The following is a 72089-nucleotide window of genomic DNA, read 5'->3' as shown; positions in this document are numbered from 1 at the left end:
ATGGAAGCAAAAAACTCTATTTACCCAGCTGTAATGCCTAGGAAGTGAAGCCCCACATTGCTGAGCATTATCCCGAACTCTCTGGCCAGTCCGATTCCGAGTCCCCGTTTACAGCTCTATCAAGGGATTCACGCCTCTCCTGTGACATTCATTTTCCACTGTATGAAGCTAATTCTAGCGCAGTCGCTGATTCTGCTTGTGCCTGACAAGGGCTGTGGTGTGCCTGCTGGCTGCCCAAATCATCCTCAAATGGTTCCTCCAATCCTGCTCTGACAGCGTGTGCTTATTCCCAGCCCTCCCGTAAACTCCAAGGGAAAGACAAAAGCAGCACTAATGCTTATCTTGATGACCCATCAGAAACCATGGAGGATTCTCTGCAGCTTGAGGTCTCCAAACCACAATTTGAGGACTTCAGTAACTCAGATGTAGGTTAGGGGTTTGTTATAGAAGTGGATGGGTGAGATTCTGTGGCCTGCTTTGTGCAGGAGGTCAGACTAGATGATCATAATGGTCCCTTCTGACCTTAAAGTCTATGAATCTATAACCAAAACCCTTAGCTCAATTTGAATATCTAAATACCTGTTAACTCTCCTTCAGCTGCAATGATGGAGGAGTAAAGACGCTCTGGAAAATGCAATGCCGTGATTCACTGGGCCAGGCTCGAAGACTACACCCAACAGTTGGTTTGTGATTGTGTGTCTGACTCTGCCAGAGAGATGGCGTCTTATACATGACTTGTCTGACCAGCAGCCACCTCACAAGGACAGCCTTGGCTGCAGTTGTGAGTCTGCACACAAGTGTGTGTGTGAGTGTTGCCATGACAATGCATTACTGCAAGATACAGACTATCCTTGAGAGGAGGTTGCTGAAGAAAAGGAGAAATGGAAAGATCCAGGTACAATAGTGGCAATAGTCCACATTCCAGATGTCCAGCGACAACCCATTGATCACGTTACTCTTCTGTCCATACAATGGGAGCGCTGCTCATGCAGCACAGGTGGTACGCGATTTCCTTTTGTTTGTGGTCCTGGATTGACATCCCTTCTGCACAGTACCCATGCCACCACGTCACTCCTCTGTCCTCCCTTTGGGATGTCTCCGCAGTTGGCGTCAGCCTCTCTTTCATCTGCATGTTCCCTCAGGTTGACACCTGAGAGAGCGAGTTGCTTTCCCCCTCCTCAGATCAGTTCTCAGCTTTCAAACGCTCTTTCTGCCCGCAGTTCATGCTCCACTGACTCTCAGGAAAGTGTTTAGTAAGAACAAGGAAACAGAGGGTGTGGTACAAGGACTCTGATCCTAAGGCTGGGGAGCTGAGGTGACTTGCCCAGGGTCACACAGGGAGTCAGTGACAGAGCAGGGACTTGAACCCTGGTCTCCTGAGTCCCCTGGACCTGAACCTCAAGAAGATCCTTTGCCCATTGTGTGGGCTGGTCAAGATGAAATTCAGACTCCTGAGGTCGGCCGCCGCAGGGAAGCGTAGAGATACAAACAATGCACCAGCTGCCAGTGGTGGGACCAGCCTAGTGCCGCTGTGTGATGTGGCCGGTGCTGTGCACTGACTGGGAACGCAGGAGAAAAAACAGTGCTTCTTGCAGGCGATGCCCAGCACGCTCCGACCATGGGGTACGTCTACACGGGGAGAAAAGCTGCACGGCATGGCTGAGGCTGACTTGGGCTCCAGGGGCTTGGGCTGCAGGGGTACAAATGGCTGGGCAGACGCTCAGGCTTGGGCTGGTGTCTGAGCTCTGGGATCCTCCACCCTCTCAGGTTCCCAGAGCTCAGCTCTAGACTGAGCCTGAATGCCTAACACTGCCATTTTTCAGACCTGCAGCCTGAGCCCCTGGAGCTCAAGTCAGCTGACCCGGGCCAGCTGCTGCTGTTTTATCCCCATGTAGACATACCTAAAAAAGCTTTGGCTTGAGCTGTGTTTGGAGCACTTGTTTCCTTTGCTGTGCGAGCCAGCAGACCTTTACTTCACTACTGTGAGAGGGAGAATCACAGGCAGTTGTGTGAGGAAGGGAGGGTCCCTATTACTCCTTTCCAGGCTGCTTCTTAATGCTCTTTGCTCTTTCCTTAGCACCAGGGTAATTTCTATTGTTACCTTTTAAAATTCAGGTGGGAGACTCCCCCCAGCAAGCAGGAAAGGTGACCTGCCAAATAGGGATGTCTCTCTCTTGGCCCATGGAGGTCGGGTGGGGGTGTGTGTGTGACCACATTAGCCCTGTAAAGCTTTCTCTCAAATCACCAAGCACCAAAGCCGATTGTTGCAAAAACATATTTAAAAAATAGTCATTTAATGTAACTAAAAAAAGCACTGTGCTATTTTCCAACAAAGTCAATACATTAACTTGGATTAAAACTGGGAGAGGCTGGGGGATGCTCGCGTGCGGCACATGGGCTGGATATTGCAAATTGTTTAATCTACCTGAAAAAGGGAATTTCCTTAGACTAGACAGGAGGGCTGGAAATACACAGGGATTAGGTGATGTATTAAAAGTGCATCTCCAGCCCTGTGAATAGCTGCCCATGGACTCTTTCATACCACTCTGCCAGGAAGGCTCATTTTGTTCAGGGAATTAGAAACTTAACGAGTTTTCCTGCCGGTATCTATGCCCCTAAAACAATAGCCTCAAAATAGCCTCCAATTCACGAACACCAAATCCACCACTAAGCAACACGAAAGGAACAGTCCCACACAGAGATGGGCCTGACCCAAGCCCCAGATTCATATCCTATTAGCCAGCACCTAAGCTGGTGTAAATCAGTGTAGCTCCAGCAGGATCCAGAATTTTTCTTGGGCCTCTTTTCTAGTCCTAGTTCTAAAGCCCAGGTTAGGAGTACAGATGGTATTGGATAGGAGTGAAAACCCTGGCCTGGATTTGCAATGCACTGCTCCAATGAGGCCACTGACTAAAGAGACTGCAAAACGATTGTAAATATTAACCGCATGTGGACTGTGGCTTCTGGTGAGGCCAACACAAATCACAGGTACTGTCGGGTCAGAGACTGAACTGCATGCCAGGGAAACGGGCATCAGCAGTATGGATGGAGGAGTGGGCACATGACAGCAGGATTTCTGGATCCCCAGTTGACTTACCTTATTAGTGATCATTGAAGGGGTTTGTCGAACTGACATCTGCTCCCCTCTACAAGTGACTCCTCTGGGGGAAAGGGAGATGTGGCCAGGGCTTGCTGCAAAATGAGTTATTCTGATCCATGATTTCCATTTCTAAAACATTGTTAGTGATGGTATCGGAGGTGAACTTGAGCTTTCAAGACCTGAACTGATTACATTTTTCCTGGGCATTATGACGGCCTCCTGGGGGAAAGTGTGTAATTGCTTTTTCCAGGGTCTTGCAGGTACTTTTGTTGCCCTCGCTGATATCTCTGCTTATTGGGCCTTTCCATCATCAGGCCAATGCTCCTGCTATACTGAAGAGACTTCTTCAAAGAAAACCTGTCAGCACTTTGTAGCAATTCTTTGCCCTTCTCTAATTCCTGTCACCAAACGATCTCAGAGAGCATCACAAACATTAATGACCTTGCACAGCCCAGTCATAAACCGGTAATATCCCCATTTTATAGTCAGATACACTATCGAACAGCAAAGTTCAATAGCTTGTCCCAGGTAACATAACAAGCTAATGACAGAACCAAGACTAGAACCAGTGCATCCTGGTACCCGATTTGGTTGTTCTAATAATTGGAAAACAGCTTTTCCGGGCTCTTTCCCAAGTCAACGTTGAGACGTCTGGTTTTCATTATGAATCATCTGTCTTCTGTTAAAATAGGAATCCCACTTTTTAAATTAATGATGGCAAGTCTCTGTCTTCTCCAAATCAAAGCTTTGAAACAATTAATCATTGTCCAACTCCTGCTGGTACGTTTAAGTGCTCAGCTTGAAACAAGAGATCAGTAACTGAGATTAATCTCCCAGAAACAGGGGCTTCAAAATAATTATCATGATCTTGCAGCCACTTTGGAAGGAGTTATTGGGTCTACCTGCAAACAGAGTAGTTATCATTCCAGATGATGGGAGTGGTGAAAAAGCACAGTGACTCCAATGGCACGTCCCAGACTCAGACCGCCAACACTGCTGTGAATTGGCAAAGCATTTTTGGCCACAGCATGAAAATGAGGCACTCTGAGCATCCCAACTTTTCACCTGAGTCTTAGGGTGCAACATACCTTTTAGGGAATTTCTAATCTCAAACTGGAGGGGCCAAGCTTTTCTATCACTATGTTGGCTCCTGAAGGTGGCATACAATGTATAGCAAAAGTAAGTCATGTCCATGCCTCAGGCCTGCCCTAGATTACTGTGTGCGCCTTGGTCCTGACAAAGCTAAAAGCCAAGGACTGGAAAACTGAAATCAAAATATATTGGGTACAGAGTTACAATAATGAAGCATGAGATCAGTGTTCAAATCTATATTTTAACCCTCCACCCTCTTACTACGCAGTGGACCAAACTAAACACATGATACAAAAATAGATATTTTGATTATATTAGTGTGGTGTATATTGAAAACTGTTAAAATTACAAGCTATCACTTGATGTTTGAAGGGGTTAGCTGCTGCCGCTTGCAGGGTAGGTGGCTCTTCAGGGAAGTGAGCGATCTGGGTATCCAGCAGTTTTTCTGCAAAGAGCCAATCTAGAGCAAGGTGGAGTGAACTGTGCCTCTCTGCCTTAGGGAGCAGCCTGTTTTCTCTCTTTCAGTTTTCAGGTTCTTGTGTGTTAGGTTTCTGGATCCTAAGCAAGGAAATAGCATTACATCACAAGCTTCCAGAAAGAGTATTTGTTTGGTATGATTTGTTTTTTATCTAACTCCTCTCTGTGTATGCTATGAATGTAACCATTAGATATTAAAATTATTGTTTTGCTTTGTAAGGAGCCTTTGGTCAGTTGTGTTTTGCTCACTGGATACACCGTTCTGCAGTGATGTGCAAGTTTGGAAGGACTTTCCTTCAGACTAAGGAGCAATGTCCTTACCGGCTGGGTAGTGTTGCTGTGTACTCTACTGTCTGTGGTGTTCCATATCAAAGAAAGCTGCACTTCAGTAAAATCTTTTACCTACCTCACAGGGATATTGCGAGTGTAATTAAAGCACTTTGAGATCCTCAGATGAAAGGTGCTATATAAATGCAATGTATTATTTCCAGATTTTCAAAGTAGTGCCATAAAAAGCACATATAAAATGCTGCTGCTCAAACTGATGTCACTTCAGCCTGGAACTAGGCTATTTCAGGCCCATTCTATAGCTGGAACACCGAGGGACCACAGGAGGGTCGGTATATATCTCTATAATTGAGGGTGCATTTTGTGAACCATTCTTTTGGAAAGTGCTTTTAAAACACAGTACAATGATTTTAATCATGCTGCCCATAAACCCACTTGGTAACTGCCAATGGAGAAACAAGTTCTACAGCTGTTGATTATACACCTGGATTGTGACCTCCAATTATTCTCATCATGCATTGGATTTAACATCTGGCAACATCTAATGAAACTCCAGGTTATTAATGACTTCCATTCAACATTTACAGTTAAAGGGCATTCCCTCTAGCGGTTTAGATTTCAGTTGCGACTTGTGCAACCTTTCTTTAAGATCCCAAGAGCCTAACTATAGTAACTGCGTTCAATAAGGCAAATTCAGATCGACTCTTTTTTTCCCTTTAGCTCACAAACCATGAAGAAAACAGATGGGAGTTGAAAAGAGATTGAAAATGAGAAAGTCCAAAGACATTAATTTCCACTCAGAACAAATAAATGAGAGTGTCTGGGGACACCTGATTAAAGTTCCTTACCAGAGACGGGGAAACTAAAATGTAGTTTCCTTCCCTTCACTGTGCACCAAGTGCTTTAGAGCACACACATGCTCACCTGAAATTGTCATTAGCTAGAGAAGGAAACAGAGAGGAGGTGGCTACATGAGGCTGCACTAGGATCTTAGCCCCAGCAATGGAAGTCTGAACAATCCACATGAAGGAGGAGCGTGCATGCACTGTGTGGCTACTCGTGACGGCTGTGCCAGTCCTCCATCTACTTTCAGGAACATCCATTCTTGAAGGCCATGCTCCTGGTAAGTGTTATTTGTTACAGAGAGGGTTGAAAAATGCTAGTCATTATTCATGAAACATTTTCAAAAATTCTAAAGTGTTTTTCACTCTGTAGCATTCCAAAAGGGACTATTCTGGGGTTTCTTGAAGTGTCTTGCATGATTTTTTTCTTTCTTTTTGTTTTTTCCCTTTTCTTTCCCACCCCACCTTTCCTCCCCCCCCCTTTCTTCTCCCTTTTCAATTTTGCAATTGAAGCTAGCCAAAGTGTATGTGTGGGGAGAACAACTGAAAACAAACCCCCCACTTTTTTTTAGTGAAACCACTGAAAAATTAAAATAATCCCTGGGGTGATGCTGTGACTCCCCCTGGCCAGGAGTGATACACTCAGCAACCTGCACCTTTTGTCTGACACCATTTTGTTCTGTTGCTGCATGTTCTGCATGCTGAGGGAAGGAGACAGGTTGCAGTAGAGAGGGCACTGAACTGGGACTCAGGAGTGCTGCGTGCCATTCCAGACCTGCCACTGACTTGCCGTGTGTCCTTGGGCAAGTCATTTCACCCCTCTGTGCCTGTTCCTTCTCCTGCTCTTTGGGGTAGGGACTGTTGCTGTGTATGTGCAGCTCCCAGCACAATGGTGTCCCTAGTCAGATGTGGCCTCTAGACACCACCATCATACAAACAATAATTGAATCCCAAAGGTAGCTACATTTCAGCAATGGGTGAAATAAGCTCTGACCGTCCTCATCTCGTCAGCAGGAGGCGCCCATCACCAATCAAGGCCAGACCCAGCCCAGTGCTATACAGTTCACTCCACCTTATGGGGACTTGCTTAACCGGGACGGCTGCTTTATTAGGACATCGTCCAGGGAACAGATGTAGCCTCATGACAATTACGGATGACTGCTTAATTGGGACAGTATTATCATAAATGTCAGTTAATGGGGTCACAATGGGTGGGTGCAAGGTGACTGCATAGTGCTTAATCATGTGTTAAACGAGGATGAGATACCAAGTTCTGGCCTGCTAATAACAGAAATTGCCAAGCCCATATACTAGGAGGAGAAGATAAAGATCAAAGGCAGATGAAATGCCTCAAGTAACATTGTTTGTTCCATGAGTCATTCAACACATTATTTTATGTCCTTTTTTAGTCTTTTCAGGCAATTTCTCTTTAATGGCCTCTTCTCTTAATTGGGACAAACTCTTAATCAGGGTGGATAATTAGGACACCCAGTGGATTCTACTGCAATAGATTTCAGCATGCCGGAGAACCTGTGGCCCTGGGCAGCCAGAGTACATTCTGCACTCTTTCTTTCCCCTTGCCCTGCTAGATTTGGGAGTGACATATGTGGCGTCTGGTTATGACTAGCTGATTGTGAGAAAGTTGGGGCGGCAGAGAGGTGACTCTATAAAATCCCAAGTACTCCTCTCCATTAAGGAAAGTAGGTAGCAGTTAATATGCATAATTCGATATCTTGCAAGTTATTGGCGTGTCATTATCTTCCGCTCCGAGCTTTCCAGGTACTGGCTCACGAAGAGGATGGCAACTAAATGGAGCAGAATGCTGTTAACAAGCCCCAGATGTTTTGGAACGAGCAGCCCATCCAAGAGGGTTCCCCTGGGTGTATTGGAAAGCTCATAACATTCCTAATTAACCCATTGGTTGTTTCGCTAAACTGTCCTTGAGCTGTTATCCCCAAGATTTACGTTTGCAGCTGGCCTTTCCAACAGTTGTATCACTAAATAATGCAAAACATGGGATTTCCAATTCTCTCTGTGCTTTTTGATGGAAGGCTGCTATTTAATCACAGGTGAAGGAATGTCTCACAGAGCAGCTGCATCTGGAGATGAGTTACAGAAACAGGACGGGAAGCCTGGGCTATCACTAATTGTGGAGTTTATTAAGCTCCAGACAGTTGTACATCTAGAGAAAGGAAATAGCTTTATTAAGGAACACTTTCCAGGTACCAGCGGGTAAACAGCAACTGATACGAGCAAATCAGCGTTGCCCTTCTCAGCCAGCCCAGAAGGAACCTGGCTTCAAAGAACACTGCTATCTACTGGGCCTGTTCTGTCACCATCGCCGTTCAATGGGTTGGAAATACAGGCTGGTGAGAAGTGCGGGGCTGATGGCTCTGCAGGCAGACACCTCTATTTATCCCCAGTGAGGGGCTCTCCTCTCTGCCAACATGGCTCAGCCCTGACCTGCAGGGGTGAGAGGGGAATCCAGGCGCCATGGCCCATTTAGTCCTCAGTGTCTCCACTGAGGCCGACAATTAGGGGGTGCAGATTAGAGCTAGGCAAATAACCAATTTTGTCTTTTAGTGGCAGTTCTGAACAATTGAAAAAAAAATTCAGTTCGGGTGGAACAAAGCTGAAATCTTTTGGAATTTTTGGTGCATTGAAAACGTTTGTTGGGGTTTGCTTCAGAGTGGGGATTTGAATCTGGGACTCCCACAGCCCAGCTGAGTGCCCGAAACTGGGCTAAAGGTGGGCAATGGAGGCACTGGCACCACCTTCTCCACCTGCCCAAGTGATCCGTGAATGGCCAAAGCCCTCGGTGCCAAATTTACAAATAGCTTTGGGTCAACTAAAACGGCCTGTTGGTGAATAAATTATACATCTGGGAAAGACCACCCAGCTCTAGAGCTGACGTGTGGCAGGTGTGGTGGATGGGGCTTTCTTTGATGGGGACAAAGATCAGGGCTGAGGTCAGTTAGGCCATTTCACATGTGCTGCTGAATAGTCAGATCTGCCTCTTCCATAATCTCCTCTAATCTGCCTTTTCTTGAAAGCATCATCTCAGTTTAGCCTCATCAGTTCCAGGGGTAATATGCTTTTCATATTTGCAGCATTTATCTCCTAACTCCCCAGCATGGTGCGGGGTTGGGGTTGATAGATCAATTTGGGATTTTAAAGCTGGCTCCTTCTCCTTAGCTGAACAAACTTGAGCGTGCCCCCAAATGGATGGGACCATTCATTTCTTCATAGTTCATTCCACATCTCCAGAGTCACAGATATTTAAGTTTAGCTTACACTCAGCAAGCTCCGCCCCAGTGCCATCAAAAAACAACAGCAAATAAAAATCTGCTGAGGAATAAGCCATGTGGAACACCAGTGTGTGCAAGGTGTGTGTCTGTGTCTGAGATCACTCAGGTCCCTGGTACAGCAGATATAGAATTGATCACACATCTCTCCACCCAAACTTATTGTGATTGTGCTGATGGACATAGTCTTTGGGGCTGTGTGCAGGTTGAAGCAAGCTCTTGCCACTGTATGACCCAAGGCAGCTCAGTCATTTTCCATTTAAATATAGCCCATGCAATGGCTCAGCTAACTAAAGACTGAAATGTCTCTCTCATCATAGTATTCTCCATGCGGGGACCTCAGGTCAGGTTTACAAAGCACTGCTCTTCAGCTTACAGATAAGGGTTTGTGATGCTGCCATGGTGAAAAGAAAGAGAGCTCTTTTTCCATCGTGGAGGGAAGTAGGTCGTGTCATGAACTGTGATTACAGAGGACATATCACAAGAACACAGGCTTCCTGAGGCAGAGGGCACTGTCACAGCTCAGGGAACCCGGCAGCAAAGGTTCCTAGAAAATAATCTCAGCATCCCGGAGAGCAATGATACCTGGATGCAGGAGCAGAGCACTTTCCTCAGAGATTACAGACATCTGTCAGCACAGATGACCTTGATTTTCAGCTGATGGGGAAAATTATTACTTATTAATTTTTATTTACAGTAACTCCGCCCCAGACGGTGCCACAGAGAGTTGTGCATGCTCTCGCCATACATAGTACTAGAGGAGTTTAGAGATAAATCATGCAGCCCTTCATCATTTCTCTTCCCCTCCTCACCCCCTCCAGCTACTAGCCTGCACACCAACAAAGGTGTCTTGGAAGGACTGTGGGACAAATGTGCCACCTCAGAGCTCATTACTGGAGCACATCTGCAGCCATTTCCTCTCCCTTCCCCCTAACACACCTTGCCGCAAGCTGACTTCAACCCCTACATGCTGCAGGTAACTTCTCTCTGGTCTCCATACTCCCTCTTTTGTAAGCTTCTCCCAGGATACTGTGTGACACCTCCAACCTTCCTGCAGGGAGCTGTGATATTTATGACCTTCTGCACTGTCCGCAGCAGATTCACCTCATAGTGACACAAGCATTAACAAGCCAAGAGAGCCCCTTGTCTCTCACAGTAGATGGAGAGGGGAGGGCAAGATTGTTCCCTATTGGAGCCTCCCTGGCGGCAGTGTCAGGCCAAAGTCTGGGTAACTTCAGCAATGGGGTCTCCATCCCTTCCCTTGGGCATTGCTTTTATGGCAAAGTGATCTTATGGCCAGGGAAGTTTTCTGATCTCCTGTGTCTATTTCCCCTAGCTCTAGCCCCACCCAGGAAGCATGGGATACTGTTAGAAAAAATGAGAGTCTGTCCTCAAGGGGAGAAAAGACCTGGAGATTGAGCATTTTGCAACAGGATCATTGAGGTTCCATGTACGCTGATGAGCCTGTGCAGTGTGAAAGCATCAGCAAGGGGGAACGGGAGGGTGCTGGCACAGCACCAGCGTGATTTTACTTCCCCCCTTGACTGCAGTTATCAATTCTTCAGCTCTACACGTGTGTGCGCTTCTGGCAGAAATTCCCCAGGGCAGACAAGTGCTGCCTGTGGAAAGGCAGCCTTGTGTTCACATGGCACCAGGAACCCACTCTCTGTGGAGCCACCCGTGTGAGTCAGCACAGAGACTCTCAAAGCAGCCACACTTCAACCTGACGGGGTGCAAAGCTCAGACAGATGGAGTTTTACTGCTCAGTTCCGAGCACTCTAGGGAGACTGTTTTCCCTTCTTTCTGGGTGTAAATAAAGGACAGATTTCTCTATCCACCTGCACATGAAAATCATCCTTATGGAGCAATGACCCCGTTTTACTCCCAGCATTTCTCTGTCTCTAAGCTTGTTCTAAATGGCTTTAAAAAATAACCAAAGAGTGAACGTAGGCTACTGTCCCATTGCAAAGTGGCTTGGTTTTATCTGCCTTACGTTTGCTAAATTCCAATGTGATGCAATGTAACCTCTTGTATTCCTTCAGGGAAATGACACGACAGCCCTTTGCCATTTGCTGCCTCCTGACCTCACCGGGGGCCTCACAACACACGACAGCGAGATGCTACTTTTGAACCCTGCCATGAATTTTGACACCGTTTCTAATTTAAATCAAGGCGTGAGCATATACTTGCAGGGTAGAGAGTGATTGGTGTGATCCTACCTTATATCTTCTCTAAAAGAGAAGGTCTGGGCCCTAAATATTTAATGGCTTCTTTAGGTAAATGCAGGTACCTAGTACTTTAACACTATCACCTTCATTTCAACCCCCACCCCCATTAGCTTAAAAAAAATCACTAGGAATCGTCCAGAGGCTGTGCATGGTAAACAGTGGATGTGTATATAGGGCCTGATGCTGAGCCCCCCCTGATCCATCCAAGTCAGCATATGGGACAAAGAGCACGGGGACATGGCATGAACTCTGCGCATCTCTGGCTTAGGCATTTCTGTACAGAACTGACCATCATAGAGTGCCTAAGTGCTGAACACAGGGACTACCTTTTAGCTGGGACTCAATGTGCAATCTTGATGAATCAGTTTAATCCTTGCTAAATTCTGAAAAATTGATATCTGCAAGGAATTGGTGTTTTCACTGTCTGTTTCAGACATGTCTATTCATTAATCTTTCCACTCATGCCAAAGCATATCTAATGAGCTGCTGCTGCTGGGAAATGGAGTTTGCTGCACTTATCCTAATACCCCTGTCATTGTGTCTGCTGAGTGGGTGGATGAAACACGTATCTAGGTGCTCATGCTGCCCTGTCTCCCCTCCAGCTTCTTATTTAGGATGACCAGATGCCCTGTTTTGGCCAGGACGGTCCCTTTTTTAAGCCCTGTCCCGGCCGTCCTGACTTTTTTGGCAAAAGTGGGCGTCTGTCCCATTTGCTCTTGCCAGCTTGATCAGCTGGCAAGGGCAAACAGGACAAATGCTCACTTTTGTCAAAGACGTGGGGTGCGGTGCGAAGGAGCGTGCAGGGGGGTGAGTGGAGATGCCAGCCCTGGGCAGGGGGGCAGGCAGGGCTCCGGTGGATGGTTTCAGTGACCAACAATAGTCTTGCCAGGGGCTTGGGTCAGCCCCATGCAATGTCCTGTTTTCGCTTTGGGAAATACGGTCATCCTATTCTTATTCATGTTGTCCGGGATCTCATAGCAGGAGGGGAGGTTGCTTTATCCATCTCTCAATCCCTTTTCTTAGCAGAAAGATGCGCTGGTTTGAACCGAGAGTGAGCGCTAGCAAGCCAGAGCCTCGCACTAACATGCGTGAGCACCAGAGGAATAGAACATGTTGTGCTGCTAGCTCCACTGCACCTTCTGCAGAGGGTTGAAAGCCAAGGGAAATATCTGCCAGGCCCATGAGTCTGCAATGGCCTTTCAACAGTTGGAGACAAAATCCTGCCGGGAGCCCCCGCTTCTCTGCCAAAATAAAATTTATTAACCTTAAAATCATGGCTGTATTTTCTCTCTCTCTCTCATCTCTGCTTTTTCCTCCAGGCCATTTTCTTTGTCCTCTTTTCTATCCACCCCACCAGTCAGCTTCTCCCTTAAACGGCTCCGTGCTCCCTCCCACACTACCTCATATACACAGGAGAAAACTCCCTGATCCAATTCAAGCCAGCCACTACCGCTGCCTCCTTCACATCCTTCCGAAAGGCTCACCTCTGCCACAGCGCCTGCAGAACCAGCCTGCTAGGCCCGGCTAGAGAGGTGACCAGCCGTGACTATTCCTCTTCCCCTTCTGATAACAAACAAACCTACAGTTGCTGCTAAAGCCAGGCCGACTCTTCTGACAGGAGATCTCCGCTCCTGTCAGAGCCACAGAGCCTGGCCGACTCTTCACCAGGCTCCTTTGCTTGGCCGCTCTACCCCCAGCCCTGCCCTTTGCCTGGGGCAGAGACCGTCTCTTTTCTGTGTTGGTCGGGCCCTGATCCCAGCTGGGGCCTTTGGGCGTATCAGTATTTACCAGTAATAAAGCTGCTCGCTCTCTCCTCTTCCCCTCATCTCACACCGAGCTCCCTCACAGCCTCCGGGGCCGTGCCACTGCGCCCGGCTCTGAGCAGCTCGGAGGCTGGCCATCATGGCTGTGAGCCATCAAGACCCTGACAACGCTAGTTATTTGTACTATGGTAGTGCCTGCAGCCCCCGCCGAGATCAGGACCCCGCTGTGATAGGCACCGCACAAACAATGGGTAAGAGCTGGGCCTTGCTCCAAAGTACCTGAAATCTCCATATAGACGAAGGGCAGGAGAGAGGAGAATTACTAGCCCCATTGACAGATGAAGAACTAAGGCACAGGGAGGTTAAATAACTTGCCCAGGGTCACACGGGGAGTCTGTGGCTAAGCCAGGAGTTGAACCAAGCTCTCCAAAAAAACCAGTCAAGTGCCTTATGCACAAGACCAGCTTTGACTTCAGCCTTGTCCCCCTTTAGTATTTATACGAATCACCCAGGGGCGAACGCAGCATAGCCCAGAACACAAGCACGGAGCCTTTAGCTCAAGGCTATTGCCCTCACCGGGCATCTTCTTTGCTTGCTTTAAACCAATGGACTTTTCTAGAGTTGTGTGAAACCCCTCAGTTTTGCTGAGCATTTGCATGTAAAACCAGAGGAGATTTTCTACATTGTTGCCATCCTCTATTAAGGCAAATGGAATCCAAAATCTATTTGCTCTCTCCAGTGAAGCTTGGGGGTCTCATGGAAACCCCCTGCAAAACATGGGTGTGCTCTGGCTGTCCTTCATTGGCTTTGGTAACTGGATGTTCCTCACAGTTCAGGATACATGGAAGTCACGCAGGTACTTGGGGAATGTTTTGAAAGTGCTGGTCAGAGGCCCCCTCTGTTGAGTCATCTTTACTGGGTGAGGGATGGCGGCCTGGTCACTTAAAGCGGTTTATGTTATAGGCAATCCAGGGAGGAGCAGAGTGCCTCCTGCACCCCCGTCTCTATAATACCTTAGGGTTTTATTCTGCCGCCCAGCACTATAGCATCTGAGTACCTTCCCCTCAAGTCAGTGGCCGTTCTGGGTGCTCATTGCTCATGGGTCTCTTTTCTCTTATCCAAACTGAGAGCTTGACCCAAGCATGCTAGTCAGAGATCTCTGCTCCTGTCAGAGCCACAGAGGTCAGGACAATTTCATCTCATTGGGTCCCAATGTTTTTGCACAAGGCAGTCCAGCAGACTACACTGGCAGCTCAGTGCCCCAGCTAGCCTTGGGTAAGAGGTTTTTCGAGTGTGGCAGATGAGATCAATGAAGGGAATTTCTGAGAAAACCCTCACTCATTAAAAAAGCATCTTGCATGGAGATGCCAGTCAGTCACACTTATTGCAAGTCTGTTAGTAACAGAGCTGAAGGTGTATTTTCATTTCTAAAAGGGATCTGGCTATTCCCACTGTCTCCAAAGGAAAAAAACCTCGATATGTGTTAGCACTTGGTGAGTTTCTTGACTGGAGAATGAGATCAATATCCCACCTCAGAAATGCTCTGCTGGAGAGGAATGACCTGAAATGAAACTACAGGAGCAATCAGCGGAAAGAAGGCCACCAAGGAGGCATGGAAATTTCCTGCCAATGAACAGCAGCCGTTTGAGTTACTGTAACCAATATCTGTGGAAATGACAGATGCACACATTTATTCTTCTGATTGTAAGTAAGGGGGCAGCTCTATGCACGTTGGTCCCTCTGCAGCTGGGAGATAATGAATCTCACTCCTAAAATCTGGAGACTTACACCTCTAGTCAAAGCTCTGCTAGCATCACAGACCACAGTAATTTGCACGTAGAGCAGAGGTGGCTAGTGGGGACAGGTGGGAAGAGGCGGGATAAGCAGGGCTGCAGGAAAAACTCGACTGAAACACCGAGCCCTTGGCAAGATACAAAGCCCAAAGTGACCATTTTATTTCATTCCATTCCGTGCGCTGCCTCCTCCCAGCCAGGCCAGGAACCAGGAAGTGCCAAAAATACCAGTGCAGGAGCCTGGGTCCCAGACCAAAGCAGCTCCAATAAGTTTGCAGAGGCAGCTTTGGTTCTTTGACCCATCAAGCTCGCTCCTTTAACTAATGGTTTGCTTATGCTAAGCCTCCCAGTCTTGTTCAGACACAATTCTGCCATCCCAGGGTCCAAAAATGCACAAGAGATGTGTGGATCGGGGGTGGATGGGAAGAGGAGAGGAAGTTCCTACGTCACCACAGGACATCTCCCCTGAACACCCTGAGCTTTGCACTGTCTCTGAGTGACCTGCCTTAGCACTCAGTTCCCTTTTCCCCTTCAAGATGCTTCCTTTGCACTTCCTCCCTCCATCGGTCCCAGGCAAAAGGACCGAGCCTAGGACTCAGAGTCTGCTAGCCCTGTCACCAGCTCGCTGCTCAGGGTTGAAAGGTTCCTTTTAATTGGCACCCCAGTGAAGGTCTCCTGAAAGACGTTTACACTTTATTAGTGACTTATTAATGTCATCATTAGAAAAGGCAGAGCACACTACACAGTGCTGCTTTTGATGGATTAGCCTCGCATTAGGATAATTATCCATACTCCTGTAAAACAGCCGCCATCCTAAATAAGGCTCTGACAGAGGGGCCATCTCAGGGAGACTTTTCTGGAGAGATTAGCCAAGTAGCACCTAGCATACGTTTGCAGAGGAATAAAATGCCACACAGCTCCTGGTCATATTTGGACAGAGCTGCTTTTCCCCCCACTCTGCTGACATGTATCGAATCCCTAGTGTTAAGTACCTCTCTGAGTGCAGTCTGGATAGAACGGTCTCTTTAAGGTTTGAGGTGTTACAAAAGGTCAAACTGAATTATCAGAGGGGGCTGGAGCGGTTTCTCGATATGAAATCTCTGTGCACGGACTGAACAAGCCTGAGCACACGGCCCCCAGAAAGGACAAGACAGTGCCGCCGATGCTGGTAAAATGTTAAAGGACTGGCTTACTCCTGCAACTTAAGAGTAGTCTAGGAAGCCTAGGCTCGGGGTAATGCAAAGGGTTCCCATCCCGGGGGAATTTTTCGTTCCCATTTAAAAGGCCCTAATTTGGCTTTTATTCTTGAAAATGAAAACTAGAAAGAGAATCACTGGTGCTTTTTCTAGGTTTCAGTCCTGTTTTTAATTCATTCCAGGGGGACTCAGTCTAGCTCTCTGAGCAAAAGAACAAAACAGAAGAAGAACTGAGGGCCTTTAATTCTTCACTGCCCTGGTCAGGCACCTGACTAACAGCAAGTTTCCCCACTCCCCCTCCAGGCTCCCTAAGGGCCTGCTAGGGCTGACTGCAAATCTTTTAAAGGGGCACCACAGCATGGGGCTAATGAGAAGCACCTGATACTACTTGAGCTGAAGTCTTCCCTTAGCCTAGGATTAGGCTGGGCTGGGAGGGGTGTTTCCTTAGGGCAGGTGTGGTGAGTATCATAGTGGAGGATAAAAGAGATGAAAGGAGGTTTCACCTGTGGGGTTAGAGGTGGTTTTAGTGTAGAGGGAGGGGGCTGTCCCTGCCTGTAGGAAATGGGCTGAATTGAAAGGAGGAAAAGAAACTAGGAGAAGGAGAGTGACTGATCTGTTCATGAGACTGTTCCCATTGCTCCCTCTGGTCTGCAGGCTCCCAAAGTGCTGTGCAAACTCACACAGGCTATGCAGGGGGGATGTTGGGAAATCTGCCCATCAGTATTACAGGGAAAGGTGGCAAGGCACTGATCACTCGCTGAAAGTCTGGTCCCTTATTTAGATGAATCTGGTTCTTAATGTCTCTGTGCCTCAGTTTCCCCTTACTATAAAATGGGGATAATGGTATCTGCCTAAGTTACATGAGTGTTGTGAGGTTACATACATGCTCACTTACTACAGGGATAAACATACCTTGCTAAGTATGAAAAATGTACACCAAAGTGGCTACTAAAATGCAGCCACCTCTAAGGTGCCACAGAGCTTTTTAACAGTGCTTGACGACCCAGGTCCATCCAGCAGGGCAATAAAATACAGCAGCATTTAGTAGAACCAGTGGGTGTTTCTCAGCAATCAAAAGGCACATGTTATGTGCCTGCCTGTGGTCCCCTGTGGTTCAAGAGATTTTGCTTATTCCAGTGGCCTCTGCAGTATCACACATCTACTCCTGAGAGGAGCATCACCCTTCTTAGGAAAGCAAGCCAGCCAGCCACCAATGCTGCAAAGGAGCGGCTGTGGGCATGCGCACAATGCACACACGCACGCCTTGCTCTCCTCCCAGGGAGTACAGCTGACCTAGGACAGAAAGTTTCTCATGTATCAAGCTGCATAGGAAATGTCAGAGATGATCAAATTAGGAGAAGAAACTTGCTACTGATGTGCTGGAGACAAGGGGAAATGGCTGGAACCTGCATTAGAATGGGGGTGATACTGACAATGAGCCTTAGCGGTCTGAGGACTGTGTGCCCGCCCTGGGACTGAATGCCCATGAGTGTGCTCACTCTGGGCTGGGGAGGTGCCCATCGGCTGGAGCTTACTGCGCATTTTAAATACAGAACTGAACACCCCAAGACAGCAGAGGGCAGATTTTGTAAAAAGTCTTCACAATTGTTGATGTTCATAGTTCCTATTGTAAGGTATTCCAACTAGTTCTTTGAACTTAGATGGACAAACGGCAAGTGGTATGAGCTGCTCAGGGCAATCAGCACTTGGATATATTATATCCTTCAATGCCATTAACAAATACATGCTAATAACTTTCAGGACTTTCAGGGTTTTTCCTCCTCCAGCCAATGACAGATCAGCATTGTGATAGAGGGTTCCCCTCTGGCTTCGATAATTCCCCCCAGTACATGAGAAAATAAATGTATTGAAAGAGCTCAGTGTGTGGCAGTACCAGGGCAGAAAGAGGAAGGAGAAAATATTATGGGTGGTGGAAAGAAAAGTTTTTTTCACCAAGAATTTCTGCAGAAAATTTGATAAACTCCATGAAATCAAGTTTTCTTATTTAACATACTCTGAACGAATGCAATAAGGCTGTTCTGAGGCAAGTCTCCCAGTGGCTGCTGGAGCATCTTGTGGGGTGGGGGGAAACGGGGAGTAAGCACCTTCTGCAGTTCTCTCTTACTAAGGGAGTATGTTAGAGCCTGGCTCCGGCTCCCCAACATGGCTAAGTTAATAATGGAAGCTGTGAGTCTGTGGCTTTGACAGGAGTGATAAAACACCCTAGAGCTGATGCATACTAATGGCAGCAGTGGCTCCTTGGTGGAAGAGTCACAAACCCTAGAACCACCCAGAAAACAAGCCTTCTGCTGCAGCTCTTCTAGCAAAGGCTAGGACCATATGGACGCTGGATAGAGAGGGTCATGGGGGAGGCCAAAGGGAATTCTTGCTGGACCTGTTTTCAGTGAAACAAGGCTGAATCGGGGGGGAGGGGGCAGTTTGTGTTTGGATTTGAAGGTGCCAAAATCTCAAACTGCTCTCCTGAGGATTTCATCCCAGGTAGTGGAAAACTTGCAAGGTTACCTGGTCTGGACTACCTTCCCATGAGATTTTTACTGCATCCTAAAGAGAAATTGGACAATAGAGTCCTTCTGATTTTAGTTCACTTGGATCCTAATCTATACAGGCAGACAGGATTACAGAAATTTTAATTGGCTCTCTCTAATCAATCACCCACGGCAGGGAATTCATCTGACAAACTTCTCCTAGGGGAGAATCTTCTGTATCACCATCCACTTCCAGGATGGTGTAATCTGGTTACTGAACTCGCTGTGAATGGATATCTTCTTGTACTGAGTTCATGTTTTTGATGGGATGAAAGAGATATGGGAGGATGAAAGTACTGAATTTATTTTGGAGAAGAGGATGTAGTCAGCAAGATAATTTTTAGGAGATATTTAAAGTTTAAATTTACCTTGTATTTCACCCTCAGTACAAATCTATTCCCTCCATTGCAGACTTACTATTGGCTTTTTTATTATTTATGTGGGAGTGCTGAGAGGCCTCATTTAGGACTGGCCCCCATTGTTTTGGCCCCAGACAAACCAATAACGAAACATGGTCCCTGGCTGGGTTTGGAAGCTGACTAACCTGCAGAAATCTGTCTGTATTTAAAAGTCACTGGTATATTTTTTCTTCTTGTGATAACATCAACAACTTAAAATTCACATGGCATCCTACAACCATGAACAGTGTGAGAGCATATTAGATCTAACCACTTTGAAGAGGAATCACATTTTTCTCCATGGGAAAATGGGGTACCTGAGGAGAACTGAAAATTCACAGCATATAAGTGTATTTTATTCACTGTATTTTAGGGGCTGAAGAGTAGTCAATAGCCCAATCGCTCACTGTTTAACGGGTATTAGAGAGGCAGCAGTACTCAGCCATTGTAATCCCAGTCTGTAATTTGTGATTCTTTGGAGAGAATACTTTGAGATTCTTTGGAGGTACTTTGGCGTGATTGCTCTATGCAGCATCCCATCATTTGGGCTAAAGGTTTTGCAGCCTTCAGACCCCACCTGGAGAATGACTTGTGTCTGGGACGTGGAGCACAAAGGAAATGAGCTCTTATCCCAATGGTAGAGGAATTGTTCCCTCCAAATTTGGGGGCCTATCATCATGGAAGCATTAATGCATCAAGTAAAAGACAGAAGATGATCTCAGTCTATGGAGAGATCAGTAATAATGGGCTGGATGCAGGAATCACTGGGTGAGGTTCTTTAATATCCTGCAAAATAGAAAGAGGGCAAATAGACACTTGGCTATTGAGTTATTTATTCAGTGCAGAGAAATCTTGTCCCCACTGAAGACAATGAGGTTAAGTCATCACAGAAGAGTTACCCCAGGCTCTGACTTGGTGTTGCCCCAACCCTTTTCGGTCCACACACACAACCTGCTCATCCAAGTTTGGTGGTGTTTTCAACCTGGGCTAGCTGGCTTGGCTGGGGGGGATGGGTAAGAGCCCGGATTCCACTTTCAGTGAGGCTGGTTACCTGCCCCCCTTGATAGTCCTCCAGCACCTTCCCACAGTTCACCCCATGAGTTCAGTACGGCAGACACGTTTTTCCACAGTTCACCGGGAAAGAATCCTAGAGAATCTCAGCTCATTGCAGCACAAAGATCCATGCGGTGTGCCCCCAGTGACATACATGGGGGAGTGCAGCACCAGTCTAGCACAGGGGTAGTCAATAGGCAGCCCACAGGCCAAATCTGGACCGTCCGACACTTTTGAACAGACCCTGAAATCTTTTTATTTGCTTATCATTATTGTTTTTTTTTATTATTTTCTCTAGAGTCTGGACCTTGACAAAAAATAATCGATTGCTCCTGGTCTAGTAGCTAACACCCAGGCTAGACCATGTGGCCAGACCTAGGTGCCAATCACCTGGGTGACTGCTGCAGTGAAGACCTACCTTGGAATTTTTGCCATGGATTTAAATGGGGCCAGAATTTACCTTCAGCGAGAGTGCATTCACCTGAAAAACAATTGTGTCTGACAAATCCTTTTGAACGTGAGTAAGTTTGATAGCTCTGCCTGAGTTTGTTAAGATGACTAAAGAAAAAATTCTTAGCCTTGTCTAGTGAGGACTTCTAAAAATGCTTAAATGACCACATTTAAAAAAAATCATCTTAATTGTAACATCAGTGCTGCTAAGCAGAGGACAGTCTTTTATTAATCAGACCCCTTTATTCCTGTCTATTCCCAGTTCATTGGTTCCCAAACACACTCAGCAGCCCTTCCCAGGGAATCTCTTTGGATGTGTCAGTAATCTGTACTGCAGTGTAATCCGACTTGGCACTCCTGATGGTACCTCCCTCCAGTCTCCTCTCCAACCAATTTTGTGGGTTGCCAAGGGAATTGTACACTTTTGTGTTGATCAGACCCAGGGAAGACAGATCTCTAATAAACAGTGTTTGATTAAAACATGCATGACAAGGTCTCAGATGAAATGGCTCAGGTGTATACAAACATGCTGTAATCAGAGAACATTTCATGTGGGATGAATCAAGCCAGAAACAGGAAGGGAAGGCTGTGGTGCTTTTTGGCTGTAAAAGAATAACATCCTTTGGCTTCCCTCTACAAAAATGCAGTCACTAACTGTAATAAAACTATAGGCCCGGCTTTCCCTTTTGTCTATGTCTCTGCAAATCACAAGCAACTTCTTTGAAATCTGTGATGTAAAATTACATTGGTGTAAAATTATTAAAAGAGAGAGAGAGGAGAATCACACGCCTTTGGCATCAAGCTGCTGCTCAGCACCAAACTGGTTTGGCATTGCTGCCTAGAAGAGCCGTATTATATGCGTTTTTCTAGTCTCTGCTGTCACATTTGGAATCTGCTGAAGCCAAAACAATTGACAAGTGTTCTTCCTATTCTTAATGCATAGTTTGCTATGTCAGATGGCAGCTAGTAGTGAATGGAGTGCAGTGTAGCCAACATTTGCGATTTTTATCATGAGTCTCACAATATTAGGTGTTTTACTTAAAGTGCCAGCTCCAGAGACATGGGATTAGTGTCAGCCAGGTGCAACCTAAAGGCTCAGCATCCAGAAGACAAATAAAAGATCCCAGCTAGAGCTGGGCAGAGAAAGGCAATTCCGTTTCACAGCGGGTTTTGATATTTTTAACTTTAGTTTCGTTCTGACTTTGAATGAAAGCCAACAATTAAGAAATTCTCCATGAAAGAATGGAGGCCTGGCTCTGGGGCAGTCCACCTGGATGACTTGTCCAGAGTCAGGGACCTTAAAAGGGAGGATGAAGTGATTAAAGTGCTCACATAATCCCGGGATGGAGTTAGTGTAAGTACATACAGAGATTCGTAGATTTTAAGATCAGAAGGGGCCATTATATCTTCTAGTCCGGCCTCCTGCCTAACATAGGCTAAAGAACCTCACCCAGTGATTCCTGCATCCAGCCCATTATTACTGATCTCTTCATAGACTGAGATCATCTTCTGTCTTTAACTCTAACAGCTGTCACTACCTTCAACTTTAAACAATTGCCATTGTCCTGTTAGTAATAACATAAGAATGGCCATACTAGGGTGACCAGACGTCCCGATAGAACCGGGACTATCCCGATATTTAGGCGTTTGTTCTGCATCCTGACTGATCTTTGGTGGTATTTTGTGATATTTTTTTTTTCCTCCACCGGCAGCACTCCGCTTTCTGTTTTTGCTCCGCCGGCAACCCTCCCTCCCCATGTGTCCCGATATTTTCTTCCTCTCATCTGGTCACCCTAGGCCATACTGTGTCAGACCAATGGTCCATCTAGCCCATTATCCTGTCTGCTGAAGGGAGAAATTATCACAAATACTGACTCACTGAAGGCACTGGCTTCTGTTTCTCCTCCCATGCCTGCTATAGGGTGAAGCCAGAGTCAATCCTTTCAGCTGCAATTGTATGTGAATTAAATGCAACATTTTAGTGAACAATTACAGGAATGTTTAGTTACAGGATCGACCTACTTGTTGAGGGAAAAGATAGTTTGGCTCATGCTCAGTCACAAAAAGACTGTGTTCTCCTTCTATGCCTTTCTCTAACTGAACTGGTTAGAGCAATGCAAACTTCCAACTAATGAGGCAGTTCATGACTTCAAGGAAGAGGGTAGCTTTTGATTGTGTCCCCTGGGACCAGGAAGCAGATACTTTTCTTCTTTTGATGAATCCGGGCTTGGAGCCAGCCCTCGCTGGCAATAAATTGGGAATGGAGTATCTTCCACAATACAGCCCAGCCTCTCCCATTTTGGAATAGTCAGTGTCTGCTTATACAGGTGTTTGTTTTCAGCTTCAGCTTGCTTTCAACTTCCCACCCCTTTCCACTTCCCCCCCAAAACAATCACATTTTAGAATAAACATATTAAATGTCACTGGAGAATCTCAGCTGATCCCCCATCACCGTAACTACAGCAGAGTGGGAGAGTGGTGCCTGCATTGCTCTTGCGTAGGGCAAAGCTAATATGGGTTGCAGACTGCACTACCAAATGTGCATTTGTCTGCATTCCTGGTCACTTTGCAGCACACTTAAAGAATTACCTTTAACTAGCAGGGCTTCTGAAATTCTCTGCATTTTGCTGCCTGAGGCTTGAGTGTGTACTGGGGAGAGGGGGTTGGATAAGAAGTGGGGAACAGGAGTGAGAATACATGATGGCAAAATTTGGAGGAATGTGTCTGCTCATCTTACCCTTCCCAGTGGTTGCACTTGTGCTCAAGTAATAGTGTTTTCCCCTAGTCTCTGGGGAAGCTCTTCCACAGTTGAATAACCTAAACCCATAGGATGTTTTTCTTGCTATTCAGTCTAAATTTCCCTTTGCCTATTTTGACTTCCAAAAGCCATGTTCTCCTCATGGAAATGTCACCATTTCTCCTGATATTGAATCTCTGCCAGGACCTGGCACAGAGTTCACTTTTTGCATGCACATGTTTGCAAAGGGACACTGGAGAGTTTCCCCATCAGCAGTCTATCAGTTCCCCTAACTGCTATAGCCTCTGCAGTTAGAAAGCAGTGGTGATAGGGTAAGCATAAGGGAATCCCAGAACTGGCATCATGATTTTTTCAAAAGGGTATAATTTGGAAATAGAAAAGCTATTTCCACTTTATTGGTTATTTTTAGTTGAACAGCTGTTCTCTCTGTGTGTTGATATAAGCCTGTTTCTATCACTTCGAAAGAAAAAAAACCCTCTCTTCCTGTGGCTGTAGAATTCAACTTTAGAGGTCACATATTGTTTCCAAGTTCAATGTGCTCTGGAAAGAAGCTATATTCTTCTCATATGGTTTCTAGGCATGAATGCAATCTCTAAATACTCAGAGGATAAAATGAGGTCAAACCTGCAATTCTGCAAGGCTGCTGTCTAGTGAAACCAACACTAAGACCTCCTGCTTTGTTTCTGTCAATGCAGTTTAGAAAACAGCACAGGGAAATTATTTCTCAATAAATAGAAACCTAAAAGCACAGGTGATCCTGCAGCCTTGAGTTCTTTTGCGATATTCCCCTATGAAGAGGCCGAGAATTTCAATTGGCTGGACTAAATTTTCAGTTGAATAAAGAGCCATTTCAAATACAAAATATTATAATTGCATCATTTTCAAAAAATTGCTCCTGTGGAGCAGAGACTCCTCATTGCAATCTTTCCCTCAACATAAGACTCCAGAAAGAAAGCTTACCTTTGCATATGGCTTAATACAGATGCTTAACAGATAAGGGTGGGCTACAATAGACAATATTGTGCAACCTGTACAGAGGGTGAGATCGTCTCTTTTCATTACCTATCGGTTAAGCAACAGAACAGGAGGAATAGCTCCAAAAATATCCCTGCAAATATTTGCTTATATAAAAGAAACAGTGGATCAGACTTTCATCTGGTTTCACGTTGATTTCAAGGGAGCTATACCAAAATACACCAGCTGAGGATCTGGGCCAGCAACATTTAAGATAATATCAGAGACTATTTGTGGAAAGTGGATTTTGAACTTGAAAATGTGGTGATTTAAGAATTACACCTATCTTAGTGAGAACAGGAACCAGACCATGAGCTGTATTTGCCCAGTCAGAAATAACCAACACATTTGGAACTGCAGACAGAGAACATTTGCAATCAACTGCTCATGACTAAGGCTAAGAATTCAGCAAATGACTTCAAAGGGAAAATATTTTGGAGAAAACTAAGGAGAATTTGTGAAAAGAAAAAAGACAAAATATGTTGAATAAATTATTTGTTCTGTCTGAAAAAGGAAGCAGCAGCCTCTGGATATAAAGGGCCTTTGAAATGGAGGCTCTTGTATCTGCCAAGCTGTGTTGAAATTTAGCTAGTGAAGGGTAGGGTTGAGTGTGTGCACATGCAAGAGAAGAGCATTTACATTGAGTGTGATGTCCCAGGAAAGATGTCAGGGCTCATTCTAGGCCCAGAAGGCCTCCATCAGCCATGGTATCTTTCTGACATTCCTTAGAAATGCACTGTAGCCTTTGCGGTGTATTCAGTCACATTTCACACTCCACTGTTTAATGTGTTTCCTTTAGGAAGAGATTGTAAACTATGGATAAATGCATTAAAGGGTGTGAAGTGCTTTGAGATCTACTGATGAAAAGCATTATATAAGAGCTAGGCACTGTTACAATTATTACAAGCCCAGACACATTATTTCAATCACTGTGTTATTTAAATTAAGTAGAGCAGTTGTATCTGACAGTGCTTATAAAGATGTGACTGTCACATGTCATGTCACAGTTGTGCTAAGGGGATTGCAGGGAATGTGCAGCCAGACACTGTATCCACACTGAGAATCTCCTTTAGATTTACAGTCTTCCCAGTGATTTTGAACATTTATAGTAGGTGAGGTTTCCCTCCCATGATAGAAATCCAGATTTGGCACTCTCTATCTAGACAAGTAGAGGAGCCAGGAGTTTATCTGGCTTGATATATTAACACTTTTTGTCCGATAGCTAGGCACCAGCACAACAACTCAGCAGACCCAGAGCAGCTCAGCGGTATGTCATGGTAGGGGAATAGCCTTACATGTACTAAAGTCTGCCAGACTGTCATAGTAACTGATTAAACAAAAGTATTTAAACTAAATTGAGAATCATAGACCAGTATATAACAGAAATAGTGGGGAGGTGGGGAAAGAAGGGAATATGCTACCGGCATAGAATATATATTCTATATGCAACCACTACAGAAATTCTGTTAAAGGGCCAGGAATAGAACCATGCTGCTTTATACCAGCTGAGAATCTGGCCCCAAATCTCTCCTTGATCTCTGTTTTGCCATTTGACCCGCCCTGGTCTACAACTAACAAGCACAGGACTTGGTAGTGAGGGGCACCTAACTACCCAGACCTCTACTGGGGAAAGAACACAGCCAGACACAGATTATCCAACAAGTTCTTCGAATCCATCGGAGACAATTTTTAATTACAGAGGGTGGAGAAAGTGACTAGAGGAGACGCTGTTCTAGATTTGATTCTGACAAACAGGAAGGAACTGGTTGAGAATTTGAAGGTAGAAGGCGGCTTGGGTGAAAGTGATCATAAAAAGACAGAGTTCATGATGCTAAGGAATGGTAAGAAGTAGGGTTACTAGATAGCAACTGTGAAAAAACAGGACAAGGGGTGGGGGTAATAGGGGCCTATATAAGAACAGGTCCCAAAAAATGGGACTGTCCCTTTAAAAACAGGACATTTTGGTCACCCTAGTAAGAAGGAAAACAGCAGAATAAAGACAATGTACTTCCAGAAGGAAGACTTCAGCAAACTCAGAGAACTGGTAGGTAAGATCCCATGAGAAGGGGGAAAAGAGTTCCGGAGAACTGGCAGTTTTTTAAAGAGACATTTTTAAGTGCACAAGAGCACACTAACCCAACGCATACAGGAAAGATAGGAAGTATGGTAAGAGACCACCTTGGCTTAACCAGGAGATTTTCAATGACCTGAAACTCAAAAAACAATCATACTGAAAGTGGAAACTAGGTAAAATTCTGAAGGATGAATATATATTAATCCCCTGCCCCCCGAACATGTAGGGACAAAGCTAGAAAAGCCAATAACCAATCAACTTGTAAGCCCCTAAAAATAATAAGGCAATAAGTAACAGTCAACGTGGATATGCCAAGATCATGTCAGACCAACCTGATATCCTTCTTTGACAGGGTAACAGCCTTGTGGATGGGGGAAGGGGGAAGACGTAGATGTGGTATATCTTGGCTTTAGTAAGGCTTTTGATATGGTCTCCCATGATCTTCTCATAAACAAAGTAGGGAAATATACTCTAGACGAACCTACTGTAAGGTGGGTGCACAACTGGTCGGAAGACTGGCGTCAGAGAGTGGATACCAATGGTTTAAGTTTAAGATCTATAAAATGAGGGCTGCTTCTCCCTTGCAAGTGCAGGTGATCAGAGGGGAAGAAAGTGCCATACATGTAGGAGGATGCAGAGTGCTAGATCTCCAGGCAAATACATGTTGGTCTCCACACACATTTCAGCTGGGTTTTTGGGCAGTTTCTCAAGCCCCTTAGCTCTGGGCCATTCCTTTCCCAGTTCAGAAGCAGGAGCGCCCCAGTTGCGATGTCAGTAGTCATGCAGAAAATAAAAGTGACAGGCTCAGCCGCAAACTTTAATAAGCCATGATGCTGGGGATTAAATGCCTAATTACGACAGATAACAGCATTAGTGCCCCCTGGAAGCCCTGTGACCATTGCTAATTATTGAGGACATTTCTGATACGGGGGATTGTGCCCCGCATCCTTTTCCTTAACCCTTTCTGTGCTGCACAAGCACAGCACTCAGTGGGCCACACTGTGTTAAGGGAGCAGAATCCCTTCTGCAGTGGGACAGTAACTATATTATTGTCCAGTCTTCTTCTTTAACGGCTGGCAGTGGGGACGGCTGTTGACATGAAGCCTCATTCTCATTGCTCCTTCAGAATGGCAGCAGTACTGACCTGACCCTCAACAGGCACAGCCAGTAAGCGTACGCAGGCTGTCAGCGGCTCAGACCCTGGGTGTTCCAGAGGTTGAGTGCTTGGAGAACAAACTCATTCCTGCTTGGGCGGCCCTGATCCAGATGTTTAGGGGCCACAGCTGTACCTAGATAGGCCCTTTGTCTTATCCTCCAAATAACCTCATTTTGCTTCAAAAGAGGAAAGGGCTGTGAAGGGCCCTCTGTCAACCCTCTGAGAGTCAGTACATGGGATCTGAGAGACATCACTGGCTGGCAGCCATGGCTGGAGAGAGACCTGGCAGATCCAGGAGTGAAATAGAGGAACACCCTCCTCCCGTCCACAAGAGACTCATAGACAGCAGTGCAGATGGAGAGCGTGTGCCTTCCAGAGAGCCCAAGCATTGGGCACTGGCTTGAGGATGGTGATATGGCGCTGTGAACTGGGGGAGCCTCAGTCTGCAGAGAGGTGCAGAAGGAAATTGTGGACCCAAGTAAGTGACCATCATCAATGCAGAGAGCCATAATGAGGATGCTGGGGCAGCTTTTTGCTAGGGCTGTGCAAAAGGTCCTGTGTGAAGCCCATGAGCTGAAACCACTAAGGGTGTGGGGCTGGGCTCGACGCTGGAGTGAGGTACCTGGGGCTGGGAGGTCATGTTCCCTGCACAGAGCCATTACAGAGGAATTTCTTTTAAAAAGCACACTTGGGTGATTATTGCATTTCTCCTTCTGCCCCCCTCAGTGTGGGGATGGGGACTTGAGTCGAAAGCAAGTGGGTGTGTTAAGCCAGCCAAGCGCAGGGAAGGTGCGTGTTTATAAACCTGAAAGCATCGATTAACTAGGGCGGTGAAGGGAAGGGGCTGTACCAGCTGCTCTACCACCACTCTGCAGTGGTGCTGACCCCAGCCTTCCTGCCCCAGCCCTGCCCCAGCATCCTGCGGGGTTTGTAGCACCAAAGACCTGCTCATTTCACTGGTGGGGCCCCTTTCCCTTAGTCAGGCTTTTAATCTCCCATTCATTAACTTCTCTCTGGCCCTTCAGGGCTTTCCAATGTGCCCTCACTATTCTAAAAGAACTGCAAGTTCTTTCTTGGAGGGAAGAAAGCCAAGATATTTCCATGTCTTTCTTTGCTGTGGCAGACCCACACAAGCCGTCTCCTCCCAGTTCACCGGGAGTTAATTGGCAGAGCCATGTGAGGGCTCTCGGGGCTGACACAGAAGGGCCATTTCGGGTGAGGAGAGAGTTGCACTGTTAGGTGGGTGGGAGGCAAGACTGTAAAACTGGGATGTTGCTGTTCTGGAGTGTGATGTAGCAACAGAAAGGATGTATTGTGATGCAGAGGGAGGGGAGCCGACATTAAAATGGCTGATATTGCCTCTGGCTCAGGCCGATAATATGAATGCCTCATTTTCATGAGCACCGAATTCCACTCATCAGTTTAAAACAGAGCCATGGATGGGCTAGAGGCATGATGAAAAAAATGGTTTTCTGCAGTGAAACAGATGCAAAGACATTCTGTTCTGTATTCCTTTCTATTCAGGTTTTTATACTGTGCCCATTGTCATGGTATCATCGTATATGGTGTGTATCAGGAAACAGCTGCGGAAGTAGCATAAGTGAGGTAGGACCAGCTTTAACTATGGTTAAACAACTTGGGAGCTGTGGAGAAAGCTCCAAGTGGGTGGCAGATGAATGGCTGAAATGAACTTCAGGAAGAGTTATTAGCAAGTACACTACAGCTCCCACATGATACTCAGAGAGGCTGTACGGTGAGAGGTTTGTGCACAGGGCTCTAATAAAGCACTAATTGCCAGATCGAGGCATTTAGCTTTATTCCATGTGCACTTCATCTTGGAAACCTCCATTGTGTCTGAGGCTAAGTAGCGGTTTTAATTACACCACTCTCGTTTCCAAGGTGGATATTACAATGGATATCCTGTTGCAGCTAGAGGAATAAAAAAAATCATTAATGTTCCATTTGGAGAAAATAAAGCATTTTCAGCTCCCCCCAAAAAGTACTTAAAATTGTACACCATTCAGCATTTGCAAAAGCTGCAGTTAGCTAAGCTAATGCCTTGCTTGGCGGAAAGAGCTGACTTGTCTCCTTGCCTATACTCATCATGAGGCTGTGAGTGCTGTTCTGTCCAATTACCTGATTGATTTGCTTCAATTCATACAGTAGGGAGCTTAAAATCCCAGAGTTTTTCCTTTAACCCCATCTAATGGGTCTCCCCTCTACCTGCCTCTTGCTTTCTTCCCGCTTCCTTGATTTCAGCTAGCCAGAAATGCCATAAAAAGCAGCTCCCCCCACAGCATTTTGCTGACTCTAGTCCTGGCTCCAATCAGGAATTGCAGAGACAGCAGGAGCATTTGTAAAATGAAAAAGTTGAGTGAACTTTTCCACTCTCTAAAAGAGCTCAGTTCCATTTCCAGCTTTGGATAAGGGCTGATGCCAGTACTTATTTGACCCAAAAGAGTTTTCCCCACACTGATTTATGATGATACCTGATCGATAAGATGCTTGGCAGGCAATGAACTTCTGGGTGATTAAAGCATGCTTTATAAGTGGTTTATAAAACATGGGTTCAGATCCTTTGGTGGAGTAAATCAGCATATTTCCATTGATGTAAATGCAGCCACACTAATTTATACCAGCTAGGGATCTGGCCTATGAGATTAGTGATTCAGTGACGTTAATCACTTGAGGTGCAATAATTCCCTACAGATAGGAATTTACATATAAACAAGGGAAAGTCAGATTACTGCATTTCCTGGAAACTGATACCCCTGGAGCAGGCAGATATGACTGATGGAGTGAATAGGATATTATTTCTGCAGTTGTCAGTCATCCTGGATGTGCTCAGAGCTTTCCTGATCCATTCAGAATCAATGCAGACCAGAGCAGCAGTTTTTCTCCTTACTGCAATATAAAAAGACGGATGTTCTTTGGATTTTGTGTAAAGAAGCCCTAGGAGATCCAGGAGCAATGGAATTCCTACGTTCTGTGGTGTTTCTGCTATAGCACATCTTCTCTCTCCTCTGAAAGTGTGGAGCGTACCCCTCTTCCATTCAAATAGCATATACCAGCCAGAGGTGCACGCTCCCCTCCTCTCTGGAGCACACGCTTCCCTGCCTCGCAGCTTTATTATTGCGCACTCAGGAAATACATAAGTAATTTTAAAAGCCCCAAATAGCCCAAGAAAATCTGTGTGTTCACCCTGGTGAGCTGTCCGATTCCACTTCTACATTCATTCCACTAATGAGGCAGAAGGGAATGTGGGCTGGCAGACTTCATCTGGCTCGATACCTACTTTAACCTAACACTTGTAAAGTCAGTTGTATAATACTCTGAAGATAGACGTTATGCTTGATTTCTCCCTAGTGACTGTAACGCTGATCAATTGCTATCAGAAATGTATGACAGGAAAGCAATGTAGCTGCCACTCAGCGACTGCAGCCTACCACTCTATATGCTTAAAAACCAGCCGCACAATCCAATAGAAAGCCTGGAGCTCTCATACAGGAGCGAATTCATGTACTGTTCTTTTGGGTAACGAGTGTATGAATTGCATATAATGTGCTGAAGTGACTTAGACAGGTATTAGGTGTCGTGGGGTCCACTCACCGCTGGGGCGCCTACTCCACTCAGGTCTGATGCACCTATTCTGCTCATTGCTCATACCACATTCCTGCCCCCCCCCAGGATTCGGGGTGCTCTCTCTTTGTGACTCAGCCCTCTGGCCAGATCGCTATAGTGCTCCCCTTCTGGGGTATCAAAGGCCTGGTCTACACTGGGGGGGGGGGTTCGATCTAAGGTACGCAACTTCAGCTACGCAAACAGCGTAGCTGAAGTCGAAGTACCTTAGTTCGAATTACTTACCCGTCCTCACGGCGCGGGATCGACATCCGCGGCTCCCCCGTCGACTCCGCCACCGCCGTTCGCGGTGGTGGAGTTCCGGAGTCGACGGGAGCGCGTTCGGAGTTCGATATATCGCGTCTAGATGAGACGTGATATATCGAACTCCGAGAAATCGATTGCTACCCGCCGATATGGCGGGTAGTGAAGACGAACCCAAAGTGACAGTGCCATGGGATCAGCTGTCTCATCTGCTCCCGTCCTGGGCCAGGTTCTGTGCCATGTTTCCAGTGGCTGGCAGGGGAACCCAGGCCTGCCCACTACTCAGGGTTCCCATCCAGGTGCCCTATGTCTAGCAACTATGGTCTGTTTCCTCCCAGACCCTGAAGATATTTCCCTGGACTCTTTCCTACTACATTGCTCTGTCCTCTGGCTGCCCCACCCTGGCTTTACCAGCCGACACTCCCTCTCCTGGGGGGGAAACTCTAGGCTACTTCCCTCTCTGATGTCTCACCAGAGTCGGTAACTCCAAACACCTCTCCCAGGAAACAACCACAGACAATTTGCCCTGCAGCCCCCTGCTGTGCTCAGCTTGCTGGCTTCATCCAGGCTCAGCCTGCCCCTGCCCAGCTGGGCTTCATCATCAATTAGCCTTCCAAACCCTGGCTCGCCCCCAGGTGCAGCCTGTCAGATTTCTTGACCCTAATTTAACTAACGTGCTCTGCCTTGTGTGAGGTGGACACCCCACCACAGTTAGATATTAGGAAAAACTGTCTAACTATAAGGATAGTTAAGCACTGAAATGGGTTTCTTCAGGAGGCTGTGAAATCCCCATCGTTGGTGGATTTTCAGACGAGGTTACACAAATATCTGTCAGGCATGGCCTATCCTGCCTTATTGCAGGGGGCTGGGGCCAGATGACCTCTTGTGGCCCCTTCCAGCCCTAAATGTCTATGATTATGTACCTCTCCAGGAAACATTTTAGGTGCATGATCTTTAATGACATTGTGCTGTTATATTGTGCCATTCATCCCACAGAACCTAATAAAGTTAAACTGATATGCTATCTATAGAAACTAGATACACCCACCATAAAAATACAGGTACCTCTGGTATGAAATGCAGTAGCTGTTTAACTGTTCATTACAACTTTACAAATTCATTATGGACATGAAGTGAAGAAGAGTACTTTGTCCTATTGTAATTTCAAGGGGAATTTAGAGGTGCAGTAGGAGGTATTGGTAACGAAGTTACAGTATGGCCGGGACTGTGGGACTAAATCATAGGCTCTAGAGATGTGAATGACCATGACCATTCTCCTGCCATAGCAGATCCTGCAAAAAAGGCCATAACACCTTCAGTGAGACAAGTACCCAGGTCCTTATCTCACTTGGAAAATGACATCTGGTTTGGCACAGCGCCCCTCAGCGTGCTGCTGAGCCGTTGGTTCTACATGGATATGGCTGGAAAAGTGCCATGTACCAAATCACCAATAGCACTGCTTGGGGTCCCTAGGTAAATAGATCATGCCTGGAGTTATACCACCTATTCTGATCCTTCTTAGCTTGTGGGACCTGATAGGATCATGACTAAGGTGGTGCTGCTGCAGCCAGGGCCAGCTCTAGTTTTTTTGCCGCCCCAAGCAAAAAATTTTTTGGCTGCCCCCCACCTCAGCACTGGGCCCTCCCCCCTACCCGCACCCTCTGCAGGCCCCAACCTTGGGCTCTCCCCCCCACCCCACCCACACCCCCTGCCACCCCAACTCTGGGCTCTCCCCCCACCCCACCCGCACCGCCTGCTGCCCCAGTGCTGGGCTCCCCCCCACCAGCGCTAACTCTGCCCGCTCCCCCCTCACCTCCAGCTGGTCCAGCGCTGGCAGGGTCGGGGTAAGCAGCGGGGCTCCCGGGCCACGCCTCAGCCCAGGGTCCCTCCAGCTGGGGCTCCTGCCTCCAGGACCGGCCGGGACTGGGGAGGACAGAGCCAGGGGACCACCCCGGCAAGGGGCTGAGGAGCTGGGGCAGGGCAGCCCCAGAGGGAGCAGAGCCCCGGAGAGCGGGACGTGAGCCCCACACAGCAGCGCCCTGCCCTCTATGGCCCCGCTCCTGCTGCTGCTCCTGGCCGCCCTGCCGCAGTCCCTGGGTGGCTCTGGCCGCTTCGCCCAGCCCCGGCTGCGGTGCTGGGGGGCGGCCGCCCTGCAGCACCTGCAGGCGGCTCTGTGTGCCCCGAGGGGTGGCCCCCAGCCCAGCGCTCAGAGCCCGCCCGGCCATAAGGTGCGGGTGCTGCTCCCTGATGCAAACCGCAGTGGCCCCAGGGTGCCCCCAGTGCAGGACGTGCTGCTGCTGCCAGGGCCGGCTCTAGGCTTTTGCCGCCCAAGCACCAAAAACAAAACAAACAAAAAAAGAGGCTGTCTGGAATGCCGCCCCTGAAAATGTGCCGCCCCAAGCACCTGCTTGGTTTGCTGGTGCCTGGAGCTGGCCCTGGCTGCAGCCTACCTTAACGTCAGCATACCCAGGCCATCCCCATTAATTAGATTAAGGGAAGACTTATCTTCTAAAAGGGTGATATTCACCCCTAGGAAGAGGATCAGTACAAAGTTTATGCATCGTTTAAGCCCTCAAACTAGGTCTAACGTGGGACTAAAGTGGTGCATAGTTCTTGTGCTCAGTAAATACACACACAGTGAGGTTTAAAATTCCCCTTGTTAAAGACATGCCAAGCATTTCTCCTCAGCTCTGCATGTATACAAAAGAAAAATGCAAGAACGCTCATAATGTTACTGTTTTATCAGCTGGCAATAATTATAATTTTTCAGAATTGGGCAAAGGATTAAAGTTTCTCAAACTAAATGTTTGCACATATAAAAAGAGCGCGTCACTAATGTTCTGCCTCATGTTTGCTCAAGTTTAGTATTCTACTTGCTCTACCCTGTTCAAAGCCTATAAATCAATATTTTTAACAACACAGAAGCAATGATTAATTACATGAATTTATTTGTTGCTTTCTCTCCATGTTCTTGGGCTTATTTTAGGAGGTGTTTTTCATCTTCTAAATAATCTGAACAAAACTCCAACAGACAACTGCCCCAAAAGTCCAGGTGAAACAGTCTTTCATACAGCTCTGGACATTACTGGGATTAGAAACCCATATGTTTCATTATCCCAGATGGAGAGATTAGAGGTGACTGAACAGGTTTAAAAGTCATGACTTTCTAATCAAAATATAAAATCCTTCACCATCACTTCTGTGTTTGCAGTTGCATTTATTTTTATCAATTCTCTAATCCAAATACAGTAAAAACGTGTATCCAAATCAGAGGCTTGTTCCTCTCAACTCCCATAGACCTCTGCAATGGAAGATATAACATTATGTGCAATGTCCCTGACAAAAAGAAACAATCCATAGAGTTTGAATTTAACATAGAGAGCTGTTGTATTGATTTTAAATATTTGCCACTGATGCACTCACATGTGCATTCTGGAAAAATGTGTGTGTTTTACCTTTTAGTTGCTGGAGGGGTGGGATTCAGATTTCTCATGTGACCTTGGGACAACACTTAAGTCCATGATTTTAAAACTGCCCAGTAATTTTGGGTGCTCGACTTTAGAAATCTAGAGCCCAGTTTCTCAGCGGTGATGAGCTCCCCTGGTCTACACTGGGAGTAGTGGACGCTCTGCCCTTCTGAATCTCAGTGGCCATTTTTTTTCCAAAATTGGCCTTAAACCTCTCTGTGCCACAGTTTATCCATCTCTAAAATAGGTATAATATTTCTTACCCGCCACTCGGGGAGGTGCTGGGATGCTTAATGAATTAACAATGATCATATTAAAGGATTCCAAGACCAGAAGAGATCACTTTGATCATCCAGTCTGAACTCTTGTAGAACAGAGGCCAGAGAATTTCCTCACAATAGTTCCCAAAGCAGATCTCTTAGGCTAGGTCTACACTGGGGTGGGGGTGGGGTGTCAACCTAAGATACGGAACTTCAGCTAGAAGTCGGCGTATCTTAAGTTGATTTACCTGGCTGTGAGGATGGCGGTGAGTCAACCGCTGGTGCTCCCCCATCAACTCCGCTTCTGCCTCTCGCTGCGGTGGAGTTCCGGAGTCAACAGCAGAGCGATCAATTTTATTGCATCTACACTCGACGCGATAAATCGAACCCCCCTAGATCGATCACTACCCGCAGATCTGGATTGTGTTCTGCCTTTCTGTCCACTGGATAGTGTTCTGCCTTTCTGTCCACTGGATAGTGTTCTGCCTTTCTCTGCTAGATTGAAAATCGCATTATTAGATATTTGTTCCCCATGTAGATACTTATAGATTGTAATCCAGTCACCTCTTAACCTTCCCTTTGTTAAGCTAAATAGATTGAGCTCTTTGAGTCTATCACTATAAGGCAATATAATCACCATAATGTATATAATTGCAAAGTATCCTACTCTGTATATACAGAGTTGCTGTAGTCATGCTGGTCTTAGGACATTAGAGAGACAAGATGGATGAGGTAATATTTTTTATTGGACCAACTTCTGTTAGTGAGAGAGACAAGCTTCAAGCTTACTCAGACCTGAAGAAGAGCTCTGTGTGGCTCTCAAACTTGTCTCTCTCACCAACAGAAGTTGGTCCAGTAAAAGATATTATTACCTCCCCCACCTTGTCTACTTTGTATGTGAGTAATGAATGATTGTGGATTAACTCTGAAGTCTGCAAAAAGACATTCAAAGCACAAGATTTAAAGTGTAAATTACATTTGACAAAATCTATTTAAGATAATTTCTAAGGCTGATTTACCAGCCTGCCATTCCACACCCTTTTCAGGAAAGATGGACACATTTGCTCTATCCTTCTGACCATTAAGGCATCTGTTATGTTTGAATGCCCTTTTGTAGTTTGGAAGCCAAAGACCTGGGGCAGTGTCTCTTGCAGAACACTGATCTCCACTGTGGTACAGTTAACGCAAGGCTGAGGAACAGAATAGCAAGATTGGGAAGCTGTTATAACCGCCACCCCTTTTTTGGTTTTGGTTACACTGAGCTATGGTCAACATCTGACGTGCATTTCGCTTAAAAATTGAAGTAACTCAGTACAAGGGGTTCATTGTAGTAAAATTCCCTCAGAATGGCTTTTTCAGATCTGCATAGTTGATACACATAAGTGATTGATTGACCTCAAAACTTTGTGGCAGGAAATCTATCCCCTTGTCAATCAGCACAGCAGAGTTGCTGTTTTAAAAGGACTAAGACAGATGGAGCCAATGAATGGTGGAGCAGTGAAATGAAGTTAGGAACATAACTTCAATTTTTCACTGTAATCTATACCAAAATGTCACTGTGCCCATTTGCAGTATTCACATACAACGCCACATACCACGTGTATAAGGTCTGTCTGTCTGCAGGCTTAAAGCAGGGGTATAAGTTAGTTATAAAGCTTTCACAAGACGTGTGTGGAATTTTAATATTATTTACCCTAAATTTTGTTAGATTAGATTGCACTGGATACCAACTAGAATTGAATTAAGCTATTCTATAAAGAAACATGTGAGAAAGTCAGGCATCTGCCTGTGCTGCTTGTTTTGGGCAGGAACAGACTCCGCTCTTAGCCAGAAGCACATGGAATTTGGCTTTCTATAGACCCTTTCTTGCTTGAGTTCTGTCAGCAAATGTTGCCAACTATTGAGCGGAGCTGGGCAATGATGCAAAACTCTTCACCAATTATTTTTACATGATTTTGAACCTCTTGATATATCAATGTTTGTCAAATTTCTAAAAGCAGCACCTGAAAACTCACCGTTTTCACATGAAAGTTGGTGTTTGTGAATTTTTGACAAGCTGCCAATGGAGAATGATGGCACATACCCACAGTCCACATGGTTTAGAAGAGGATAAAGCAGAGATCTGGGCAACATTGGTTCCTGTGGTCCATTCCTATCTCTGCCACTGCCTGGCCGTAACACTTTGCATTATAAACACTGGGCCTGAATGCAACTCTTATGTGTGTTGAAATCAGTTGCAGTACTCCCATGATAGCTACAGAGGAATGTTACTGTTGATAAGTTAGCATAAGTCTGTATGAGTGACTGCCAGTGTGTCAAACTCACCCCTAATATAAAGCAGTATCATGCTAATGAAATGTATTTAAAAGCTAGCTATATGATGGAGAGAGGGCTGAGTTCTAAATCTTTTGAACTTGTACCATTACTAAAGCACAGTGTTGCCCAATCTCTATCCTATTACTTTCTGTGAATGAAATTCCCTTCTTTGTACAAGACCTATATACCACTTATGTCCTATTTTGAGTGCTTAATTGATACCAGGGAATTGTGCTGGCCCGCTGCGCAATACTTTTTCTTCCTTAAGGCAAACAAACAACTCACTAGCAGAGATTTTGCTTTACTTCACCTAAACTCCTTTAAGAAAAATTTGATCTGCAACACCAGGGAGAAAAGAATATTAAAACATGCTTTTTTCATTATTTGAAAAGAGTTTTGCTAATACAGATGGTGTGCTCACCTGGCAACTGTGCTAAAATTTATATATTTTGGAGGAGCGGGGAGAAACAGCACATAACACAATCATCTTTTTGCAGAAAGCTACTCAAACCACCCCCCCAAAAGAAAAACACAAAACAAAAACACCAAAAACCAACAACCAGTTAAATAAAGAGAAGGTACTTCCCATGTGATGCTCATCTGTGATTTTTTGATTGCCTCCCCGCCCACGCTTTAGTCCATTAAAGCAAACATTGCACACCAACAAATAATTAAAGTTCCACAAATTAAGGTTGTTTACAAAAAGGTTTTCCAACATTTCAAAGGGCAACATATGTGAAATCCTTCTTCAAAGGACCCCAACTCACAGAATACACAAGAATCACATTCTGCTACTTGCTATTGAGCCAGATATGGAGGGAAGGATATATTTTAAAACATCATTTTGTATTGGGTAGGAGAAAGCCCATTATGTCTGTAATTCCTTCCTTCTCATGAGGAAAGGGGAAAAAGCTTAAATGAAAATGTGCAGCGTTAATTTCTCTTGATTTAGTGGGATTCCAACTCTGTTTATACTGACTCAATGTTTCCTAATTTAAACTCAGGGCATTTGCAATTTCAGGTTTATTTGCAACTGTTAAGACTTTAATATATTGGCTTGAACATTTTTGTAGAAATATGCTGACCGCTATTTTCATTATAATTAGTGCTGCAAAACAATTTTTGTTCCTGTCAGCTTCACTTTTAATATTTGATAATCAATTGCTCTATAAATCTCCTATTATAACAATGCAGCAGAGGGACCCTGTGCCAGTGAAACAAGGATGAAATTATTCTGAAACCCAAGTGGTGCAGTTAACATTTTCTTTTAATTTCTTTATGCCAGAAAATAACTTGGACTGTCAACAATTCTGTATATAATATTTATAAAACATTTACATAACTAGAATCTCCTTGTGACATCACTGTTCAGGGCCCTGCCACAAGTGATCGATGCCCATTACAGCTTTTTAAGTTGCAGACAGTCTGTCAGCCCTTGACTGTTTTTGCAGAGGGGAAGATTAATTGTATCTGGCACCTTTCCTCCAGGTTGTCCCAAGGCTCTCAACAGTCATTCACATTCGCAGCCCTCCCCCAGGTAGGTCAGTGTTATCCTGATTGGACAGAGAGGGCAATTGTGGCCCAGAAGTGTCTAGCCAAAGGATGCACAGTGAGTCAGTGGCAGAGTTGGGTCTGGAACCCTATGAGTGCTGATTCCCACTTCCCTCCCATAACTGCCAGCTACATAATAAGGCTGAAGCCAAATGCCTTGAATAGCAAAAAGCATTTCTTGTTCCCTTTGATAGGAGGGGCTAGAGTTCATCAGAGAAGGATGAAGGCAGAATCAGCCCCATAGTGATTGGTGTGGCCCAGGGATCTCTCTGGTTGCAACCTGAAGCTCATTGCCAGTTCCTGTTGGAACTGTCCAAACAGCTTCAGCTGAAATGCCACAAAAACTGTTTTCTGCTGTAGCAACTCATTCATTTATAACCCATCATTCCTTTCTTCCCATTCGCACACTGCAGCACTTGGATTCTCCATGCCTTGTAACCACTGTCAATGCAGCTGGTCATTGAACAGTTCTGCTGCCTTGCAATAATCACTGGCGGAGATAGAGTCCCTCTTTCAGAGAGATGAGTTTCTGGGACGTTTTTCCCCACTGCCCTGTTCACTACAGGATTTGGATAAAGGGTCCCTGTCACTAGGCACATGAAAGTTACATTCTCTCTCTAATGGATTGGACAAGCAGAGTAATACCAGTCTCTGATCTACCATTAATTAAAGAGACAATTACTCTAAGAATCCACAGGCTACATTCCCCATGATTAGTGTGAAATCATTATCTGCACTTCTAGGAACTTCAGTTATACTAATAGGAATGTATCAAGTATGACTGGAACTATTACCATTGTGTTAGTGGGATAGACAGAACATTTCAATAATTGTCCCCCCACATTGTTAGACCCTCTTCACAGAAGAAATATTTACTGGCTGGCCTGTAACTTTGCCCAGCACTATGTGATCATGCAGTTAAAGACTATCTCAGGGTGCACTCACTGCCAGTGGTGCCTCCTCCTGGCTGCTCTGGGGATTAGCTCCTTCCTGGTGCAGCTGCCTCCTCTGGGGATTTGTCCACCGGTCTCTGCAACTCCAAGGTGCTTCTTCTTTGACACCTGGCCCTTCGGCCAGGTTGCTGTGCATGGCTCCCCCTTCCAGGTTTCAGAGTAGCAGCCGTGTTAGTCTGTATCTGCAAAAAGAACAGGAGTACTTGTGGCACCTTAGAGATTAACACATTTATTTCAGGATAAGCTTTCGTGAGCTACAGCTCACTTCTTCGGATGCATAGAATGGAACACACAGACAGGAGATATTTATACATACAGAGAACATGAGAAGGTGGAAGTATGCATATCAACTGGAAGAGTCTAATCCATTGAGATGAGCTATCCTCAGCAGGAGAAAAAAAACCTTTGAAGTGATAATTGAGATGACCCATAGAAGGTGTGAGGAGAACTTAACATAGGGAAATAGATTCTGTTTAAAGAGACTGGGAATGGTTGGGTCATTACACTAATTTAATCTATTTCCCTGTGTTAAGTTCTCCTCACACCTTCTATGGGTCATCTCAATTATCACGGCAAAAGTTTTTTTTCTCCTGCTGAGGATAGCTCATCTCAATGGATTAGACTCTTCCAGTTGGTATGCATACTTCCACCTTCTCATGTTCTCGTATGTATAAATATCTCCTGTCTGTGTGTTCCATTCTATGCATCCGAAGAAGTGAGCTGTAGCCCACGAAGCTTATGCTGAAATAAATTTGTTAGTCTCTAAGGTGCCACAAGTACTCCTGTTCCCTCTTCCAGGGTATCACAGTCTTTCGAGGCAAACTGTCCCAGGCAGACTGCTCTCCAATGCCTGTTACTTCCCCAGGACTGGCAGGGGAACCTGGGCCTGCCCCCTACTCCGGGTTCCAGCTCAGGAGTCTTCCGCTCAACAGCCAAGGCCTCCGCTGTCATGCCTTCCTGCTTTCCTCCACCACCAGGTTCGCCAGCTTCCCACTTCCCTCCTTTCAGGGAGTGACTGCAGCCTGCCTTCCGGCAGCCCCTTCTGTTGCCAGCTTCCTGGCTTATATAGGCCCTGCCCAGATGAGCCTGTTCTAGTAAATCCCTGCTCCCTGTCTCCTTCTCCAGGTGCAGCCTGGGCAGTTAATTGGCTCCCTTAGCCACCTTATCCCTCCCAGGCCCTGTGTAAGGTGAACATCTCATTACACACAGACAGGGCCAGATTTAGGGGCAGGCGACCGCCTGAGATGCTGGGCTTGGAGGGTGCCAGGCTCGGGCTGCTGTTCTTGTTGTTAGCGACAAAAGGGAAAATAGAATGTTTCAGCTATTCCGTATGTGGAGTCATTTTTCACTAACCTCCTAGAATGTTCTGGACCTCTGTAGAATCTCGTGGAACCTTCCAGACTTTCTGAGAACTACCTTTTCCTCCAGCCTCCTATAATGTTGTCAGCCATGCCCTGTACATTTTAAAATGAAAAAGTTTCTATAAGTTTAGAGGAAACTATTTTTTTATTTGCTTATATATGGCATGAATAAATACAGATTCACAGATCCTAGTGTGCAAATGTATCGTCTTCTATGACAGGGATAACTTATGCATGCAAATCGTGCATCAAAGGTATTCAAAAATTTAACCAATGGAGGGGGAGGGGCTGCCATTTGGCCCTGCACATACATACGAGTAGGGTGACCAGATAGCAAGTGTGAAAAATTGGGACGGGGTTGGGGGGTAATAGGTGCCTATATAAGAAAAAGCCCCAAAAATCGGGACTGTCCCTACAAAATTGGGACATCTGGTCACCCTACATATGAGGGAGCTGAATTATGTTTGTCATGACAACTATAATCTGAAATCTCCCAGTTGTTGTGGATTTGAATTCTCTCACAGAAGGTTGCACTAATTAATTTTATATTTGGCATTAAAAAGGATAAAATTTCAGTCTTAAAAATAAGCAGGTTCAGTACAGTCAAATGAGAAAAAGCAACCTGCAAGAAACCTGACTGTAGAGTTCACATGACTGCAATGCCACTACTATATGCAGGTGGCTTGGGCATATATGAATTCCCCTGGGGAAAACACCACTTGCCTTTAAAAATAATTAAACAGCAAGTTTTGATCAAATATGCACCAAATAATCAAAGTCCGTGTAAGTCACCAGGGAGGGAGGGAGAAAGCTGTCTGACTTTCAGAGGGGTGGTCAGTTTTACGGACGCTGCTGCTTTGACCACTTACTTAGGGCTAGTCTACACTGGCAAACGTTAAAGTGTTGCCACGACAGCGCTTTAACGTGGCTTGTGTGGTCGTGGCGCAGCGCAGGGAGAGAGCTCTCTCAGCGCTCTAAAAACCCACCTCCACGAGGGGCGTGGCTCCCAGCGCCAGTGCACTGTCTACACTGGCGCTTTACAGCGCTAAAACTCGCAGCGCTCAGGGGGGTGTTTTTTCACACCCTTGAGCAAGAAAGTTGCAGCGCTGTAAAGTGCCAGTGTAGACAAGCCCTTACTGGGGCAAAAGTGTTGCACAGATTTGTGCTGGGCCTCTGCATAGCAGGGGCACTGAGGGAGGCGCTGTGGAATATTTAGGGCTATGTCTCATAAGCATTTCTGAGTACGCACTGTTGCTGGGGCAGTGGTCTCTGTCAGACATAGGTATGTAAGCTAGTCAGGCATCTGTATAAACTGAGCAAAACACGATGAGTTCACAATGTCAGTCTTGGGACTCAACAATTAGAGGAAAACACACAGGGATAAGGCAAATACAACTGTGATCAATACAAACATTCTGTGAATGAGACAAATAGAGAAGTGAACCCAGCAGTGACAAGCCAGGAGTCAGACTGGGTGGGAATAACAGCAAAAATGCTGCAATTACTGCCTGCAACAAGGCCAATGTGACAGACAAGATAATCAATGCTATAAAACTGTCACAATTACACATCCTCTTGCAGTAAACAAAAGAAAGAGTCTAAACAAACACAGGCTTTAAACGCAGTATGTTAACAAAACAGAAGAGCTCAGTGCCCCTGCTATGCTATGCTACGGAGTTCTTTGTGTGAGACTAAATACCAGAGCAATGACCCTCCGGGTTGGGGGCAGCCGGGACAGGAACATTTGAATCTGGAAAGTTTTGCACAGCTCTTGCTAAGTAGGCTGTTTCATGCTCTTTCCATTGCCCTGACCTTCATCCCGGTGCTCTTAACTGCCTCAGAAGCAGAGCAGCAATTTCTTCAAAGGTGAAACTTCATTTGCAGAACACGGGCTTCTGTTTAGCTAGAAAAAACATGGACTTTTTTTTTTAATTTACTCTGGAAACAATGGTTTAAAAACAAAAAGGAAAAATATTACAGGGACTTGAAGGTTTGTGAAAGTCAGCAGAGAGTTGAATGAAATCCTAACCCCAATCCTAATAGCTTGCTCTGTCCCTGCTCAGAAATGCCCTGGAATGGACCCTGGCAGGCAGGGTGGGGCTTAGGTACAGCATCTTCCACAAATCTCTTTGCCACCAGCTTGCTCCCCCATGCCTCCTATCGGAGCTGCTGGCAGGGCATTCTCCTTGATTCTGGAGCTCCATCCACCCACCCTTTCTGCCCCGTGGTCTGCTGGAGCCCAGATTTGTCAGCTTTTTGGGCACCCTACAAAGCTCATCATCTCTTTTTATCTCCTCTAAGGCTATTCAGGAGGTTGTGGGGAATCTATGGACAGTCCTGTGGAGGCGAGGGGGAGTTTGTACACTCACTGGGCACCTACACATGTTAGACATTTGAATTAATTAATTATGGAGAAGCCTGGGCTACAGTGGCTCTCCTTCCGTTGCTGAATGCCCAAGCTGCAGTGTTCTTCGTGCTCCATCCATCGCTCATTTTGCAGTATTGGGCTCTCATTCTGGTGCTGAATGCTGGGGACTTATTACAGTGCTTGGGCTTCCTGCCGTCAGGGTGATGTTCAGACCTACATAGAGGACCCAGGCCAGTTTTGCCCCACTAAGCCCTCAAAATATTTGTTAAGGTCAAAATAGGACATAAGCGGGCCCCCTCTACACTGTGAATTCCACCTTCTGTGATTATGCCAAAATTTTGATGCACATGTTTCAGGTGCCAGCTCAAGTTATATATAGTTACATCCCTCTAGATTATTCTTAGGTTTTTATTCCCTAGCCGTTAACACTGTAGATGCTTTCCCCCACCCAGCTGAAAGTAGATTAAAAAGAGATCCTGGCGCTTCTGTGAGAAAAGTTCTTGGTGGCGGATAACGAGATAAACAGGAAATAAAGTGCAACAATGGCCTTCAATAGACATAAAAGTCAGTGGTGCTAAGACAATTGACACCAGCTGAGATCTCCCCCTTTGTGTCAAAAATATGACTTGGTAACTTCAAGTATAATTAAAACACAAATCTCTCACATAACCGTATTTAGGTAGACAGTAATTATTGCTGAACACAAGAGAAGTTCCTTCTTGTGGATGTAAAATAGCTTCCACCAGGTAATAGCCATCAATACTTTCCTGCCTCAGTGTTTCCCCTGAGTTTGTGTTAAGCTCTTGATGGCTTAAATAAAAGAGAGGCAGACACATCTGTAAAATGAGTTGTGATGATAAATTCATTAATGTTTGCCAAGGGTTTTTATATCCTTGGATGGTAGGGGCCATAGAAATGCAAATCATTATTATTGCCTGCCTAGTTAAAGGTCTGTGTGTGTGTGAATCATAGCAATAGGCATTCAGTAGCTCAGGATGCACGATGCTAAGACTACGTGTGTGCAAATCCCTGATCTGTGTGCATGCACTGGGGACCATTTGAGTGCACAAAAGGGTGCATGAATATTTTCATCCAGACTTTTTAAAATGTGAGATTTCCTTTGTAAGCAAAACTCAAGCATGAATTTGCTAAAACACTGTCCCAGTGTTCAGAATCAGAAAAATCACCCGGGACAAACAATTGTAGCCATAGAGAAGTTCCATGGAAGAATAAAGTCCTATTTCAATGAGCAGTTATGACCAAATAACCTTATCACTCGTTGGACAGAAAATTCATAGCTTGTCCTATGAAACTCTGATGAGATGAAGAAAAAGAACCCAAACCTTTTAAATGTACCATAGATCTGGACACATTCCAGCTCCTAGCACACTATTTTAAATGCTTGCATTTCAATTATCTTTCAGGCTAGAGTAGGTAGAATATTTACTATAGATGGTGTGCCTCTGCTGTTCCAGTCGGTGTTTACAAGAGGCTGTTTAACATTCAGAGCTCATACTTCTGTTTCAAAGTTGATCTTCCCAGGGAAGTGTCTGTTTGAGCAGAAGTTCCTAAGCAAAATAAACTTCTTATGTAGGATCTGTGCCTTTGCCTCAAACTAAACCTCCTTTGAAGACTCTCATGACCTGACATAAAGATTTATAGCAATTTGTATGCAGATGTGTTTATTTAAACTGAAGTTATTTATGCAACTGCATTGTAATAAGATGAGAAACTCAAGGTAACTTTCCCAGTTGATATCCTTTCCATTAGCAACAAATCTCAACCAGACTTCCCAGGCAGGGGTTAGTCCTGCTTTTCTGAAGGTCTGTGCACATAACCTAAAAACATGGCTTTGCACACCTAAGCAGAGCAGAAAGTTTTACTGGGGATTCTGCTTTTTGCTTAATGACGATCCCTGTGCACCAGCCTGGTGGTAAAAGGGGCTGTCAGATCCATGCTTTGGCAAAATATGATCACTGGGATTTGATTTTTAATCTGTTTCCCTCATGGGGAGGAGGTGGTATGTTTGGATGTAATGGCAGATAATGCCCATACTAAAGCATTCTCAGTGAAGTGTGGTTACATTATGAAAGTTTGGGCTGCATTGCAAGATCTGAATGATAGATCTATGGAGAAATGAAGACCTGTTCCCACCTCACACAAGCTGGCATTTTCCCCTTTGCTATTCTAACCACTTCCATATCTATCTCATTCCTCACTAATTAAGTGCAAAGTAATAATCAGCATGGGAGATTCTGAACTCATTCAATTGACGGTATTGTACAGCACTGAACATGGAAAGGTCAGGCTGCTTTTCATAGAATTCCAATCACAGCAGATAAAGCGAGAGTTGCCCAGGAAATTAACAGCTAGGCCCCTTTGGAAGTAGGTACCTTTTTAAAGCAGTTCAGACAGCTAGAAAGAGAAGTGAAAGTAGATCAGAGAGTTACCAGATTGGAAAAATACTCATTTCTAATCACATCACAACAAACACCCGCTTCTCTCCTGAATGCGATAACAACCACTGTCTATAGAGTAGCCTACAACCATGTGGAAGTGCAGCTTGTTAACAAAATTCAGTGGCTAGCCAATAAAGAATGCTAACATTCCCTTATCATAAGAATCAAAAATGAAATTGTATTCATCTAGTGCTGGTGAGATCTTGGAGATTAAGCATCTCAGAGGCTAAACTCCTCTCTCTCCACCATGTGGTCTTCCTTTCTGCCTTCCCAAAGTAGGTACAACACTGACACTGGAGCTCCCCCACTGTGCCTCAAAACCACAAATAGACTCGTTGCTTGCAAGGCCAGAAGGGCCCATTGTGGCCCTCTAGTCAGACCTCCTGTGAGACACAGGGCAGAGAACCACCCAGAAGTCCCTGCATCCGGCCCCTAATGGCTGTTGAAGCTGCAATATCTCTTTTAGCGGGACAGCCAGCGCTTATTTCAATTTGAATCACTATAGAAAAACCCATTAAAAAGTCCAAACAAAATGAAATCGTTCTACTTTATTCAAAACTTTCCCCAGAAAATAATGCCTGGTTTTGACCATCCCTACCTGAAACCTACCAACTTTTTGCAAATAAACTATCCAGGATCTTCCAGGGGGTGATGACTTTCAGAATGCCAAACACTTTCCCCCAGGCACCTCTCAGGAAGAAGACAGGACAGCACGACTTTCACACAGAAAGGAGCAGGAATGTACCCTGAATATTGTATGGGCCATCTGCAGTAGGGGATCATCAGTTAGATGAGACCAGAGAGCTCTGAGGGTGACAGGATGGAGATCCTATTATGGAGAGAAGATGGGGTGTGACTAGGAGATCAGACAATAGTGGGGAGAGAGAGAATATCCAGAGAGGAAATATCAAGGCACTGGGACAGGTACTGGAGAAAGTCTGATCTAGAGATGGGCTGGGGTGAAGAGGAAGCATAAACAGAGTTATTCAGTGTCATGGCAGTGAAATGGCATGAAGCTATTATAATTCATCACACTGCAATTGCAGCATGTTGGAAATGTTATTGTGTTTGAGGGACAGCATTTCTAGTGAGCTTAAAGGCTCTGGGAAATGACCTGAGGCTCTTGCTATCTCCTGCCACGGCCCCCAATAACAATGCACACTCACTAATCATCTCCAGAGCAGTTTGCACAGGAGAAGTGGATAATGTTAAGTAGCCACTTGGATACGCACATCATATCTCAAGTGCACAGCAGCAGATGCCTGTGACCTGAAAAGTCACCAGGAACTATTACAGAGAAAGAAGTTTGTCAATCACATTTTAATCAGGCAATCCTGAGAAATCATTGGATAAAACAAAAGAGAACCCAAGAAAAAAATAAATGAAAAATAGATGAGATGTAATGGAAGAAAAACTGAGATAAAGTGCTGTCTGGAGAGAAGGGTGAGGAAAAATGCTCCACAAAATAAATTGAGAAACATGAGAAGATGAGGAGATCTCATTTATCTCTCGTGCGTTTCTCTTTCAGTGATTGAGCAATAACCGAGGAATAAAAGGGCTACTTTGAAATCTCCTCTCTTGTTCGGGATTCACAAGAAGAGCACCCAGTGAGGAGCAAGTGTTTGGCTGCAGCTATGCATTTTTTAAAAGGCTTTCCTGAAACAATGGGCCGTGGCAACATCAATTAGCGTGTCAGGCTCAGAAACATCCTCTGCCTGAGTTTGGGCAGCTGAATGAAGCAGGATGTGCTGAATTTGGCCAGTGGAAGCATTTCAGATAGTATCACTAACAGTGATGGAGGAGAAAGGTCCTTGGTCAGAGGAATGACAAGCTTTTGTGAAATAAACATATGCACCAACTGAGCTCCTGAATCAGCAGCAACAGATGCAGGCTAGCTTACAACTTATGCATTCATATGGCCACAAATCAGTGTCACTTTCAGTACGGTGATAGCAATTATTATTATTACTTCTTATTTTATTGTAGTAGCACCTGGGGGCCCCAGGTCATGAATCGAGGCCCCGCTGCACAAGACACTGCACGTACACATAGGAAATGGCAGGACCTGCCCCAAAGTTTGTATTCTAAAAAATGCTGGACCACTCCCCAGCAGCCAGGTCTCTGCCTCCTGCCTAGATGGGAACTCTCCTGGCATAAACAAAGCCACTCACCTGTCTCTCTTCAAGGGCTGCAACTTGCTTAGCGTTACTCATGGGCCCCCAAACAACCAGCATTTTCCACAAGCCATTGCACTAAATTAGGGATGAATCTGGTTGCAAAGTAGCTAAATGTATCTTATCTTCCACTCTCCTAGGAGCCCTGCTGCCTGGCCTCTCCCTCTTGAATCCTGGTCCATTCAGCTTGGTGAGTAACTCTTGAAAGGGGTTTGCCAAGGCCCTGGGGTGTTTGCATTAATGATGGGTTTGAAATCAATAGCAGGAAGCATTAAAGAAAATGTTACCAGCATGGGCCTACCAGAAAGGGCTCCATGGTTATCTGCAATATTGACGTTAATTTAATGGAATCCAGTGAAGATCCAGAAGATACAATATAATTAGCCATCTTTGCAAAGGGAATATCTGGCATTCCAAAAGATGTCTTCTTAAACATGATGGAATCTCTTCAGGCCATGGTTAGCAGGAGGATGAGGTGTCACTAGCTACCAGGGCCTTCTCTAGATATAATGGTGTAAATGGAACACTTCAAAGCTTCATTCTTACAGCTCAGAGTCAGAGGCGCTGTACGTTCGATTTATCAAACTGTTTCCTCAGCTCCACTGAAAAACCAACCACCCTGATGAGTGTGATTTCTCCTACAAGTGACAAGTCTTGTAATGTATTCTGAAAGGATCAATATTCATTGATCCAGCAGGACTGACTGCTGCAACTGTGTCTTGCCTGACACATACATGTCATTAGGGGATTTGCTAGCATGGACTTCGGCTTTGTTTTCCTGTTCAAAAGCCAGTCCATGGAGACAATCAGTCTCTAATCTGTCTCTCACTTATGACTACTCTTTGTCCATGCTCGCTGATGTCTGCTCAGAAAGCACCCTGCACAGAGCTAACTTAAATCTGAAAAATAGGGACGCTGTGATTTGTCAGTGGATGTGGTCCTTAGCAGAGGTGCTCCAAATGTTTGAAGCAAAATGTTTCCTCATCCAAAAATGCAGTTTCATCACAATTAATATGTTTTGTAAAAGCAGCTCAGTTTGACATTTTTAATTTTTTCCAGTGAAAACAAGAATTGAACTGAAAAATGTTATTTAGTTTCTAATTGAAATTTTTGTTTTGGTTTGGATTTCAAAAATGACCTAAGAAGTTCAGTTCTTTTTGTTTTGTTTTGAAATTTTTCATAGAAAAAAAAATCAAAATTTTCCACAACATTTCTTGAACAGAATCTTTTTGGTCAAAAATTTTCACAAAAATAATATTGGCTATTTTGAGCCTTGCACTGGGCTCTGCACAGAGGCCATCTTCCACCGGAGAGACTGGAGGGTTTGGGATTATGTCTCAAATACCTTGCCCTGCTCGCATTTCTCTTTGTCACTATGTGCACAGCTCCAGCTAGGGGTCTTTTCTCAAGCATTTACTATTGGGTCTGATATTTCTAAGTCTCCCATTAATAACATACACAAGCAATCTTTCCACTGTCTGCAATAGAACAAGCACAAGTCCACCCCAGACAAAACCATCACCATTTAGACCTATTTTTCGTGCAAAATAAACAGTTTCCAACCAAAACATTCCTTTGTTTTTACCTCAAGTGTGACACAAGAACAACTCATGCTCTGCTTTCTCACAAATGCTTGGAAACATGATCTACTACTATTACCATTCCCACACATCTTGGTTTTGCTGGTGCTGTTAGTGTATTCACAACTCTCTAGCTATGACCTCCAATGGGAGAAGTAACATAGATCTCCCTATGTGAGAGCACTGGAGAAAATGAAAAGGTTCTGAATTGAGGAAGCATTGTCTCTGAGCTATGAAGAATGAAGATTACTGAACTTTGACCCCATTAGTCAAAGATCTCCTTTTTTTAAAGAGAAAAAGAAACCAAGACAATGGGCAGAAATGGAAACACACTGTGCATTGCCCATAAGCACCAAAGGGAAGAGAGGAAAGGAAGAGGTTAGATGTCAGCTCATAGTACCCAAAGTCATGACTGCCACAGCATAAAGAATCTTTACCTTGAAAATTCAGGCTGGGCGATCTGCAAGTGTCAATGATGTACAGCTGTGACATCTGACCCAGTAGTCAGAGTTGGAGTCAGGGGCCAGGTCTGGATACCAAGACATCAGAAACTGAGGTAGGCCAGAGGGCAGCCCAGGAGTCAGGGTGAATAGATGGGAAGGCTACCAGGAGGTCAGAGAGTCAGGGAGCTGGTAATGTAGGGGAAGCAGTTCCAAGCAGGGAAAAACCCAGCTACAACAGATGACTTCCTGTTCCTCTGCTTGGTTTAAATAGACGCAGGGAACCAATCAGGGCCCTCGGAGTTTCATCAATCAGAGTCCAGGACTGGAGTCTTCTGCCAAGTTGAGCTGTTAACAGGTCGCTGGGTGGGGGTCAGAACATGCTCTGTGGGCCAAGGTTCAATCCCCGCAGTCTTTGACAACAGCAATGGGCAGGGTCTGACATGACTGATGCATAGAGATCCCCACTCCATTGGCTCTAAGGCAGGTGCACAGAACATTAAGAAAGAAAAAAAAACTCAGGGATGTTTAGCTACTATATTATTATAATTTATCATCTGTATGGCTGTAGTGTCCGCAGGTCCCAGTCCATATCAGGAGCCCATTTTGCTGGGTGTTGTACAAACTCTTGTTAAAGGTAGTCCCTACCACAGTGAGCTTATACGTGAGAGTTATAAGAAGTGGCTCCAAGACCTCTGAAGCTAGTGGGAGTGGGGCAACTTCTCAACTCACACGGGGCCTCGTGCAGCTCCCATCGAAGTCCATGGGAGTTTTGCCATTGGCTGCAATGGAAGCAGGAGAACGTCCATCATCATTTTCGTAGCTTTGGTTTGAATCGCTGTTACTTTGCCTGCAGCACTGAGCCCTCTTCCAAGTGGAGCCCCTTTTAATCTAGAAACCACCTCAGAGCACTGGGAAAGTTCTGGCCTGAATGATTCCAGTGACGGGCCCAGTTTTTCTAACTTTGTCAAAGAGTTTCACCTGACATTAGCAGATCCAGCTTCTGAGGTATAAAATGCCAGAGGGACATTGTTCTTCCACTTCATCAGCTCTTTAAGCAAATTAAACCTTTTCAGAAGAAGTTAGGGGAGGCAAGGCTCTGAGGAAAGTTCAGGGCAGCATAATAAACTTAAATGAGGCCAGAAAGTAAATCACCCATTGCACAGACTGAAGCTAGCAGGCATTTCATGCATCACACGAGTAGGCTCCATCAAGGAGGCCTGGGGGGGCTTCTCCAAATGCAGAGAGTGAATTGCAAGCTCCTGGGATGGATTTAGAGCTCTGCCATACAAAAATCCGGCAGTAAAATCCCATGGGGGAAAGAACTAATAAAAAAGCATCGTTGTCCAAAGCTTGGTTTCTATTGCTGGAGACCTACCCTGCTGCTGGTTTGCCATTCCATTGCAGCTGATAATCTGGAAGTCTAACAGTCTCTCCGCTAATAGGGGGTTGACTATTGTGAAAGAAAGCAATTGATTCTGGGGCTGTGGTGGGATACCAAGGGGTTAAATTCTGAGCACTGATAATGCTCAATTTAGACAGGGTTCTTTTTTTTTTTTTTGGCCAGGTTTCTGGATGTTTAAGAAGCATTTTGAGCAAAGTCAAAAAACCCAAACTGCTTAACGATATATGCAACACAGAGTGTAAAACTTTACAGGCTCAGAGGAAAGCAAAGAAGATTTATACACCCGGTGATTAACTCCTGCAGTACATATGGCACCAAGACATCACTTGAACCTCACTGCTCCATGGCAAGTCCAGACTTCCAGTCATTTCCAGTTTCCTTCCATTTATTTTATTCATTAAATGGAATAAAAATTGCTGTGACTGTAATTTAATTTGGTTGCTCCCAGTAGCTAATGCTTTCTGACTGCTGATTAATTATTACAATTTTTCAACCTTCTTTTGAGGACAAAATAAAAAGCTGATTTGGAGACTGAATTCTCCAAGGCTGCCTGTACAAACACTATGGATACAGCTTGCCTTGGAAATATGATTAGGATATGTGGAACTGAATATATTCATAGCAGGTGATTAGAATGTCTTATAAAAATAGATGAGCTCTTTCAGGCCATAAATGGGTCCACTTCCCCCAGCAAAGGCCAAAGTAGCTCAAGATTGCCAGACAAAAGCTGCATTTCCCTTTCCATGCTGCTCACAGACACTCTGGGAAAGGACCCAGAAGGGGCCAGACGTTCATTCCTGTGCTAATAGAATGTGAAAGTTTGATCTGAGTAGAAATTTTCCATCACGTCATATTAGTCCTTGCTTCCCTTGATGTGGTCTGAACAGCTCTCATCACAATTACACTTCAGACATGTTAAAGGAAGCCAGTACTGATACCACAGTAATGCAACATAATCAACATAGCAAAAGTGCTAATAGCACAGGAGTTTTCTAATGGGATATGCAGCCTTCAAGAAAGGCATGGAGTGGTTTTTATGGGCTCTTAGATACCTGCTAACTCAGTGCTAGACTCTAATGGCACTGGCATGACACGGCTGTATGCCATTTCACAGGTACAGTGAAGCTGTAGTTTCTGAACCTTCTGCCACAGAGAAGTTATGGGCAGTAAAACCCCTTCCAGCTCTATCTACTCCACTGTTCACGGGCTGCTGCAGGAGTCTCCTCTACAGTATATTCCCCAGTGACTGGTCCAGTCCAGGTACAATCGTGGGTGACACATTTGTTTATAGTTTAAAATACAGCCAAACCAGGGGCTGGACTTTGAATTTTTGACTTCTCCTCAGGCAGGCCTCAGACTGATCCCTGCTGAACTTTAAGCACGTGCAAAGTTGCATTGAAGTCAAGAGGCCAACTCCACAAATAACAGCATGGCGGCACGGGCAAAGGGTTCACTATTTGGCCATTCTAGTAATAACTATGGTAAAAAGAGTTACAGGGATGACAAACGCAAATGTTTCTGTGTCATCCATTACAGGAACAGCCTTGGAAATGATTATTCCTGTGTTCATTCAACAAGGAAAAATGCCTTAAATTTGTACTTGTAAAGGGGATGATTGTGTTAGGGCTTGGAACGCACTAATCCCCACAATGTCATCTAGCCTGTTGTTCTTTTGTAGCGAATAATCAGAATTAATTCTTTAAAGTCCTCTTCCCCCTCCCTTCCCTTACTCCAATAAATGTCACAAAATCCTTTATTAGTCAGAGACGACAGGCTGTAGACTCTAATTTGATTCCCCTACGTGCACGCTGCTGATGTCCCTTGGGAGACGGAGTAATTTTTGCCACTAATTTTTAGAAAATGACATTGCTCTAAATGCCAACAAAGGGGGGTTAAAAAAACCCTTCCGCCTGTCACTGGTAATAACAGCGAGAGAAGATTTTACGCCTGAGCTTCTGCCTTATCCCTTTTAACAGTTAATAGCGCTCTGGTGGAGCCTGGAAAGCCTGTCTGCCGGGTAAGCACATTGCAAGGGAAGCAATCTCTCCAGCCTTTACTCCTTGCAATGATCCCAGGGCTGGATGGATCAGCTGTTTTTTCTTCAAATCTCTCTGGAGACCTTTGCCATCCTTACTGATGCTCTGGTTCTTTATATTACTCTGCAGTGTTCAAACGAATGAGGAAGAGAGCAATGCAGGGAGACGGCAATGCATTAGAGCTGGCTGAATCTTAAGATGTTCAAAGCTCCAACTTCTAATAAGCCCTGAAAGGTCTGGATGCTGATCCAAACTTTTTTTAGCCAGACACATCAGAGTTGTCTTTTCATTCTCTTCCTGACCCAGTCAGATTCCTTCAGAGCAGAACCATTGGGGGTGGGGGGGGGGAGAGGAGAGGCTCCTGCGTAACAAGTTGCTATGGTAACACTCTGCAATGTGGCAGGCAGCTAATCTCACAAGGGGTCAAGAGACATTTCTACGCCTTTAAACTTTCTGTATGCTGTGATGCTGGGAGTACTTTTCCCAGGCTAGAGGAAGAGCTCTGTGTGGCTCGAAAGCTTGTCTCCCTCACCAACAGAAACTGTTCCAGTAAAAGATATTACTTCCCTCACCTTGTCTCTTTAAACTTTCTGGTAACTTTGGATTATCAAAAACAAAAATGAATGCTACCACAAAGGAGAATGGAGTTACCAAAGCAATGATATATGGACACCAAATTAAGCCCATCTCCACAATAAGCATAATATCCCCCTGAAATCTAGGATGCTTTGATTCCTAGTATTTAGGTTATTTTCAAAATATTTATATAAATACTATAATATACTATTTGATTTCCCAAAATGTGAGTGCTCAGTTTTCTCTTCTATGAGTATAACCATCAATGACATGTAAATATTCAAATTGCATTGGCTTTAGCATGCTCAAGAGCTTAAGGAATTACTACATATGGCCATTGCCTTTAACTAAGAGTCATGCATGCATGCAACAATGTCCAGTATGGCAGAGATTTAATTTTAAACCTTGAATAAACAAACCATATAGGAGCCTACATCTCTGTGTATTTATCTTCAGCCTCCACAGCCGCAGGAGTTTTATTTAAATTAAACGTTTTTAGTGCTTCCCAATATGCTGCCAAATAATGAAAAAGGATTTTTGTAGCTTTGTTTAGCTCCACTTTTATAGCAGTAGTCTGATTCAGCCTGAAAGAGATAGTAAACTCTAGCAGAGATTAAAATGACTTAACAAGGTCCTAAGGTGCTTTTAACCTTTTGGAGATGGATGCTCTAGGACAGAGTGATATAAACTCTTTGGACTCTGGGAGTTTTTTTCTGTCTCGGGATTCAGTAGGTTTCATGATGACACTGCAAATACTTTAGTTTTAGTATCTTCTACCTGAACATTCTATGTTAGCACTGTAAGTCCTGTGTATTTCTTTTCTCCCCCAGAAATCTTGACTGCACATTTGGCTTGTGCAGAAATCCTCTGTTGTCAACAAAAAAAGGTTCACTTGGAAATTGATCTGGGTGGTACAAAGCCTTCAGCTGGAGCTGTAAGGGGAATCAATTCTGAAATAATGCACATTGGCTGCCTCCAAAACATGCCACTAAATTGCTTTCCATCTCCTCTTCCTGAGTGATATGCTCCTTTGGTTTTTGTTTAGAAGTTTACATTAGAAACTAGAAATAATATAAGCCTGATAGTGAACTAGAATGGATCTAAATGCTCACAACTGACCACATGGTACTCATATGACTCAAGACAAGATGATTCCTATTTCAAAGGAAAACTAGATAGTACCAACCCCAACCCCCTCAAAAAACAAGACAAAAAAAATAATTCTGAACCTTGTGTTATTTCTATTGGCTTTCTGGGTTTTGATCATTTCATGTTCATATATCAAGCTTTTTTCCCACAACCATGTTTCTATAGCCTGCAGCGTTTTCAGATTTCAGTTACATGGTTCTATATTTTTGGAAATGATAGTAATGCTGCTGATGAAACTTTGGAAGACCACACATATGCATTTGATTTAACATGTCCCGGTCTCTCAACATTACCTGGTTACTATAGCAAGATTCTGATTTGTGTCACACTTGCCTTTAAATGAGACAGGAAAATTTTAAAAAGATACATTTGTAAATGAAGGGCCCTGTTCCTTGTCTATAATGGATTTAAGGTTCTTACATTCCTACAAACAGAAGTCACTGACATTAATCAATTTCTAAAATAGCAACAGATTGTATCAATCAAGAGAAGAAGAGAAATGGAAAATGGCAAGTAAAAATAAACTCTTTATAGCCTTTCAGAGACAGCAAAGGATGAAGAGAATGTTATTTGTCACCACCTGTATCTGTAATGTACACAAACCTTCCTTCTCCTGGGTGATACAGGTGGTACAAAGGAGAAGTTCAATGTATTTCCAGGGTTATGGGTAGAGGTCCCTTTCAAGACAAATGCAAGGTTTGGCTTAAGTTCCTATCTAGAATGTACTTACACTTATAGTTCTAGGAGAATTAAAAGAAAGCCCTGGTCACCTTTGATGGTATTTTGGGGATATTACCATCCAAAAGCTTATGGGGCAAGGTCTAAGTAAGAAACCAACATACAGATTCAGTTTGAGGGAATGAGGACTTGCTTCTGTTGACTCATTTCAGCTGCAATAGTAGGGCCCTCCTCTTCTAGTTTATTTAACACAACGTTATACTGTTAATGGCACAGTGCAAAGGTAAGAAGTTATTTACTGCTATGATTGCAGAGCTGAATGTAATTAGCAATGCATCTCAAAAAAGCAGCCCTTTCGGTGTGAATGAAACTCCAGGAGTTATAAAAAAGGCAGGCCCAGAGTTCTGAACATCTGATCTTGAGCAACTTACCGTACTTGATTTTTTTATTGAGTCACCTTATTCACAGTCTATTTACTGTTGGACGATCTAATCTCAGCCCTCTCTTGTTCTTAAATTTCAAGCTTCGGTCATTGCATGGCTCTGAACTCCTCTGTATTATTTTTCATCTTCATTCAATTTATTTGTCCTTTTGGGCTGTTTTACAGGATTAGTGAGAGAGCTTTCCCTCCCCTTCTGCCTCCTTCTCTGGTGGCTTTTTCCCTGAGCCTCATTTGCATTCAGAAACATATTCTTTAGGGTTCTGTTTTCAAGGTTAAAACATTCTGATGGCAAGTAGGATTCCTGGTCTAAAGTTTTCCTTTGAAGTCTTTTTACAAGCCATTGGGGAAGTAACTAGGCAGCAAGGCACTGCCTGGAATACTGACACTAGGACTTAGCTCATGGACTAATGCCCAGTAAAATTTTGCAGTGATTTCTGGAAGGGTATTTGGCTAATGCTACAGAACTTTAATTCTGAGAGAGAGAGAGAGAGAGAGAGAGAATGAAACCATCAAATAATGAACACCAGGTAAATTAATCATTAGCATTTTGTTTTCAAAACTGTACCTGTTCAATCAGTTAATATTCATGAAATATCCTATGTACATTACATTAAAGCCATTTTTCTTCAGAGTCTTTCCACTGTGCTAGGAGAGTGCATGCTATATATTGTAAAACTGAAAGAATAATTAGAATGCATTACTAGGCAAGGAAGCTAAGTAATTACCATTAGTAAAAAATCCTTGAGCCATTTTCTATCAAGTGGGCAATTCAGATAAGATATACTTCAATAATCAATAACAATGTGCTTCAATAACCAATGATAGAACCAGTGCCAGCAGGTTACCCTTCCAGTATGATCCACCTCTATGTAACAAAACAGGTTACAAAGCCTCCTTGAACATAGTTATGTCACTAATGAATACATAGATCCAAAAGGAGGGCGGTAATGCCTAGCTATCACAGACAAGACTCCCTCTCGCTAGAGGCAGGGGGTAACAAGGTGACTCTCAGTCCCAGGTACCTTGAGAACCATCACAGGAGCTTTGTGCAAAATGTCACAATCTGTCACAAAGATCTGGCCTCTCTTCAATCACTCATTAGATTCAAAGGCAGTGTTGAATCCACGTCACCAGACCAAACCCCCCAACACACAGTTCTCTCAAACTCTCCGTCAGCATGCAAAAGGGTGCATGTCCTCACCATGCCTGGTGCCACTTGCAGGGTCTCCCCAAAGATCTGTGGATTTGCAGGATTGAGCCAGATCTGAGAGCTGTACTACACAATGCCTGTGCGACACCATCAACCATCACAATAGTCCCAGTAGCCTATACATGTTTGATTGATTTGTGGTCAGCATGGCTGGTGGATCTGCAGCTTCTCAGCCTAGGCCCGTGGCAAAAGAAGAGAGACTGTATTTAAGGGGACTTGCTTCTCTGTGTAGGGTCCGTTGCTATTTGCAGACAACTGGCTGCAGAGAGAGGAAGCAGGAGGGACTTTGCCTGACCTGAAATGCTGAGAAGACCTTGGCTCACAGAGGGGTTGAGGTCTGATTAGGGTGGGGTGCTTCTCAGGACGTGAGTCTTTTGCAAAGATCTGTAACTTCCTAGTGCTTTTAAAAAGCAATAAGAATTCCTTTGCTAACCCTAAATTCTTTTCCTGACATGTTGTCCCTGAAGGGGTTAAATTAGGATCTGAAGAAAAACCAGAGTGACCACAACCTAGTGGGACTCAAAGGGAGCGTGTGTAAATCAAAGGGGGAACTCAGGAGGTCTGAGGCACTGGTTCCAGTGTCGGGGGCAGCTGGATTGCAGTGACCCATGGAAGGGCTTAGTCAAGGGATCTGAGCCTGGAAATGTGTCTTACAGACCCTTAGCTAACAACAGTGACTAGACTCTGCCTAGACCCTATTGGCTTAAAAGCACATGGGACCCAAGAGTTGGGTCCACTCAGAACAGTGGTGTCTGTCTAAAGCGGGGACTGGGCCGGTTTGTGAGGGTGGGCTCTTCACCTCTTATGGCATTGCACATTTGGATTAATAAAAGCAAACCAGGACTTCTGCAGCCAGGTACTCAGCACCCCGGCCTGAAATTCACCCCTGGGCAGAGAGTCATCACAGAGCCAATGGGACAATGAAGTCTGGTTTAAACTCGCAAAATAGGATTCAGATGGGAGTTAAGAAGTGCATAAGCTCTGTGCTTGCCTTCTGCAGAGGGGTGAATTTCACCCAGTATGGTTAGAGGTGGGAAAGTGAGTGACTCCTTTGCCCAGACTGACTCTCACAGCTTAAGCTCTCGCTATGCCAGCTGGCATGGGACCACGCAGGGAAACCTGCCAGTGTCTATATGCAATTTTAGAAAAATAATTTTAAAAGGTTATAATAAGGGGGAAAACATTGGTATTGTCATGTGGGGAAAAAAAAGAAAAGAAAGAAACAAGCCACCACAACAAGCACCTTTATAATGTCGAACAGCAACCCAAATCCACTCACCTAGCCGATTAATATTCCAGGTAGGAAATACAGATCTATTGCGTCTCATCTCCTTCATCGGCTGTTAATTGTCAGTGCCCTGAATCAACAAATGGTGGAAGGTGTCAGTTATATTGTAAAAGAAAGAGCAGCAGCCATTACCTTAGCAAAATATCACAATTTCCTTACTCCCTTCAGCAAAAATATCAAGAGAGTTACTGGGAATCTCCATAAAGATTATTGACGGGACAACTTTCCTAACTGATCAATCATTCAGCAGTCTGAAAGGGAAATAACCCTACAGGAGCTGATTAAGGATTGTTGCAGGCTGCTGCAATTTAATTCTTCAGTGATGCTTTTTTGTAAGTAGAACCAATACTGATTATCATTAGAGTAGCATCCCGAGGGCACATCGAGTGCTAACACACAGGAAGACATGACCCCAGTCCAGAAGAGTTGTTGAGGTACTTATCTGGGCCTCCCCTCACCATAGTCTGTGAGTATCTCACTGGGTTTTATCCTCCCGGCCCCCTGAGGCAGGGACGTGGGATTATCTCTATTGCACAGATCAGCAGTTGGGTCACAGGGGAAATTAAGTAACCAATATCACACAGAAAACCAGGAGTTTAGCCCATGTTCCCTACGTCCCAGGACAGTTCCTGTCCAGTACACCAGCCTCCCTGCAGTTATGTATGTGCTTGGCTTTTTGCATGTGCACAATTCCATTCAGCTCAATAGGAGTACGGGTACCCGGGAGTGGGGCCTAATTTAAGATAAGCAGTGGTAACAAACATGAAGAGGGAGGGGTGAGGGAGAATGAGGGTGATAGGAAGTTTGTACAGGCTGGGTGTGTGCACAGCTTGATGGTGCTGAGATGTTTACATTTCTAAAATGATATAAATCAAACTTTAAATATCTCTTTAAATATGAGTCTCCTGTGGATTTGGAATTAAAGTTTAGTGCAGCTCTGGGTTTCTATAGAATACAAGCAACACTAGGTTGTACAGGGAAAACAAAGGAGAAAGCCCATTTGGCCATGCTGATCTATATAAGACTGTACAAAGGGAAAGCAAAGGAAAGTCCTTTTAGCCACATGGATCAATATAAAGCTGTATTCACTACTAAGCCTACCTTTGGTTTTCATGCAAACTTCATAGTTCCATTAAAAGTTAATGGGATTTGTGCTCCTAATTCACTTAGGAGCTTTGGAAAACCCCACAGTAAAATGTGAACCCATTTTGTTTCACCCTGTCTTCTGCACAGCATGTTACAGTGGGCCTGCACTTCGTGGAGTAACTACCAGTGAAGCAGCATGTCTCTGGCGACATATCATTTTATGACTATGTGTGCACTGAGTCTGATGGCTGAGCATGCATGAGGAATTTTAATTCCTGAATTAAAGTGAGGACCCCGGCAGATTAGATCTGGATTGAAATCACCATTTTGCTTTCTGTTAGACAATTTGATTTTCTATAGAAGGGAAGGCTGACTATTTTAAATGCTTTTGATCAATTCTTTTTTCAGCTGTTATTTGCTGAAATTAAGTGAGTTTTGATTGGAAAATAAGCTTAACCAACTGCTTTATTAGTCAGCGGAAATTGCTTTGGCTAATTGACAGAGGAAATATTGGAAGAGAAATCAAGACCTGGAAAATGTTACTTAACAGGAGTAGTTCAGCTCTCCTTAATCATGGTTAGAATACAATTTTGTGGAGATATTGAATGCCGGGATGTTATGGGCTCTTTTTCAAGGCAAAATAGTAGAAATTTTTCCTTCTAGAGGAAAGTAATTGCATTAGATTTATTGAAATAAAGATGATTTATCCGAGTTTGTGCCTGGGAATATGAGTTCTAGAGATGAAGAAACAAACTTGATTATTTGATTCACTTTTTTATACAATTAAAGTTTTATTACTTGAAGATGGAGCGGGGAGAAAAACATTGCACTTTGTTCCCAGCAAACTAACACTGGCAATTGCCTCTCAGCGAATTCTTCACAAACAAGATTGAGTGACACTATCAAAGGATCTTCCTGCTAATGAAAGAGACTTTGCTTTAGGTAGAAAGATACACACATTGGCAACATGCATCATCGCACCAACATCCTATTCCAGCTTGATTTGGCGGGCACATTGACAGCTCTCTGGGAGTGACTGTTTTTGCAGTGTACTTTGCAAATTCATTGCTGTCTCATGGCTCCTTTTTTTATCTTTTAATGTATAAATAGCCCTTGTTCTAGACTTGCATGCAAAATGCCAATGGGTAGCTCAGCACTGCTGTGTATACAACAATCATGAGTCTGTGACTTGCCAAATCTGCTAGTTGAGGTCTCTGCTTTCATATGCTATTTCTATGCCCTTGAATTTTCACCACTGAGCAATCACAGGAAACGTGTCTGCAAGGAGCTGAAGACTGAAGTACAATCTATTTTCTATCATTTCGTTGGGGTTCAAGTATAATTTGTGTTGCCCCAGGATCTCACATTACTGTGTTCTTAACATCGTTTTTTCCCCTTCTTTTTGTGTGTGTTTTTTCAATAGCCATAAAGGGTCAAAGTGTGTGTGCATTCACGCATATAGACCTTTCACCTTGGGGACCCCAATGAAGAGTGGTGAAATGAAAAGTCTATTTAAAGAAGTACTTTTCTAAACTTCCCTAAGAAGCATTGAATCAGTTCTAATTGATGTATTTCCTTCATTCTGGAACCCTTATGCTGCCTGCTGCATCCTTTGAAGCCAAGAAGAAAGATGGTCTTATGGCTAAGGCACATCAGGAGACAAGTGTTCAGTCCTGGTTCTGGCACAGCTTTCTCGTGTGTCTCTGGGCGAATCGTTTTAGGGTCAGGTTTTTAAAGGTAGGTAGGTCCATTGGAGTTAGACACCAAGGTGCTTTTGAAAACCTCCACTAGGCATCTATCTTCATCTTTAAAAATCTGGCCCATAGAGCCAGAGTCTGATGCCAATACTTCCCAACTCCCAGGGGTGTTGCAAGAATGAACCTAGTAATGAGTCTGAGACAGTACAATGATCAGCCTCATGGAAAAGCCTGTAAATAAACCCATTTTTAAACAGTTTATTTAAGAAGTTTTAACAAGTTTACAAATCTTTGCCATGTAAATATCAGAAACAAAACAATTATTACAAGTTAGCTTTTGTTTAAAGAGACATTATGCAGGAATATAGTCATCAGATCTTTCTATTTAACAGAGTGTTACCATATTACAGAATGAGCATCATTATAACACCTCTGTCATTTCTAGTGACTTTATTAAATTGAGTGAAATTTCTATACACACGTATTTAATGGACCATGTACATAAGAACGGCCATCTACCCCGTATCCTGTCTTCTGACAGGGGCCAAAGCCAGATGCTTCAAAGGGAATGAACAGAACTGGGTAATCAAGTGATCCATTCCCTGTCGTCCAGTCCCAGCATTTGGCAGTCAGAGACTTATGTCTATCAAATGTCAATATTCAAAAAAATTGGACGAATGTGTTGGTTTTTTTGCAGGTGATTGTACTTTATCTGAATACTGAATAAAAGGTACCAAAAATATCTAAGTATCTACTTGTCCTCTAACTAAGTTAGAAAAGCGTTTTACTGAATAGGTGGCCAAACGTATGTATTCCATGGTTCTCCCAATTTTTGAAGCTCTCTGGTTTGTGATTTGGGTTAAGATCCGGATTATTTGAAATGGATGTCATTGGTGAGGGGAAATAACTGATTTATCTCTAGTTCTATCCTAAATCCATAGCACAGCCTTTGCTAAAGGGTCTGTGTAAATTTCTGGAGAGTGTAATTTTTTATTAATCCACAGTAGCCTAGTGATGTTTACTCTGACACAGTTTTCTTGTTCAATAGAGATCCTGTGTTTAGATGGGTTTGGAACTCCCCCCAGTCCACTGCTTTGGGCTGGCTCGCTTAATAGTACCATAGAAGATTTGGAATGGCCAGTCCACCCTGTTTAATGGGTCTGTACAAAGTAGCTGCTCTCTCTCTTGGGCTTTTCTTATTCCACATAAATTCTGACAACATCCTCCGTATTCCTGCTAGGGTTTTATCTGGGATAATCACAGAAAAATTTTGAAACAAGAAAGATATCCTTGGCATTTAAATGATGGAGTAATTCCAGGTTGTTTGAGATTTGAATTCCCAGGTATTTTATAGCATTTGTTATCTATTTGTATCCCAATATAAACCCATTCTTTGCTATGCTGAATCCAAAGAGCACATGCTTGCTGATTCCAAGCCTCCCCACTATTCTTACCTTCCCTTTACGGACCCCACAGCCATGCTGCACTCTGCTCCTGCAATATCTTTAGGGGGAGGATGCACAGCTGACCCAGCCAATTCTCTTGGGTTTGGATGGTTATTTCCCAGCTGGGGATCAAAGGCCCTTCCAGCTGAGCTCTAATTAGAAGAGTTGCATAGTCCAGAAGCCAGGGCAAGGAGCCCTGGGAGAAAGAGGAATGCTACTCTGATGGCTTGTATTCTTTGTCTGGTGTTTTTAAGTGCACTCCTTGAAAAGCTGCAGCTGGAGACTTTTGTCAAGTTTGATTAACCAGAGCTCCACATAAAACCCCACCTGGAGTGGGTGACTTTGTATTTCAACCTAGACCCTAGTTCCCCCTGGCCTTGAGCCACTCCCTCTTGCTAGGATGCAGGTTTCATAGGCCACTCATCTGCTTGGAATACCTACATTCTAGATGGCAGAGTCATCTTCTATTATCTATATTCCAGTAGCACCTGCTGGCTACCGCTGAGATCAGGGCCCCATTATGCTGGGCGCTGTAGAAACACACAGAGAGAGACAGTCCCTGATTTGAAGAAGTTAGTCTACTTAGACTTGCTCAAGATCACATGGCAGGGGAGGGAAAGCTAGAACCCAAGACTCCTAGGCCAGCACCTTGTCTCTAGGCTAGACCACTCACTGCATATCCATTACTTGAGAGCCTTTCTGTTGCCGGTTACCCAGCAGGAGCCAGGGGGGAATGTAGAAAGCTGTGGAGCGGAGATCTTGGTGACAGATTGTTAAGACCCTGTATAAACCCTTCAGTATGGTATTTGAGAAGGAAGCTGGAAGTCAAATCCTGGATACTTTTCCTAGGTGAGGAAAACAAAATGCTAAAGAGATTTATGGCTGCACCAGGGCTTCCAGATCTATCGAGGGCACTGAAGGATGGACCCAGAACCCAAATGGAACTCAACCCCAAATTCAAACAGAAGGAAGCAGAAACAGTAAGGGCATCTTCAGCAGGGACCTTGAAGTCACTGGGGCCCCTTATCACAAAGCAGGGGTTAGAGATAACGGACCATCAGCCGCCCATTTATCTCACTGCTGCAATCACTATGCACCAGTCCATTGAGCGGATCAGGAGCTCCGTTGCCGCACAGCAATAACACTCCCTTCCAGTCAATAAGCATCTGAGATGCTATTAGCTGCACAGCTGATTTGCAGTGCTTCCAAAAAATTTAATTAAGGCTGTAACACTCTTCTAATGCACTGGATTTCCAGTCTCCCTGGGCTGTGGATTTGTAGCCCAGCTGTAACAGCTCTTCCAGTCATTGATCAGTCCAAGCTATAATGGCTATACCGCCAATTAGCCTCCATTCCAGCAATGCTGATTAAGGCTATAATACTTCCACTGGGCAGTGGGCTCACAGCTTCCCGGGACAGATGGGGATGACGCATTCCAAATGCAGCAGTTAAAGTCAGAATGCAAAGGGCAGAGCCATCTCTTCCAAAGATAAGTGCCCAAGCGATGAGCATTCAGTGGTTGGGCCAGTGGACTGACCCTCAGAACCCTGACCTTCCCGAAGCCTCCAAAAACTCAGTCAGACCAGGAAAGGAGAAGAAGAAAATGTTTTGCTCTGTGATTTTTTTGGCCAAAGCACGTAAGTGAGTGGAGCACAAAACAAAAAGGAAATGTTAGTGCAAAAATACAAGGCCACAAGCCTCTCCGTTTGCTGTGTGTGGATAACAAGCCAGGCCTGTGGATTTCCTAATTAAACACTGGGTTTTTAAAGCAGACAGAACAGTCCAAGGAACATCGCAATCAGACATGCCTCTCTCTCAGCACGCTGTGCAGACACGGCTTTGAATCAGGAAACCGAGAATGGGAAGTGCAACAATATCAACTTTGGCCATTCCCAGGCACTTCCAATCAATAGGAACATACCAGTTTACAATACACAACCGGGTGACTAGCCCATGTACATAACTGGGAGCTAATTTACTACTTAAGACAGGCTCAGCATCCAATGGGGTCAATGGGCATCTTTCCAGGGACTTCATTGGGCTTTGGAGCACGGCAGCTAGTCACTAGACTAAAATATGGCTCTACCAAAGTGCCTATCAGAAACATCAGGGCTTTTATCACACCCATTGAAAATTTGTGTGCTCCAGACTGTTGCTCATGCATTCTGCTGTTTAGAAAGGTTTATGGGGCACAGTGCTGCATGGAGCTACTTTATCTTCAAAAGTGTCCTGTGATTTGTGGTCCTCAACCTGGGAAAGGGGCCTGGTTTTCAGAGAGCGGGTGTTCAGCACTTTCTGAAAATTGGGCCATTTTGAATGTCTCCAGCTGGAAACCCAAACTCACAAGTGACGTTACAAAATGTAGGTCTGTCTATTCATTACCTGCTCACCAGGATGAAGTCACAAGTGTCCCAAGGTTGGGTCTCTAAGAGGGAGATATTTCCACCCTTGGACATCTCCCCCACTTGTTCATTAATTTGAAGTCTGCACTTCTCACCATGATCAGCATTACACATTCTTCATGTTGGGAGCACTACGGATGCCCTGGGTGGGAATTGCATTACATAGCAACTTCCACTGCAAGTCACCTAACTAAATATGGCCCCATCTAATCACCTGCAGCTTCCATCACCCTCTTGCCACCAGTCCTAAAGGCTGAGATCTACAAGGAGCCATGAGGATTGAATGGCACATTTCCCTGCAGTGTTTTTCTTTATAGTGCTGGAATAATTGAAGTCTAAGCATTAGTTCCTGGAAGCTGCCAGAGTAAGGCAGCAAGAAGCAGGGTGATGTAAACGGCTCCTCTCTGTTAAAGGGCCTGAAATGTCTCCTCTCTGGATTTTGTTTGAAAAAAAGGCTTTAGCTGAATAAGGAGGAGGATTGTCCTTTCTTTTCATGGCTCTTCTCAGTAGACCACACAGAGCATCTTGTAAGGCCCTCCCAGACCTCCACGCTGCCCAGCCCAGAATGAGATCTATTGAAACCTGAAGCCAATATTCATACACTGTAAAGAGAAGTGATGACTCCAGTCCCTCCCACTTCTCCTCCTATCCCCCAGCATCTGGCTGGATCACGGAAAGTGATGGACTCGGTCTCTCAAAACCTTAATCATCCTTCCGCTTTGGTCACCGACGGGGTGTGAAAAATAATCCCGCCCGAGCCCACCTCTTTCCGGGTCCTCCTGGGAGCGAGCAGCTGCAGGGGAAAACGCCCCCCTGCACAAAGCTGCCCTGCTTACTTAATGAAAACGAATCCCTGCTTCTGGCCTTAACGAGACTTCCTAAGCGAGGGGCTGCGGCTGGAGCTGGGACCTGACTGGGTATGTCTACATGGCCCGCAGCAGAGAGTCTGGTCAACCAGCTTGGCTGCCACACTGGCAATAGCTGCGTGGGAAGCACTTTTAAGTTGAGGCTTAGGCTGGGACTCAGGTTCTTCAGTCTGTCTCCCACCCTAGGCTTCAGAGGTGAGCAGCAGTGTCTGCCTAGCTGCCCTGGGCTGTGCAGAGAGAACCCCCGAGGCAGAGGGGTGAGCTGCGGGGTTGGGAGCAGTGGGAAGGGCCAGCTTTGGAAGAAGAGAAACAAAAATCCATCTCCAAGTGTTGACTTTCAGAGCTGATCGCTTGTCCTGCCAGCATTTGGAATGGACCAGGCTTCCTGGCTCAGCCCTCCATCATGCTGACAGCTCCTGAAAAACTGCCTTGGCCAGCTGCTTTGCATGATTGTTAGGCTCTCAGGCTCCAAATAGTCCCATCAATCTAGGCTTGTCAAGGCTTGTTGTCCCTTATAGTGGTCAAAACAAAAGTAAATCTAGGCAGCAGCTGTGAAAAAACTCCTCTGTGAGCTCTAGGAATGCACTTCTATTCAAGCAATTAACTCCCTCAGCCAGGCTGGTCTACACTGGGATGGGAGCTAGGACCTGGGAATAAACAGGTCCAGCTATTCTGCAGCAGTGAATTTCTCCAGCCTTCTGTGACTTTACAGAAGAGCTTCCGAGCTAGACAGACGAGACAGAGAGTGTGGAAGAAAGGACACATTGCAATACCCATTGTACAGATGAGCAGCTGAGGCCCAGATTAAGTGACTTACTCAAGGGCACATGGGGAATCTGTGACACAGCCAGAAATAGAATCCAGATCTCCTGACTTCCAGGCCAATGCCTTAACCATAACCCATCCATCTTCTTATCAGCACCACCATATACCTAATGCAACTACAGCACACAGCGGCGTTAGGCTCAGTTATCACTTCCTAAGATAAAATTACTTGAAAGAACTTTTAAAAACTGCTTGGTTTGTAACTTTATATTCCTGTTGCCCCGTTAGGTTCATTTGTATGTCAATTTCAGAGAGAAGGAGCAAGGTCCATACAGGATAATGTCAGAAGCATGTGTGCCAAAAATTGAATTACATTTTTCATCATATTTTCCCCATGTTCTCCATTATATCATGGAAAAATAATTAAACTGTTCTCCATTATATCATGCCAAGGGATGTCACTGTCCCTTTGTGCTGATTTATGGGATCTGCTGGGTAAGGTTCAGAGTTAAATCATTGCCATGTGCTGCAGAATGGTTGAAAGGTGCTGGAAAGATTGCATCCTGCCATCCCTTTCACTCAAAAAGGCTCCTAAATCTATTGCCAGGTGATCTGCGTCATGAGCACTGTGTCTACTTGTCTCAGGACCTTGCATGTCAGAATGGAAGGGCTGGAAGTGGAGTCTGGAGCAACCTGTCATTCTTTTGTCCCATTCAAGAAGAAATCACAATAGACTTGTCTAATTTTAAGGTGATGGGGTGGGTCTGTTATATGGATTATAAACTATCTAAGGGCAGGTCTACACTAAGGGCGGGGTCGAACTAGGGTATGCAAGTTCAGCTACGTGAATAACGTAGCTGAATTCGAAGTACCCTAGTTCGAACTACTCACCACTCAGACGCCCAGATCGAAATCGAGTCTCCCGGTTCTCCCCGCCACTTTTGCCTTGGTGGAGGTTGGTGGAGTGGACATCGAGCTCGGAGTTTCGGAGTTCGAACATCGATTAGATGTGACAGAATAGTTCCGAACTCGAGAACTCCGACCCGACCGCGCCACCGTAGTGTAGACTAGCCCTAAGGTGTTTCTAATTCCCTCATCAGCAAAGTCCCTAGACACCAGCTAAGTCACCGGTGTCAGTTAATGAATCCACATCACTAGATAATTTCTATATTTTAAATAACTGTTCCTGAGAGGTGCCACATAACTGCTCTCCCCTCTGTGCTGCTGGCTTATGGAATGTAGCCATCAAACATCCCATCGCCAAGCATGCACCATCAGCCCTGCCTTACACAGTGCACCAAAGGCTTGGAATGGGATTTTGCAAAGCATTCAGCATTGGCTTAACTCTACTGCCACTGAAGTCAATGGTAAAATTGCCTTAGCTAGGACCAGTTTAAATTATGCCCACCCAAGTCAAATGCTGTTCAATTTCATAGATTATTAGGGTTGGAAGGGACCTCAGGAAATCATCTAGTCCAATCCCCTACTCAAAGCAGGACTAATCCCTCAATGGCCCCCTCAAGGGGGTTTAGCAGGTCAATGCTCAAACCACTCAGCTATCCTTCCCTGTGTATTTACTTGTGTGTATTTTGTTGATGGAATCAGGGAGCCTTAGCATCTTAATCACCACACTCATATTGCTGGAATTTCACCAAAATCTGCCGGTTTTAGCATTATAACCCTGCCAGGTAAAAACTGCCCATCCAGCCGCTGCCTCTGTGCTTGCCTCAGACAGGTCAAGCCATGGAGGGGGAAATGATCTGGAGGCAGCAGGCAACATGCTCGCTTTCCTTTGCTGCTTGATTTGTATTTAAATGACATGTCGCAAATGCTCTGAGCTCTTAGGCTCCTATGTCCTTTGATGAGCTGGCATAGTGCAACATATTTCTGTGTCAGAGGGACTTAGTTCATGCACCTTTTTGAATGAAAACACACCTAAAATGTCGCAGATCCTAAATGGCATGCCAGTAGAAATTGTGTCAGTAGTTCCTCTCTCATTTCCTCTCTCAACCATCTACTGTAGTTCAGAAGGAAATCTTTAGATGAAGATAAATACAACAGGTCTGAAAAGTTGATGGCCAACATTTGGTTTTAATGAGAGCTTACCTCTGGTTATTCTGGTTTCATTAGCACATAGCCCTTAAATCTGATGCAGCTATGTAAACTGGGTTGTGCCACCTAAAGAATCATCTCAATTCACCTTGTGTGGTCTGGCCCTGAAATTTTTCTGTGGTGAGTTATTAGCAGGGTGATAAATACATTTTGTCATTTTCTACATCATGAACATTTAGTTCAAGTGCTAATTAGAACAGATTCATTGCTACAGAAGTTATAAGTATCAATAAAACCTTGCAGTTGTTGCACTAAGCACTCTGCCTACAGCTGTGCCCACACAAATCCGGAACACAGTAACAGATGGCAGGTATTATGGTACAATTAGCTAGAAATGCTGGGTTATCTGCTTACCTGCGTAATTAAGGAGGTTGGAGAAAAATGTTCCGCTAAAGCAGAAATATTGTCATAATGTATGCTCTCGCTCGCCAAGTTTTGCTTTAGTGCTTTCTATTAACTTTTGTTCTTGGGAGCAAAAGTTCTGAATAATAGTCTGACATCAGGCATGCTCTCAGAGAGGAGCAGCAACTAGTAATAATGATTGAGACAAGCAAGTTTGAAATGTTCAATCTGGCCCTATAACCAAATGTGAGCATGTTAACCGAAAGAGCAGAGAATAACCAACTTTGCAGTTCTACTTCTGTTCACCTGCCTTTGCCCAGTACTTTAATTATATCATTGTCTTTCATCTTATCCCAACTAGAGCCTTGGTGAAAACCAATATCCAGGGACATTTGGTTTGTTTCTGCTACCTACCTGCAGGACTAGGCCTTGGAGGCACTGCTGCCATAGGTACCTACGCACCTATCACAATAGGGTGACCAGACATCAAGTGTGAAAAATCGGGATGGGGTGGGAGGTAATAGGAGCCTATATAAGAAAAAGACCCAAAAATTGGGACTGTCCCTATAAAATTGGGACATCTGGTCACCCTATATCACAGAAAGGTGCAATATTGAGAGTGGATTCCTGCCTCTGTTCCCCAGACAGGAAGGGAAAGTACAGAGTAGACCAGGCCTGCTTACCTGGAGGATGGAGTATTGCCTCTGTTCCTGGGAAGATGCTCAACACTCACTGCTCCTGTTGACTTCCTTGGGAACTGACCATGCGTGGCACACTGGAGGATTGGGGTCTTTACAAGCTAGCCCTTAGCAGGGAATACAAATGATCTGCAAGCCCCCCACACAATAGATCCCTGTAGGTATTCATAGAATCATAGAAGATTAGGGTTGGAAGAGACCTCAGGAGGTATCTAGTCCAGCCCCCTGCTCAAAGCAGGACCAATCCCCAACTAAATCATCCCAGCCAGGGCTTTGTCAAGCCAGGCCTTAAAAACCTTTAAGGAAGGAGATTCCACCACCTCCCTAGGTAACCCATTCCAGTGCTTCACCATCCTCCTAGTGAAATAGTTTTTCCTAATATCCAACCTAGACCTACCCCACTGCAACTTGAGACCATTGCTCCTTGTTCTGTCATCTGCCACCACTGAGAACAGTGGAGGTCCATCCTCTTTGGAACCCCCATTCAGGTAGTTGAAGGCTGCTATCAAATCCCCCCTCACTTTTCTCTTCTGCAGACTAAACAAGCCCAGTTTCATCAGCCTCTCCTCATAAGTCATGTGCCCCAACCCCCTAATCATTTTTGTTGCCCTCCATTGGACTCTCTCCAATTTGTCCGCATCCTTTCTGTAGTGGGGGGCCCAAAACTGGACGCAATACTCCAGATGTGGCCTCAGCAGTGCTGAATAGAGGGGAATAATCACTTCCCTCGATCTGCTGGCAATGCTCCTACTAATGCAGCCGAATATGTTGTTAGACTTCTTGGCAACAAGGGCACACTGTTGACTCATATCCAGCTTCTTATCCACTGTAATCCCCAGGGCCTTTTCTAGAAAACTGTAGCAGTGCATGGGATTCTTCTGTCCTAAGTGCAGGACTCTGCACTTGTCTTTGTTGAACCTCATCAGATTTCTTTTGGCCCAATCCTCCAATTTGTCTAGGTCCCTCTGGACCTTATCCCTACCTTCCAGCATATCTACCTCTCCTCACAGCTTAGTGTCATCCACGAACTTGCTGAGCGTGCAATCCATCCCATCATCCAGAACATTAATTAAGATGTTGAACAAAACTAGCCCCAGGACCAACCCTTGGGGCACTCCACTTGATACCAGCTGCCAACTAGACATCAAGCCATTGATCACTACCCATAGACCCTGATGATTTAGCCAGCTTTCTATCTACCTTATAGCCCATTCATACAGCCAATACTTCTTTAATTTGCTGGCAAGAATACTGTGGTAGACGGTATCAAAACTTTGCTAAAGTCAAGGTATATCACGTCCACTGCTTTCCCCATATCCACAGAGCCAGTTATCTCATCATATAAGGCAATCAGATTGGTCAGGCATGACTTGCCCTTGGTGAATCCATGTGGACTGTTCCTGATCACCTTCTTCTCCAAATGCTTCAAAATGGATTCCTTGAGGACCTGCTTCATGATTTTTCTGGGGACTAAGGTGAGGCTGACTGGTCTGTAGTTCCCCAGATTCTCCTTCTTCCCTTTTTTAAAGATAGCCACTATATTTGCCT

The 72089-nt window shown here is 44.8% G+C and overlaps 1 long non-coding RNA gene across 2 annotated transcripts; it reads right to left on the bottom strand.

The window, feature by feature from the left end:
• Positions 1–29354: 29354 nt before the first annotated feature.
• LOC120404674 lies at positions 29355–41283 on the bottom strand. Of its 2 annotated transcripts, none has more exons than XR_005598107.1 (4): positions 41170–41283; positions 39955–40144; positions 35391–35637; positions 29355–29462 (listed from the first exon to the last, which is right to left on the bottom strand). It is a non-coding gene; the product is annotated as an uncharacterized LOC120404674 (long non-coding RNA). The 2 variants fall into 2 exon arrangements; XR_005598106.1 differs by lacking the exon at positions 29355–29462 and adding an exon at positions 34616–34716.
• Positions 41284–72089: the final 30806 nt, after the last annotated feature.

This window comes from Mauremys reevesii, linkage group 4 (genome assembly GCF_016161935.1).
Source record: "Mauremys reevesii isolate NIE-2019 linkage group 4, ASM1616193v1, whole genome shotgun sequence".
NCBI lineage: Eukaryota > Metazoa > Chordata > Testudines > Geoemydidae > Mauremys > Mauremys reevesii.
This window is presented reverse-complemented; position numbering and strand designations above follow the sequence as displayed.